The sequence below is a fragment of the Vipera ursinii genome, assembly GCF_947247035.1.
Source record: "Vipera ursinii genome assembly, chromosome: 2".
In the NCBI taxonomy this organism is placed as follows: Eukaryota; Metazoa; Chordata; class Lepidosauria; order Squamata; family Viperidae; genus Vipera; species Vipera ursinii.
In genome coordinates this window covers 270,747,861-270,819,949 of record NC_139513.1, presented here as the reverse complement: position 1 = coordinate 270,819,949, position 72,089 = coordinate 270,747,861, and the positions used below count along the sequence as shown (strand labels likewise).

Genomic DNA, 72,089 nt, shown 5'->3' with positions numbered 1-72,089 from the left:
TTCTTTTTAGAAACTTTAACAAGAAAAGATTACATCCAAGCCAAAGAATACTGTACTAGAAAGCAGAAAATAAAAGCTGCCAATTTTAACCCAAGCATTTCTAAATATATAGTAACAAATCATTTAACAGACTAGGAAAGATGAATATTTAATTTAGGAACAATACATTTCTACATTGCTTCCTTTTCATGTTAAATATAATATGCCATTAATTATTAGTAAACAATATGGCTTTTGTTGATGAAATTTTAAAGTTAATTAACCTTGTCTGTCTTACATGTCATATTTTCAGTAGTCGGAAATCCAATTTAGAATCAAATAAACTCCATCCAGAGTTACCCTAAGATGGGCGGCCAATACATTATAAGTATTTTATAAATATAAATAAATACATAAATAAAATCTAAATAAACATAAAGAGGAAGATTGATGCAATTTCTCCCTTGTTTTATTACTAATGCCCTAGTAATAAAATTACTAGTAATAAAATTGCTATTACTAGATTGTGAAGATTATTTTTTTAAAAAAAAAATCCAATATTCTATATATACATATAATCATTCTGTTTTACTGAAAACACTGTTTTCCATTAAATGATCTTCATTAAAAACATGTCTAAAGCCCACTAAGGTCAAGATTTAGCAAAGAGTCAATAAGATGATAATAATGAAGATCAGAGTTACTAATATAATAAGAAAATAATAGCTTGGTTGTAGACCCTTAGAAAGAGAGCTGACTGGCCTCAGGTCAGTCATGTTCTCTCAGCCCTAGGAAGGAGACAATGGCAAACCACTTGTGAAAAACCTTGCCAAAAAAACTGCTGAGTCAGCTGACTCAGGAATTCTGTGAGTTGAAGTCCATGAATCATAAAAAAGCCGAGGTTGCCTACCCCTGGTTTAGTCTAACTGTTGCTTTCTTGCTTTTTGTAATTGGCTTTTGCACCAGGGAAATCTCATGCAGGCGTGAGAATCATGTACATGGATGGGATGTACTGAAGGAGGGAATAAGGGAGTGTACAGGAATGACTGATGTCTTCCTTATGTTGTAATGGCTCTGTTGTCTGATTTTCATTGGCTAACAAAGTTTATAAAGTAATGCTACTAACTTTCTAAGGTGTGGCACTTCTGGATGTAACTCTGCCAGCGTTCCAGATTGTTGGCTACCCGGCTGCTTAAAGTGCTGCTTGATCAAGAAGTGTACACTTGGATTATCTGATTAGATTGATATGATATCTCAAGTTCACATAAGGGACTGGGACCTTACAAGACAATGGCAAACCACTTCTGCAAAATCTTCCCAAGAAAACTGCAGGCAGTACAGGCAGTTGACAGCAGTCAACATTACTTAAAAGCACAAAAATAAATAAATTCTTTAGATGAATCCACTCACACTAGGCCATGATACGGTAGCTGGGACTATGGATTTTACAGACCTGACTTATTGGAGAACATAAGTTGAAAAAATGCACATATAAGCCATATAAAGTTCCAGGAAAGTGTCTTGGCTTCTTCAATATTTATTAAATTTTACTTATTGTTTTGTAGCCTTTTAATACTCTGATTCACAATTAGCCTGCTAGATATGACTCCATCATAGATGACAATAAACAGCTTGCCAGAATCTGATTCACTTCATAGGATTTTTGCATTGTCACCAGTCCTGTATATTTTCCCACAAATCACATTTAAGAAAGAAAGAAAGAAAGAAAGAAAGAAAGAAAGAAAGAAAGAAAGAAAGAAAGAAAGAAGAAAGAAAGAAAGAAAGAAAGAAAGAAAGAAAGAAAGAAAGAAAGAAAGAAAGAAAGAACTATTATCCAGTCAGACAGGTGCTGTCAGATTTACAAATAAAGATAAACTGCATGTACCATTTGTTTCAGCTGTTGAATTGATGGTTGCATGCACATCCCACAACAGGTGTTTTCCAAGTCCAGTGCCCTCTCAGGCTGGCAACGCTACACTGGAGTCGGATGCCGGTCTAAATCTAGCCCTATTCATCTGTAAAAAGGAACCTTGTTTGTACAAGGGCAAACCTTTCAAGAAAGTTGGTAATTTATTTTGTATTACACTTAGAATGTCACTTTTCCCCCTAAATTCCCCTATTTTTCTTGGTCTTCCAGCTATAATAGTCTTTCTCTATAAGCTGAGGAAAATATGGAAACTGGAGTTAATGTTAATTAAACTTTAAAGAAATTTATTCTTAATCTTGAAAACAAACCCAGCCCATATCCTGTTTTAAATTGAGGCCCTGTAGCCTTGTGTGTAATGAATCCAAAGTAAATCTGACATTTATGCATTACATTTGCTTTGTTTTATTCGGTTGTTTTGTTATCTTGTAAATCCAAAAACTTTCGTGCATTCATTTTGAACAGTCAACCTGCCGAATAAGTCAAAACTATGGATGTTTAATCAGAAATGCAGAATTTATGGCCTGATATCCATCATTATACTTTATTTCTCCCTTTACTATTATAATCTTAATTCTAGTCCTAGCCTCCGTTATTCTCCAGATCAGGAAAGCAGACTAATTCAAGGTGCTGGTAATGACCTATAAAGCTCTAAATGGCTTGGGTCCGGATTATCTAAGGGAACAACTGCTGCCGGCATCAACTTCCCATCGTCCTGTGCGCGCCCACAGGGAGGGCCTCCTTAGGGTTCCGCCAGTTAAGGAGTGCCGGCGGGTGATCCCCAGGGGGAGGGCATTATCTGTGGGCGCACCTGCCCTTTGGGATGATTTACCGGTGGAACTTCGGACCGCCCCCGATCTGCGTTCATTTCGCCGGGACCTGAAAACCTGGTTTTTTGATCTATCAGGCCTGGACTGAAGAGGTTTTAGCTTTTCATATTGTTTTAATTGCAGGGCTTAATTAATTTAATCTATTTTAATTTTATACTATTTTTATATTGTATTTTATGCTGCCCTGTAAACCGCCCTGAGTCCTTTGGGAATAGGGCGGTATAAAAATTTAATTAAATAAAATAAATAAATAATGTGCCACTGCCACCTAAATTTATTATTCTCCAAAAGAAATGATTTGACGCTCAGACTTCTAACAAACTCCACTGATAATGTAGTTCTCTTAATTTTCCCCGACAGTATTCTCAGCAATTCTAGACAACTAAATCAAATGTTGTTCTTAGGTACTAGGAAAAATTGAAAGGATGAGTGGAACCACTGCCTAATATTTCCATTCCAGCACATATACAAGAGAATCCACCAAAGGGTGTATTGTCCAGAGTCTCCTAACCTACGCCAGCTCAGACCAAGGTACATAAGAACTGTAAATAAAAACAATATATCTGACAAAAATACTGACATTAAATACTTTTATTATGGCAAAGTTAAGGTGAGCATTTTCACGTAACAGTCAATTTTTTATGTAAGCAAATTTAATAATTTGTTTTTAAGAGACTCTCTTCTTTAATAAATTAATTTCTATTACATTCTCGTCTAGACTACTGTAATGCTCTCTACATGGGGCTGCCCTTGAAGTCCACTCGGAGACTCCAACTGGTGCAGAATGCAGCCGCGCGAGTTGTGCTGGGGGCTTCCCGATACTCCCATGCTACACCTTTTCTCCGCGAGCTGCATTGGCTGCCGGTTGCTCTCCGGGTGAGGTTCAAGGTGTTAGTGATGACTTACAAAGCCCTACATGGCATGGGTCCGGATTACCTACGGCAACACCTGCGGCCGGCGTCAACTTCCCTCCGTCCAGTGCGCTCCCACAGAGAAGGCCTCCTCAGGGTGCCTCCGATCAAGGAATGTCGATTGGTGGCCCCCAGGAGGAGAGCGTTCTCTGTGGGCACGCCAGACCTATGGAACCGCTTGCCGGTTGGGCTCCGGACGGCCCCCGACCTTCGCTCCTTCCGGCGCGATCTCAAAACCTTTCTTTTCGAACAAGCTGGCCTGGTCTGATGGGTTGGGGTTGGGTTTTGTAATCGGTTTTAACTTCAATATGTATTAATTTATTACGGGCATTGTTATTTAATTACTTTTTAATTTTTGTATCTGGTTTTTTATTATGTATTGCCCTGTTCACCGCCCTGAGTCCTTCGGGAGAAGGGCGGTATACAAATTAAATTATTATTAAATTATTAAACATAGGGAACTTTTGGAATTTAAAATTTCATAGTACAAATCCATGAATAACATATCTACCTATATCAAGATCTACCTAAGTAAAAGTTGTTTTGCATGTAAATAGAAAGATGTCAAGTTAGGAACTAGTTTGATCTCCTCTGTTAGGGAGTTCTCCAAACTGAATATCATATCTAAGAAGACTCCCATGTTTTCACACAATGAACATTTGACAGCAAATCAAAGCATCTTACACATATCTGAAAGGTCAGAAAAAATGGGGTTAGAGCATGCAGTATTCCAGACTCCATGATCCTAAGCGGCATCTGGCATTAGAAATTATAACTAGCATTTTCAATTATGGATAGGAATATGGCTGACTGTTACTCAAATATTTGAATGTATTTTCATCTAGATTGGTGAAGAAATTTTAACTTCATTAAAGTTGAAAATATAAAGAAGCAAAAGTTGTGTACAATAATATTTAATTCATCTGCATATTAATGAATGTAACTTCATGGGTAATTTAAATTACTGTATTAACTAAGTGGCATTTATGCAATACTAAAGTGATGAATTCAATAAAAAGAGCAACATAATTATTTTGTTTTAAGGATTTTTTTATAAATTTTGTAAACTAATGGGAATTGATGGGAAGATTACAATAATCTTTGATGTAGTCAGTCTTATTTAAATCTGATTTTCTGATTTGTTACAGAGGTGGTGATCTGTATTTAATGTTTATTTGACTTCTTTTGAAATGTTAATGGAAAGGGAAAAATAATTTGCAATGTAAAGAATATAGGACAGCTATGATAGGAACATGTTTATAAAAATAATGCATACATGAAAGACACTTTTAAATAAAATTAATATTTCATAACTTCCCCAACGTTCCATTGATAAAATTTGGAATAGTAATACTAAAAACTAACATTAACACTCTTTAACAAGAATGAATAGAACTTGTTTTAACTGGAAGGATCAGTTTAGGCAAATTATTGATGAGCAGACAGAGGAAACCTTGATAAATGGATAATGAAAAATGTGCATTTTTAATTTTGTAAAAGGTGATGTGTTGTGATCTGAATGGTGCTGTAATAGGAATTCTTATGTTGCAAATTAAAATGACAGAAATAAATGTGGTAAACATAAAATAAGGTAAAGAAATACTGTCTAGGAATACATAGATTTTACAAAACATAATTTGCAGGTGTTTTCAAGTATGGTGCCTCTCAAAAACAAGAATTTGGTTGCATGGGATAGAGAATTAATGTCACTTTTGCTTTGCCAATGCTTCCTGTTGGGTTAAGAAGTCTTTTCTTCTCTATGACAGAATCCTGCAGCTGAATGCTTGATAATGTCAAAGGGCTATTAATATGCTAAGCCTTTTAATAGCATGGGATACCACCATCCTGTTCTCTCCAATTTTATAGTTTGGCTCCCTGATTTATAATTTGACTTAAAGAAATGTAAGCTTGTATAATTTAACCTGATATAATTTAAAGACTAATATATATATTAATAAAAATAGAATCAAATTTTGACAAGTTTTATCAGAATACTTTTTTGTAGTCAGGTATAAATTCCACTTCACTGTGAAAAAGAAGAATCACATGATTATTAATTATTCCTGAAGTTTGAATCTCTACTTAGGTACTATAAAATAAAATATTTTTTTAAAAAAATCTTATTTATATATTGTTGTTTTGGTAATGCATTTATAAAATTTATTATATTACCCCACATTTCATTTTATTACATGGCCTGAATGATAATCAAAGTTTGGACAATTGGAATTCCTAATTAAGAAGAACACAAGTTAATCTACTTATTTCTAGGGTTGTAAGCAAATAATGTATTTCACTAGACAATGCCAAAACAGACGATCCAATGGAATTGCTGGGGTTTATTGTGTAGGACAAGACAACAGCCCAGAGCTGCAATCATATACTTGTGTCCAAAACTCAATCCTCCTGAATAGGCCGCTCAGGAAATTGAACATTATCCAAGAACCTTAAGATGTTATTCAGTTATGGCCAGCAAAAATGACTGCCCACCCACCTTGTTTCAAGTTTAAGAGATCACAAGAAAAGATAGCTCCATTGGCAAATAAGCTCCAATGAATTCAATATGTCTCACTTTTCAATAGAAGGTGTACATGGTTAGGGGTGTTAAAGGCTGGAATATGAGATGCGAGATATGACACATTTTCCATTTTAATTTACATCCCTCCCTTTCATGATTAACGTATGTTACCTAATTGCCTGATTTAAAAAAAACATAAAATAAAACTGGAAAACACCATATTTATTCAATACATAGAAAGAAATAGATAGAAAGAAAAACTTTACCAGTACAATATTGTACAATACAATATACAATATTCTCAAGAAATTTAGGAAATATCCTAACATTTAAAATAATAATAATAATTGGAAAATAAACTGTCTTCCTTTTAGGTAACTACAATAAGGCACATAAAGAAATGCAATGTACTGAAACTGCAACAGATCAAAACTGCTACTGCAACATTAACAATAATAATATTTTTGAAGGTCCTAGTAGATCTTGTAGTTTTGGAAATTATGACCAACATTTCTATTACTAAACAAGACAGTGTTAAGTAAGGTTCTACATTTAGGCAGGAAAAATCAAATGCACAGGTATAGTATAGGTGGTACCTTGCTCAATAGTAGTAACTGTGAGAGGGATCTCGGAGTCCTAGTAGACAATCACTTCAATATGAGCCAGCAGTGTGCTGCAGCTGCCAAAAAAGCCAACACAGTGCTAGGCTGCATTAACAGAGGGATAGAATCAAGATCAAGTGAAGTACTAATACCACTTTACAATGCTTTGGTAAGGCCACACCTGGAATACTGCATCCAGTTTTGGTCACCACGATGTAAAAAAGATGTTGAGACTCTAGAAAGAGTACAGAGAAGAGCAACAAAGATGATTGGGGGACTGGAGGCTAAAACATATAGGGAACGGTTGCTGGAATTGGGTATGTGTAGTTTAACGAAGAGAAGGGTGAGGGGTGACATGATAGCAGTGTTCCAATATCTCAGGGGCTGCCACAAAGAAGAGGGAGTCAAGCTATTCTCCAAAGCACCTGAAAGCAAGGCAAGAATAGATGGAAACTAGTCAAGGAGAGAAGCAACCTAGAACTAAGGAGAAACTTCCTGACAGTTAGAACAATTAACCAGTGGAACAACCTGCCTCCAGAAGTGGTGAATGCTCCAACACTGGAAGTTTTTAAGAAGAGACTGGACAGCCATTTGCCTGAAATCGTATAGGGTTTCCTTCCTAAGCAGGGGGTTGGACTAGATGACCTCCAAGGTCCCTTCCAACTTCTTCTTCTTATTATTATTATTATTTGCATCCCATTTTACAACCTTTTTGCCACAATTGTTAAGTGAATCAAAGTGCAGTTGTTAAGTGAATCTGGCTTTCCCCTGACTTTGCTTGTCGGCAGGTTATAAATGGTGATCACATGACCCTGGGATACTGCAACCGTCATAAATACATGCCAGTTGTCAAGCGCCCAAATTTTGATCACATGACCATGGGGATGCTGCAACAGTTGTAAAGTGTAAAAACCAGTCGTGTCACTTTTTTCAGTGCCGTTGTAACTTCAAACGGTCACTAAATGAATAGTTGTAAGGTGAGGAATACCTGTACAAAAAACAAAAAAATATTACAGTATGTGGCCCTTAGTAGGCAGATAATTATGGAATGCATCTGAGGATTTAAAATGTGGTATTTACCACATAATAAAGCGTATAGTAGAAAATATAATTTATTTCTGTTAGTATGAAACCATAAAAATCCAGTCAAGCACCACATAAAACAATGTCAACATTAGCGTCTAACAAATATATGCACCGATTTCAATACAGTACAGAATTTTATTTCATCAGTGTATATGTGTATGTGTGCGTGTAAAACTGAAAATGCATGTAATTGTTCTTATCGTTTGCAAACAAAAGCAGTCCTTTAAATCAGGGGTTCCTAAACTGTTTGCCATCACACCTCTCTTTTGTGTAATCTTAACATATACCACTCCCCGAAAAATCCCAAGACTAAAATGAACACAAATGAAACTTCAAGAAAGATGGATTTATTGTAACAATGTATCTAAAGGGTTCTTCACATCTCCCCTGGATGGTGTCTGCACCTCCCTAAGGGTGGTACACCTCATAGTTTTGGAAAACCTGCTCTAAGTGGCTATTCCATCCAGTAGGGAAAAATACGGCATAACAACACTGCAGTGCTGGCAACACCTGACAGGTATAGACTTCATTTTGCAGAGAGAAAAGCAGCTACAGAAGACAAATTGAAAAAATCAGCCTCTTCCCATGCCAGCTTACAATTTTAAGTTTTTACAATTGTTTTGCGATAATGATGACGATGATGGTGATGATGACAACAGTGGAACTGTCCATTAACCAGAGGGGGGGGGAGAAGAGCAGAAGAAGGGACTTGAAAGAAATATGTAAGAAAAAGATTAGCAATGATGAATGTTTTCTCAAGATTTATCAGGATTTTTTGAGGTTTATTAATATGCAAAACAGATTAAACAAACAATAAAAGGAACTGAATTCATGAAAACATCACAACAATACAGACTATCTTCCCATGATTCATGTAACCTAAATTCAGTTATTTTCTGGGTTTTCATAACAGACAATTTTTACTGGGTAAAACGACAAAATGTTTAACATGATTAATACTAATCAAATGTGGTGTGTTGTCTGAATATAGTCTAGTTCAGACATGTCAAACACAAGGCCCGGGGGCCGGATCCGGCCCGCAAAGTGGTTTCATGTGGCCCGTGAAGCCATCCTGGAAACAGTGAGGGAACGGCCCCCACTGCCTTGGCCCTGGCCCAGAGACCCTCCTCCTGCCAGAGACCCTCAGATCTGTCCCACTCCTGCCCAGGCCCCCATAGGCACCCTTGATGCGAACAATGTAGAGCTGGCCACGCCCACCCAGTAGGCCATATGCACTCTAGCCACGCCCACCCAGTAGGCCACGCCCACCCTGGCCATACCCACCCGGCCCCTTGAGGGCAACCGCAATGCTGATGCGGCCCTCAGTGAAATTGAGTTTGACACCCCTGGTCTAGTTGATCATTGGATTCATTGGGCAATTTAGGACAAGTCACTACTTCCCACTCCAATCTACAAAATAGAGCTGTAGTGAAGGTAAAGTGTACATTACCTTGAGTTTCCAAAAATAAAACATTGCATTAATTAATTATCCTCAAAGCTCACTGCAGAATCCAGTAAGAGCCAGATTACACTAATTGCTATTAAGATCTACTAGGCCTTGAGTGAGGTGAGAGTGTTATTTGAACATCTGACAGCAACATGATGAACTATGGATTGTGTAGGAAGATCACTAATGGTAACTAAGAAACAATTTCATATAATTTAGAAATAAGAAATAATTTTAGGACACTTTACACTACGTGACTTAATCCAAAACCAAAGGATAGGAACTGGATTTTCGTACTCAATCCAGCTGAAGTTTGACTTATAATTAAAAATAACCTCTCTCGATGTGTTTTTCAAGACCCTCAAGGTATTTAGACTTTGTATAATAGCAAATCAACACTGGTTCAGCACTAGCTGCTTTTTCTCACATGCTTTTTGTCTGCTATTGCTTCTTTTTTAAAACCATGTACGGTATTCATTTGAAATTTTTCTGGAGAATTCTTCAATTAAAAGAATTGATGGATGATTCGCAATAGACTATTAAATAGCAACAAACATTTATCTGCTCTGTCTACTTGTCTTATGTCCTTGTCCATTTTTTTTTAAAGCTGGGTTGTTTTGAAAAACAAGGATTAGAAGGGGATTTGGGGACATCATAAGTACTAACCAATCAGCACTATCCACAGCTGGCTTTTATTGCAAATTTGTAAAGCTTTTTTTTCAGAGCTCAACCCAGGAAGTGAAAGGTAATGCAAGTTTCCAGTTAGTGCTCTGCAAATGTTTACATAAGCCTTCACCTTTAGTGAGAATAGGAAACAGTGCCAAACTTCGAGACACCACATTCAAACATGGGCATCTCAGGTAACACAGCAAAGAAAGATCTTTGGCTCAACAGCTGTGCTGATGGCCTGTTGACAACCCTGGAGGGGAGGGGAGGGGGAAGGGACAGACTGTTGAAAATATCAGACATTCTAAAGATGGATCAGCGAAAGAGAGTCTATTTAGCATTGAGCTGAGAGCTCTAGAAGACAAGGCACCCGTCAAATGTACAATATGTTGGGGCTTTGCTAAAACAGTTTCAAAAGTCTCTGTTTCTTCCTACCACCAGACTTCAAAAAGAACAACAAAGAGAGATTTTCTTCTCAGCAAAGAACGATTAGCATTTAACATTATTATCCACCAAGTTGTGTCTGATTTACGCTGCTTGAGGCACAAGAGCCATTATGAGTAGCTTCTCTTTTATTGTTCACAGGGCTCAAGTCTGATTTAGGCACGCCCAAGATATTAAAAAAAAAAAACAAGATCCGAAAAAAAAGAACTCAGAGCATATGGTTCTAAAAATTCAAAGACAAAAATCTCTTCTACCTCATTTTCTTCGGAGAAAACATAATTAAATATACCCCCATGGAAGAAGCTGTAAGAAAGAGGGGGCTTGTTTGTGCAGTGAATGGAAAAAAGAAAGAAACAAAGGAAACGAGAAAAAAAAAAGAGAAGAAAAGAAAATCCCTGCCTTACGTCAAACAATAAGAACAGTCTCTAAATACCGTCAACCACTAAACAAGCCTGAAATAAATTTAACTTTGAAAAAACTAATGGCCTACCATTCACTCGTCCTGCTGGTTTGAAGTGGGGGGGGAAAGTGTCTCTTTGTGCCTGTTAGGCCAGCAATATTAGTTTATAAAAGAATTCACTGTCTTTCTAAACTTTATAAAAAGTGACAGACATAAACATAGAAACATAACTGGAAATGGGGAAGAATCTATAGAATTGTTTTATAAAATAGTAGATGTCAACAAACTTTATTTTTTGAACAGTTCATAAGTGCAAGGAACAAAGAAATGCAATTTTAAAATGTCTTTAAACACTGAAATTTCTTTTCTTTCTCCACCTTTTGTCTTTAAGTGATAAACTGCAGCCATTGAATGTATCAAGAAGAAAAACAGTGACCGGCCGGTCTTTTGCACTTGCCAATTGCTTATATCAAAAAGCTTCACATAAACAATTATAAGCAGAACCAAATACAGATATTTGCTGCTAAAAGCAGTCATGCCATAACAGCAGCTGCTCCAATCCATAATGTGTCATAATTTTGTTTACTGATGTTCCACATTTTCCTATCTAAATTTCAAATTACTGATTGACAAGGAGAGATAAGAACCTAGAACTTAGAACTGGCATCTGTGGTTATCAATTGACCTATAGAGGTAATCCTCAACTACAACCATGTATTTAGTGACCATTCAAAGTTACAATGGCCTTCAAAAAAGTGACATCCAACCAATTGTGCCGGCATCCCCACCATCAATATGATCAAAATTTGGACATTTGCAACTGGTATGCATTTACAATCATTGTAGTGTCTCAGGGTCATGTGATCACCATTTGCAACTTTCCCAGCTGGCTTGCAACAAAGATTGGCTTAATGATTGCATGATTCACTTAACAACTATAGTGATTTCCTCAACAACCGTGGCAAAAAAAAGTTAGACGTGACTAACAACTGCCTGACTTAGAAATGAAAATTCTGGTATCAGTTGTGGTCATAAGTTAAGATCTTCCTGTATAGGCTCTATCAAAAGAAGGACCTAAAAGTTATTTGAAGATATACAGTCAGGTCCAGAAATATTGGGACATCAACACAATTCTAACATCTTTGGCTCTATACACCACCACAATGGATTTGGAATGAAACAAACACAATGTGCTTTAACTGCAGACTGTCAGCTTTGATTTGAGGGTATTTACATCCAACTCAGGTGAACGGTGTAGGAATTACAACAGTTGGCATATGTGCCTCCCACTTGGTAAGGGACCAATAGTAATGGGACAGAATAATAATCATAAATCAAACTTTCCCTTTTTAATACTTGGTTGCAAATCCTTTGCAGACAATCTCAGCCTGAAGTCTGGAACGCATAGACATCACCAGACTCTGGGTTTCATCCCTGGTGATGCTCTGCCAGGCCTCTACTACAACTATCTTCAGTTCCTGCATGTTCTTGGGGCATTTTCCCTTCAGTTTTGTCTTCAGCAAGTGAAATGCATGCTCAATGGGATTCAGGTCAGGTGATTGACTTGGCCATTGCATAACATTCCACTTCTGTCCCTTCATAAACTCTTTGGTTGCTTTTGCAGTATGCTTTGGGTCATTGTCCATCTGCACTGTGAAGCGCCGTCCAATGAGTTCTGTAGCATTTGGCTGAATGTGAGCAGATAATATTGCCTGAAACACGTCAGACTTCATCCTGCTGCTTTTGTCAGCAGTCACATCATCAATAGATACAAGAGAACCACTTCTATTGGCAGCCATACATGCCCACACCATGACACTACCACCACCATGCTTCACTGATGAGGTGGTATGCTTAGGATCATGAGCAGTTCCTTTCCTTCTCCATACTCTTCTCTTCCCATCACTCTAGTACAAGTTGATCTTGGTCTCATCTGTCCATAGGATGTTGTTCCAGAACTGTGAAGGCTTTTTTAGATGTCGTTTGGCAAACTCTAATCTGGCCTTCCTGTTTTTGAGGCTCACCAATGGTTTACATCTTGTGGTGAACCCTCTGTATTCACTCTGGTGAAGTCTTCTCTTGATTGTTGACTTTGACACACATACACCTACCTCCTGAAGAGTGTTCTTGATCTGGCCAACTGTTGTGAAGGGTGTTTTCTTCACCAGGGAAAGAATTCTTCGGTCATCCACCACAGTGGTTTTCCGTGGTCTCCCGGGTCTTTTGGTGTTGCTGAGCTCACCGGTGTGTTCCTTCTTTTTGAGAATGTTCCAAACAGTTGTTTTGGCCATGCCTAATGTTCTTGCTATCTCTCTGATGGGTTTGTTTTGTTCCTTCAGCCTAATGATGGCTTGCTTCACTGATAGTGACAGCTCTTTGGATCTCATCTTGAGAGTTGACAGCAACAGATTCCAAATGCAAATAGCACACTTGAAATGAACTCTGGGCCTTTTATCTGCACATTGTAATTGGGGTAATGATGGAATATCACATACCTGGCCATGGAACACCTGAAAAGCCAATTGTCCCATTATTATTGGTCCCTTACCAAGTGGGAGGTACAGATGCAAACTGTTGTAATTCCTACACCGTTCACCCGAGTTGGATGTAAATACCCTCAAATTAAAGCTGACAGTCTGCAGTTAAAGCACATTGTGTTTGTTTCATTCTAAATCCATTGTGGTGGTGTATAGAGCCAAAGTTGTTAGAATTGTGTCGATGTCCCAATATTTCTGGACCTGACTGTATATATATATGACTGAATGAAAAAAGTCCATGTTTTTGATGCAAACGTTCTCAGTCTCCAGAACCTTCAGGAATTTCTATATTAAATCTTAGAGAACTACTCTTGGTTGGAATAAAAGAAGCTGGGCTAGAAGGACCTCCAACTATCACCAGAAAATAGAGTTTCCTGAAACAGTGCTAAATGCTATTCCACTATTGTTTAATAAAAAGTGGTGAGTTTAGGGTTGTTGGAGCTGTGAACAATCATAATAGTTACTAGGATTCATTGAAGGTGTTCCACCTATTTCTAACTTCACATCAGGGAATAATCGCCCGGCCGCCCTATTTAGAGTGGTCCGCTCCCTTTTAAGTCAAGAGACGGGAGAGGACCCCCTACATGGACGGGCTGAGGAATTTAGTAAATATCTGGTGGACAAAATTGCTCAGATTCGGGCTGGTCTGGACTCTGACTGGGCAGTATCTAACGAGAGGAAAACGATGAAGTTGGCCAAGTACATTTGGGAAGAGTTCGATCCTGTGACTCCGGATGAAGTGGACAAGATCATGGGGAAACTAAGTGCCGCCACATGTTTGTTGGACCCGTGTCCCTCCTGGCTAGTCTATGTTTCTCGGGAGGTTACACGAGGCTGGCTCCTAGCAGTTATCAATGCCTCACTGAGTGAAGGGTACTTCCCTGCTGCCTTGAAAGAGGCGGTGGTAAGGCCCCTCCTCAAGAAACCGGCACTGGACCCAGCTGTTTTAAACAACTTCCGTCCTGTCTCCAACCTTCGCTTCCTTGCGAAGGTCGTTGAGAGCGTGGTGGCACGACAGCTCCCTTTGAACCTGGAGGAAGCTGAATATCTAGATCCATACCAATCGGGTTTCAGACCAGGGCACAGCATGGAGACGGCATTGGTCGCGCTGGTGAATGATCTCTGGCGGGCCCGAGATAGAGGTTATTCTTCTGTCCTGGTCCTATTAGATCTATCAGCGGCTTTTGATACCATCGACCATGGTATCTTACTGCGTCGTCTTGAGGGGCTGGGAGTGGGAGGCACTGTTCTGCGTTGGTTCTCCTCCTACCTCTCGGACCGTTCGCAGACGGTGTTGGCAGGAGGGCAGAGGTCAAGCCCTAGGCCTCTTAATTGTGGAGTGCCTCAGGGTTCGGTCCTCTCGCCCCTCCTGTTCAACATCTATATGAAGCCGCTGGGAGAGATCATCCGTAGCTTCGGGGTGAAATATCATCAATATGCTGATGATACCCAGCTATTCGTCTCCACCCCGAACCAACCCAGTGATGCCCTTGATGTGATGTCCCGTTGTCTGGAAGCGGTACAGATTTGGATGGGAGAAAACAGGCTTCGACTCAACCCGGCCAAGACTGAGTGGCTGTACATACCGTCATCTCGTCTAGTCCAAGAGGTTCCATCTCTGACTATAGGAGGAGAGATGTTACCTCCCATTGATAAAGCATGCAATCTGGGCGTCCTCCTAGATTCACGACTCAGTTTCGAAGATCACATTGGAACCGTGGCTAGGGGGGCATTTGCACAGATTCGTCTTATATACCAATTGCGCCCCTTTTTGGACCGAGATGCCCTACGTACAGTCACCCACGCACTCGTTACCTCCCGTATTGATTACTGTAATGCTCTCTACATGGGGCTGCCCCTGAAGACCACCCGGAGGCTTCAGCTGGTGCAGAATGCAGATGCACGGGTTGTGATGGGAGCTCCCCGATACTCCCATATTACACCCCTCCTGCGTGAGCTGCATTGGCTACCAGTTGCCCTCCGGGTGAGATTTAAGGTGCTGGTACTTACCTTTAAAGCCCTACATGGCTTAGGTCCGGGATACTTGCAGGACCATCTGCTGCCGGGAACAAATTCCCACCGTCCAGTACGCTCACACAGAGAAGGCCTCCTCAGGGTACCGTCAGCTAGGCAATGTCGGCTGGCGACCCCCAGGGGGAGGGCCTTCTCTGTGGGAGCACCAACCCTATGGAATCAGCTCCCCCCTGAGCTTCGGATAGCCCAAAACCTCCAATCCTTTCGCCGCGGCCTCAAAACACACCTGTTCCACCAAGCTGACTTAGACTGACAGGCATTTTAATTAATTTATATTTAGTATTTTTAATTCATTTTTAAATTCTCTAATTTTTTATGGCACTGATGTTCTCAATTTCATTTTATCTTGATTTATGTACTTATTATATGTTTTATTGTTAGCCGCCCTGAGTCCTTCGGGAGATAGGGCGGGATATAAATCCCATCAATAAATAAATAAATAAATAAATCCATATTGTAGTTGCAGAGTAGTTATCTTCAGAAGAATCTCCATTTCCCCATTTCATTTACACCCTTTTCCAGATTACTGCCTGTTAAAGTGGACTTTTACAAAGCATTGGGAACAGGCTGCTACTCAAAACAATCTTCTCTGACTTATTTCGACAGAAAGGGTATGATTGAAAGGCTTATAGGTATGTGGCTTCAAAATGATCCACATTAAAATGAATTGTATTTTATATATTTTCTTTTAATTTATTTGGCAGGGGGAAAAGGAGGAATTTTCTCATAGGACTATGCCATATGCTTGGTTGCATATGAAATGGACAATTTAGCAGAAGTTGCCTGTTTTTAATTTTTCCTTTCCTCCATGGACTGTGATATTTTATGGAAGACTCATACAAAAGGGACCGTATGTGGGGGTGTGGGGTGTGAAATTAGAACCAGATAGTTCTGACTTCATGGTGAATTTCATGTGCAGTCCAGCAAGCTTAACAAATCTCCCACTCCGTCCCATTCTCATCCACTCTTTGACTATTGCTTGGGGAGTGCATAAAATCATAAATAAAATGTCAGATGTCTACCCTCATTTATTTTGAATTATGAAAATTGTTGGAGTATAAAAATAAGATCTGTTGTTACCTAACAGAATTGCAAAGTAAGAGTTATTTTATTCAAATCAGTCAGGAAAAACAGCTTTGCATGTGGAAATAACTAAGTGATAAAACTATGTGATTATATATATATATATATAAAACAACAACAGAATACACAGAGAGAGAGAGAGAAATTTAGCTAGAATCTATCTGTCTTTCTAGCATTTTCCCACAAGTGCGGGGTCTGCTTTTTTGGGGGGATCAACCATATGTTGATCCATTGGTTACAACAGGAACTAACCAACTAGCTTGTTACCTGATCCTGGCATCATTTATTTATTTATTTATTTTATTTTATTTTATTACATTTATATACCGTCCTTTCCCGAAGGACTCAGGGTGGTTTACAGGGTGATTAAAAACAAAAATACAAAAGTTAAAAACAGATTAAAAAATTATATTCGTCCCTGCATAAGTAAAACCCCAGTTAAAATTAAAATTAAAACTAAAATTAAAATTCTCAGCCTGGGCCAGAGAGCTCGAAGAGCCAGGTCTTCAGGTCTCAGCGGAATGAACGGAGGTCGGGGGCAGTCCTAAGCTCCACTGCTAATGGATAGTGACTGAAGTCACCCGATTGGCTTTCATGTCCAAGGCAAAACTAGTAGTCACAGGTTCCTAGTTTCTAGCTCTTGCCTTGTTGGTGTATAAGTATACATATATTGTGGGCGTTTATCTATTTACATCTATCTGTATGTGTATTTCTATCTATCTATCTATCTATCTATCTATCTATCTATCTATCTATCTATCTATCACCTTCCATCCATCCTTCCTAAAGCTGTTTAATGGGGAAGAGCTCCGGTTAATCATATTGAGACTTATTCTAAAAAATAAATGTAGCCAGTATATATGTGCAATAGTAATCATGCTGTATAGAAAATACAGGGGGAAATATTTACAGAATTCAGTTGAGACTAACTTCCGTTAAACATGCAGCAAACTAGTTCAACGCTATTTAAATAAAGTTCTCACCAAATCTTTCAAGACTAAACATTTCATTATTGCATAACTTTCATCAATCAGCCTATGAAATATAGTGAATTACTGTAAACATGCCAGGAACAGTGGCCAACTTTTTCTCTCACATCTTGTGCAACAGTTTGATCTGTAGCAACGTACACTCCAAAAAGCTTCCTAAGAGTATAGCAGTTTGACAGCAGACCCAAATACCCAGAGAGGTAGTTGGGGCCCCTTCACTGGATGTATTCAGCAGTGAACTCCCTTTTGCTGGCTAAGAACATACAAATAACCCTGTTGAATCAGCCCAGGAGTCATTTTAATTCAATAGTTTGTTTGCACAATGTTTAAATTAGAGATCTCTGGGCTACTCAAAGATGTCTTATCCTGTTGCTCTTCACTGCAATTGATGTTTGGAGGCATGTACTGTCCTGACCAAGAGATAACCCTAAGTCTTGAAGACCAAAGGTTCTTGATGGACCTATCTTCCACAAATAGCTGAGTAGCTTCTCAAGGCAACCACGCAAATGGCAATCTCCAGACCTTGTTATGAATTCCACAAGTTAATTTTCCATCAGGATGCAAAATTTAATAAATTTTCCTGAATCTGTGGTCTGTCTTTGGCATTTAGGAAGGATTGGCAGCCCAATTCTGCCACTATGTGCAGAGAAGAGAGTTGTGTTCACACAACACAGTAAACTAGAAGGTCCTAGTCTGAGGGCCTGTCATAACTGGGAGGCAGCCACCAAAAATATGAATTTCAAACATGCAATATGATAGGGAAATTATTAAATGTCTGGAGACTAATTATACAATCCTAATTGGTTTAGTTTCAATCAATTCTAAATGTAAATGAAACAAAACCAATTTTAGATTCTATCCTTGCTGTACACTTTTTGGAGTGTAGTTGTGAACAATAGCCAAAGGCTACATTTTGCTCCCCTTCATGGATTACTGCCTTGTCATGGAGAAGCAGCTTGCATAACTCAATGAAGCTATGAGCTATGCCGTGCAGGGCCACCCAAGACGGACAGGTCATAGCAGAGAGTTCTGACAAAATGTGATCCACTGGAGAAGGAAATGGCAATTCACTCCAGTATCTTTGCCATGAAAACCCCATGGACAGTACCAAAAGGCAAAAAGATATGACTCTGGAAGATGAGCCCCTCAGATCGGAAGGTGTCCAATATGCTACTGGGGAAGAGCAGAGGGCTACTACTAGTAGTGCCAGAAAGAGTGAAGCAACTGGACCAAAGCTGAAAGGACGCTCAGCTGTGGTGGTGAAAGGAAAGTCCAATGCTGTAAAGATCTATTCTCCATTGGAACCTGGAATGTAAGATCCATGAATCAAGGAAAGCTGGACGTAGTCAAACAAGAGATGACAAGACTGAACATTGACATCTTAGGAATCAGTGAACTAAAATGGACAGGAATGGGTGAATTTAACTCAGATGACCATCAGGTATACTACTGCGGGCAAGAATCCCTCAGAAGAAATGGAGTAGCCTTCATAGTCAATAAAAGAGTAAGAAAAGCAATACTGGGATACAGTCCCCAAAATGACAGAATGATCTCAGTTCGATTCCAAGACAAACCGTTCAATATCACAGTAGTCCAAGTCTATGCCCCAACCACCAGTGCTGAAGAGGATGAAATTGACTGGTTCCATGGAGCCCTACAGCACCTTATAGAATTAACACCAAAAAATGATGTCCTTATCATCATGGGGGATTGGAATGCTAAAGTAGGAAACCAAAAGATAACCGGAATAACAGGCAAGTTTAGCCTTGGAGTACAAAATGAAGCAGGGCACAGGCTGATAGAATCTTGTCAAGAGAATACAATGGTCATAGCCAGTGCTTTTTTTGTAAAAGAAAAAGGTGCCGGAACTCACACATGTCATACAACCCACCTTGCCTACCCTACAAGGTTCCATCCAAAAAAGGTGCCAGAACTCCGTTCTGAGCGTTCTATGAGAAAAAAAGCCCTGGTCATAGCAAACACTCTTTTCCAACAACCCAAGAGACGGCTTTACACATGGACATCACCAGACAGAAATCAAATTGACTATGTGCTCTGCAGGCAAAGATGGAGAAGCTCTATACAGTCAGTAAAAACAAGACCAGGAGCTGACTGTGGCTCAGATCATGAGCTTCTCATTGCAAAATTTAGGCCTAAATTGAAGAAAGTAGGGAAAAGCACTAGGCCACTCAGGTATGAACTAAATCATATCCATGATGAATATACAGTAGAGGTGACAAATAGATTTAAGGAATTAGATCTGATAGACAGAGTGCCTGAAGAATTATGGACGGAGGTTCGCAACATTGTACAAGAGGTAGCAACTAAAACTATCCCAAAGAAAAAGAAATGCAAGAAAAAATGGCTGTCTGATGAAGCTTTGCAAATATCTGAGGAAAGAAGGGAAGCGAAAGGTAAGGGAGAAAGAGATACACCCAACTGAATGCAGAATTCCAGAGAATAGTTAGAAGAGATAAGAATGCCTTCTTAAATGAACAGTGCAAAAAATAGAAGAAAATAATAGAATAGGGAGGACCAGAGATCTCTTCAAGAAAATTGGAGATATGAAGGGAACGTTTCATGCAAAGATGGGCATGATAAAGGACCAAAATGGCAGGGACCTAACAGAGGCAGAAGAGATTAAGAAGAGGTGGCAAAATTATACAAAAGAACTATACAAGAACGAGCTTAACGTTCCTGATAACCACGATGAGGTGGTCACTGACCTCGAGCCAAACATCCTAGAATGTGAAGTGAAGCGGGCCTTAGAAAAGCTGAGCAACAACAAAGCTAGTGGAGGTGACAGTATTCCAGCTGAGCTATTCAAAATCTTAAAAGACGATGCAGTAAAAGTGCTACACTCAATTTACCAGCAAATTTGGAAAATTGAACAGTGGCCACAGGATTGGAAAAGATCAGTTTACATTCCAATTCCAAAGAAAGGCAGTGCCAAAGAATGTTCAAACTATCGCACCATTGCATTCATTTCACATGGTAGTAAAGTTATGCTTAAAATCCGACAAGCTAGACTCCAGCAGTATGTGGATCAAGAACTACCAGAAGTACAGGCAGAATTTCGAAGAGGCAGGGGAACTAGAGGTCAAATTGCCAACATACGCTGGATCATGGAGAAAGCTAGGGAGTTCCAGAAAAACATCTACTTCTGCTTCATTGACTATGCTAAAGCCTTTGATTGTGTGGATCAAAACAAATTGTGGCAACTTCTTAAAGAGATGGGTGTACCAGACCATCTTATTTGTCTCTTGAGAAACCTATACGCTGGCCAAGAAGCAACAGTGAGAACTGGACATGGAACCACTGATTGGTTCAAAATTGGGAAAGGAGTCCGGCAAAGCTGTATACTGTCACCCTGCCTATTTAACTTATATGCAGAGCACATCATGAGAAAGATAGGGCTAGTTGAATCAAAAGTTGGAATTAAGATTGCTGGGAGAAATATCAACAACCTAAGATATGCAGATTATACCACTTTAATGGCAAAAAGTGAAGAGGAATTAATGAGCCTCTTGATGCGGGTGAAGAAGGAGAGTATAAAAGTTGGCTTCAAACTCAACATTAAAAAAACCAAGATCATGGCATCCAGCCTTCTCAATTCCTGGCAAATAGATGGGGAAGAAATGGAGGTAGTGACAGATTTTATTTTCCTGGGCTCCAAGATCACTGCAGATGGGGACTGCAGCCAAGAAATTAAAAGACGCTTGGTCCTGGGGAGGAAAGCAATGGCAAATTTAGACAGCATACTAAAAAGCAGAGACATCACCCTGCCATAGTTCAAAGTGCATATAGTCAAGGCCATGGTTTTCCCAGTTGCAACATATGGCTGTGAAAGTTGGACCATAAGAAAGGCTGAGCGCCAAAGAATTGAGGCCTTTGAACTATGGTGCTGGAGAAGACTCCTCTGAGTCCCTTGGATTGCAAGGCGTTCAAACCAATCAGTCCTAGAGATCAACCCTGACTGCTCTTTAGAAGGCCAGATCCTGAAGTTGAAACTCAAATACTTTGGCCACCTAATGAGAAGGAAGGACTCACTGGAGAAGAGCCTAATGCTGGGAAAGATTCAGGGCAAATAGAAGAAGGGGACAACAGAGAATGAGGTGGCTGGATGGAGTCACTGAAGCAGTAGGCGTGAGCTTAAATGGACTCCAGAAGATGGTAGAGGACAGGGAGACCTGGAGGAACATTGTCCATGAGGTCCGATGGGTCGGACACGACTTCGCAACTAACAAAAAAACATTTTGCTACCCCCAAGTCAAATCTCATTCATACTCATTATTTACCTAATCATGGATTATCCAAAAAACATATCTGAAATTTTTATTTATTTGCTGAATCAGGAAGCAGCTATAAAGTACTGAGTGGTACTTAGAGTGCAAAAATGTTAAGTGCTTCTCAGTTGAAGGATCACAACATGACATCTCAATTTCTTCAAGATCCCGGTCTAAAAACAAGTTGAACTCAGATAGTTAGACGGACTAGCCTTAAACCTATCTTTTCTTCTGACCCCACCATTCAGACACCACCCAGCAAAATTATTTAATGAAATATGGATGCAATTAAAATAAGCACATGCGGAAGTGCAGCACAATCAAATCCAAACATAAGGAAACATGGATAAAGTTTCCTGCAAGCAGCAAATCAGGCACAGCAAAGTCAGTTTTCCCTCTTTACATTTACATATACATTTCTGAACATAGTCCTAGTAATATGCTTCACTAGTTCGTGATAGACAGTATGCACGGTTTATGCCAAACGGTATTTTACTGATGCATTTCCTTCAAAAATAATTGAGGTACCTATGTATCCACCCTAGCTGCAATTCTATACGCGCCTTCCGTGGAAGAGGTCCCATAAAATGCAAACGTTTATTCCTCCGTAAACCGACAAAACAGGGAAAATTTTCTTGCACCAAAAACACACAGAACGCCTAAAACAAACTTGTTTCTTTTCAGGAGGCTGAAAGAGTCAATCATTCGTGGGTGTATTTAATTCCCCGACTTCTAGAATCACTTCCTAAAGCTTCGCCTTCCACCCCACGCTCAAAAGGGACTAACCTAGGTATATACCCCCCCCCCCCCGAAGCATTCTCCTCACACATCGCCCTGCCCGCCACCATCCCGCCCTTTATTTTTGCATTGGCCGTATCCGCTCTCCAACCCGCCTTCCTCTGCTGCTCGGCCAGCGCCGGCGACTCAGTGGCCTCGCTTCGCCTTCCTGACGAGGACGGAGGTAGTTTGTCCCTAGCGGCACTCCGTCCCGGAAGCAGCTGTTCACACCGTCATGGCGGCGACGGCGGTGCTGCTGCTGCGGGAAGTCTCAATGACAAGGGCTGCGGCGAGACACTTGCTGCGCGGGGGAGGCGGAGGAAAAAGGAGCGAAGCTGTCCTCGGCATTGGGGCCAGGTATCTATATAGAAGGGACGGGTGGCTCCTTGGGTGGGCGGATCCCCCCATCGCATCTTTTCCTGCCCATCTCTTGTCCCGCGAACATGGAAGGAGGTGAGGGCGTTTAGCCTCCAGGTCACACCGGCAGCCGGAGGCCTTGGGGTGCTTCGCCTCTCTGGCTGTAATAGCTGCGCTCCCTGTTTGGAATCCCCCCGAGGAGACCCCGGCGAGGCGGACTTTATCCCGCCTCTGCCATCTCTGAGCCTGGGGGGGGGGGAAAGAGGGCTGGTAGCGGAAGGCAGTCAGTCAAAACGAAGCGGACCCTGCGGCATCTGAGAAGAAAAACTAAGCGGGGAATGCTCCTGAGTAGAACTACTCAGACGTGCGTGAAACGTTTTGCGTGTTGATCGGTTTTGCGTGTTTGCAGGCTGAAACAAGGAAGCTTGAAAGCCAAGCAAGGAAAGCTGCCGGGCTGGGTCGTTATCAGTCCAAACAGGATGGCTCTTTCACCGCAGCAGTCGTTCTGATAATGCTACCTTTCCTGATTGTCTGTATATATGGAGAAAAGAATGAAAATCATACGTTTTCCCTTCGTGTCTGTGATAGAGGTTATGTTTCTAGAACGTGATCCGGTTAATTGATATGTATCCTTTTTAAAGCTTCCCATATTCTCAGATCCATTTCTTTTTTTAGATTCCAGGGTTTTGAAAAAGTGACCACTCTCTGGAAATAATAATTATCCACTCAGTCACTTTGTAGAGGAGATGGGTGGCGTAAAAAAATTAATAAAATTTATTCTTTCTAGTTAACAGTTTCATCTACTGAAATACTCTCAAAATTTCAAAACATAGAAGTGGTATAAAGAATTTTTAGCATGGTCATGTTTCTGAGACAGCAGGCCTCTCTTTAGATGGATTTAGATTTTTTTTCAGAAAGTATAGATTTTCTTCTCAGTGTTAAATTGCATATTTTTGCTAGAAAGCAAAATTATTCCACATAAATAGCTTGTCTGTTATTTATGGCCAGTGTACTGCAAAGGTTTGGGTATTTAGAAATGAGTTTTTGAGTAGACAGAAGTTTTATGTTTCTGATGCTATTATATGATAGACCATTGCTTTTCTTCTCTAGAACAATATTGTTCATGGTTTTTTTCCTATTCAATCTTTCCAATTCTCTCTGAGGCCTCTAGACAAGTTCCTGCATTTTCCCTGGCAAGGTTTTTCAGAAGTGGTTTGCCACTGAATCCTTCTTAAGGCTGAAAGAAATTGACTGGCCCAAGGTTACCCAGCTAGCTTTGTGTTTAAGGGTGGAACTACTTACAGTCTCCCAATTTTTAGTCTAATATTTTAAACATTACATCAAACTGACTCTCATGATCTTTTTATTTCAATATAAAAAGGCACAATAAGCAATAAAATTTCCTCTACCCAGAATGTAAAACTATTTTTCTTAAACAGTGAAAGTTTTCAGAAATGTAAAACCATTAAAAACAATGTTGAAGAATTTATGACAGTTTATAGCCATCTATTCCTTTGAAAGACTTAAATTTTATGGAGTTGGAGTTGTTTGTAATACCCAATTGAATGCCTTTTAATTGTGTGTTTTCTTAATAATGTATTTAGTACTTGAGGGGTCATGAGTTCAATTACAAAAGACAGGTGAACTTTCTGTACTAATTGACTTTGATATCTGAGACCATGTATGTTCTTCACCTTTGACAGCCAATGTTCACATTAGCTTTATTTTATTGTATTCATTTACATCTCAGAAAAGCAGCATCTGCATATTTTTGAAGTTAATGTCTTAAAAGGCAAATGTAGACAATGTTTGGCATATGTGTGTGAGAGAATGAAAAAAGAGAGGGTTAAGTCCTTGTGTTACCTATTTTAAAGTATGACTATTTTTCAAGTCCATGTTTTTAATCCAATTATCTTCAAAACACTTCACATTTTTTTTTAACTGTAGAAGAGAAAAAAACCTTTCAGCAGGAGGCAACATGTAAATTACTTTATCCAAATTGAGAAACTGTCAGATTAGGTTTGGTTGGTGTTTGGATGGCAGACTCCACCAGATACTATTGTTGTAGGCTAGATTGAGAAATAAAGAAAATATTCTGGAAAAAGAAACTACTTTTGTCTTATTATAACAAACTTTTATGGATACAACTGTGCAATCACAAGGAATTGAGTTGTATAGCAAAGTGTTAATAGCAATATTATTTAAATTTATATACCGTTTCATGGTGCTTTACAGCCCTCTCTAAGTGGCTTACAGAGTCAGCATACTTCGGAGAAGGGCAGGATATAAATGGGATTAAAATAAAAATTAAATAAAATATTGCCCCCAACAATCTGGGTCCTCCTTTTACCGACCTCGAAGGATGGAAGGCTAAGTCAGCCTTGTGCAGGTCAGACTCAAACTGCAGAATTGCTGGTAGTCAGGAGTCAGCAGAAGTAGTCTGCCATACTGCATTCTAACCACTACGTCACCATGGCTCTTAAGACAGATGTATGAATGGGAGGGTGGCCTGAACTAATATTTTGTTTTGGTTTTGCTTTTGCACATAGGAAAGGAACAAGATGCCATCAGTGTAGCTAATGAGTAGAGGAATTCTTCACTTCAAAATACTTATATAGTTTATACTAATCATAGTAATTTGCATAGATATTATCCTCTTAATCTTTCATGTATTTGAAAAGGAAGTTTAGGGAGTCTGATCATTTGTATAAAATGCAATATTGGTAAGTTAACTTTAAAGTGGGATATGTTAATTATTCACTATTACGAATCTGTTTGATTATTCCAGCTTTTGATAAATAATTTGAAAGCATTCTATGAATGATTACTATATATGATAATATGCCCTCTAAAAAGTCTACATCTTTTCCAGAATACTGAAAAATACGTCTTGATGTTATACGGTCGCTAAATATGATTATTACTGTTTAAATCATTAAACTGAATCTTCCTGGTAATTATTTAACCCAAAATTTAAATATTTGATACCACAAAACACTTTTGATCTGATAAATAGAGTTGATAATGCCTTACTGTGAAATTAAAAAATGGTGGAGATAGAAGAGAGATATACCAGAAATTGATTTTCAGAGCAGTTATCCATGTTCTTTGAAAATATCCTATTTTAAAAAAAAACTCCCTATTTAAAAAAAAATCTCTTCTGGTATGGATCGTTTGTGTTCCACTTCAGTAGATTTGTGGTTTTTGCTCTTTTCAGTGTTGTGTAGGTGATGGTGATATAGATGATGGCTTTTATCTGCTATGGCTAGAAAAGAGAATTTTGGTGTCAATTCTGCATGCTTTAGAAACTTCTAGATTAACCTCCTGCAATCTAGATGGGATAGGTTTTAAAACAGTTCTGTAATTTCAGTAAGTGTAATTTGGCACTGAAAATCCACTGTTTGAGATTTGAGCCAGGGTTAATTTTAAGTGCTAGTGTGTGTCTATATGTTTGATAGGACTTTTGGAGAGAGCCATGGAAAATACATTTTTCCATTTAAAATAGAATAATCAAGAAATTCTTTTCTTCTAATTTAAAATGGCTCTGTTTTAGCTCTCATAGACCCGATTTCAGCAGTGCTAATAGAAATCTGAAAATATGATTCACTTTCTGTGATATGTTTATATGTTTTACATTATGGTCTTCTCTGAAATAATGTTTGAGATTTTATTAAACAGTTGCCTTAGTAATGTTAGTAATTTTGCATCAACTTCAGCTGAAACTGTCACCATTTCTCCAGAATTCCAGTGAGTAAGATTCCAAGCAGTAATTACTGAAAAATATAATCTGCTTATTATTCAGAATATTAAAGCAATTTTAAATGTGTTTCTTAATTTATTTAGAAGTTTTATATGACTGTCGAACTTCTGTGACGATTCTGGACAATGTACATCTCATTTCCTAACATATCTTTAGGAAAACTAGGTTAGGGTTAAAACTAACATCAAGAACTAGATGTTGTCAACTTTTTTTTCATGTCACCATGAAATAATGGTCAGGAATAATAGTGAAGCCTTGGATGTTCAGTAAAGATTAAACAGGTCAGAGTGAAAAGGTATGTTGAATACATGCTCCCTAGAGATGTCTTGCACTTTCAGGACAACTGCTGCATTCTGCAAATATTTCTTATCTCAACACCTACCTTAGTACAAATTACAGAATCCAGTCATTATAAAGTTGATTACAACCAATGCCTTAACACCTGCTACCATGTTCTGCTACATTTCCCATTTACTGAAATATCTGTCAGAAATGTTTTTGTTTTCTTCATTACAATGCTTTTTTATATATATGTAGGTACAGGAAGCTATGCAGGGCAATCCTGATTATTACTTAGAGGAGGTATTCTTGGCTAACCTGAAGGCTGTAGGCTAGACTGGGAAGTTTTTTTTTTAAAAAATCCCCATAAAAAGACAAATCACTTCCATATCCTTACCAAGAAAACTGCATCACTATCTCCATGTAGCTCACAAAGAGTCCAGTTTGATGAGGGAGTTTTATTACCACACAGAGCCTCACAGAATGTCACTAACTGCCAAGGGATTTTTATAGTACTAGCTTTGACTGGATTTCCACTGGATAATAAGATCAGGTTATGTTGTTGTTTTTAATTGCTCTGAGTTGGGCAAGATTTCCTTTGCAGTAGAAAGAGCCAATCTCATACAGGTAAGCCATTTAATATACAGATTTCAGTTATTTATTTAATTAATTTTAAAGACTTATATGAGTGAGTGACTGCAGGCAGTTGGCAACAATTTAAATAAATAACAACAACCAATATGCTGCCAAGGTCTGACTCCGAACACCCCTAAAACATGCAAATTATCATTTAAACCAAAACATCTGAGTGATTGTAAAGGACAACTCCATGGAGAGTGCATTACAGTAATCCAATTGGAAAGTCCCTAGGGCATGGGTGTCAAACTCGATCGCGTCATGTGACGTATCGTGATGTATTGCAACATTTTTTGCCTTTGCAGAACCAGGGTGGGTGTGGCCTGCATGTGACACATCTGGCCCCTGGGCCACCAGTTTGACACCCCTGCCCTAGGGTATGAATAATTGTGGGCAGGACCTCCCAGTTCACAAATGGGGCAATTTGCATACAAAATGAATTGCTTCCTTGTTGCCACCTCTTCAAGTAAAAGCCAGGAGGACTTTCAAATCCAACTCTCTCTCAGTGCTATCCCATGAAATGTTGAAATGAAAAATCTCCAGATTCAGGGGACCTGAAGATTACTACCACCTGCTAGGGTTGAGAGTCACAGTCTGCTTGTCCCTTTTTAGGTCCTGAAAGACTCCAGACATGGGATTAAACATCTCAACAGAGTTCCTTGGATTAAAAATGTACAGCTGGGTGTCTGATAATAATTTTGATGATGTCTTTTACTGTGCCAATAAATGACCTTGCCTACTAGTAGATGTTAAATTGAGATGGAGAGAGAATTGTAATGGAACAGGACAATGGCATTGGGAGACAGGTGGTGGAGTTTAGCCTGCAGAAGATATGTGTACATGGCAAACATCTCAGAAGGTACCCTCCCTTCTATAAAGGCAACTGGGTAGTGGTGTCTTGGATGAAAAATGAAACATTTTCAAGGAAAAATGAAGAAAATCCAGTTGCCTTTTGAAAAACACCTTTGGGATAACCATGACCAAATTGATTGAGAATCTCCGTAAACAATCATCTGCAAATGTGGCCAGTGCTGTTACGGTACTATGACCCGGCCTAAACCCTGGCTGAACTAGATAACCTGTTCCTCCAAGGCCTGTTGAACTGAGCATCTACCACTAATCAGTTTTATTTAAAAAAGGAAGTTGCTAAGAGATTGAGTGACAGTTATCAAACACATTTCGTTTCTTAAGGAGGGGTGGACCACTGTCTACTTCAAGACAAGTGGAGCCACCTCTCATAATGAGGTATTAACTGCCATTTGGAACCAACTGCATGCCATTGTTCAGGAGTCCTTGACCAGGAGGGACATGGATCCAGAACTCAGGTGGCGGAGATCATAATATCAAGGACTCTGTCCATTTCTTCAGGAGTAACAAACTGGAACATGTCCCAGATAATGGAACAAAATCATACATCAGTCACTTCTATAGAACCAGCCAGAATTCAACTCAGAGTGAATCTGAATAATTTTATCTAACAGATTAGCCCACACAGTGATCCAGTAAGAAGTCCCTAGGCTTCCTTGTACCCAAAAGGGATCTGATCATCTGAAATAAGGAGATAGACAGCTACCTTCATGTTTATAAGAGCAGAGAAGTAAGTCCATTTCACTACTTTTATTACCCAAAATTATTCCTAATGTAGACATTTATCTGTGCCCAGTAGGATTCGTTCTTCATCTTGCTTCAATACTGCTTCAGTCACCAATCCTCAACTGGGAATCATATGGCCTCTTTGGAGCGCTAGGACATTTGAAAAAGGCCACAGGTGAAAAACATGTAACAAGAGGTCAGGACATGTATTAAGAGTGCTACAGGGAAGCAAATGCTGCCTTACAGACATCAGAAAACACACCAGTTACCACCTTATGTCCATATCTAGTGATGGGTCCTGGACGGGGGGGGGGAGGACAGGAAAAAAGGATGGAAGGGGTTCACAGGTGGAAAAAAGGTTGAGAAACACTGTTCTTTGACATCTCTTGTGTCCAGAGTACATTATAGAATTCATGGTCACCTAGGTTGCGATCCAATTTAAGGCTGTCATCATTTGCTCATTCCAAGCTACAACTAAGACTTCAGCTGAACTGTGCACCAGTGCTTTGGAAATCATTATTATATTTGTATGTCTATATTTTTTCATTGGACAAATCATTTTTCACTTTAAATCTTGCACTGCAGGCCTTTGAAGACTTCCACATGGCCGCTGGCACAGGATCAAACCCAAGATACACAACTTATCCCAGTTGATCAAAAATTGGTAAGGCTTTTCTGATGTATATGCTCCCTTGAAGATGTTTCTGTGTATCAGGTACTACGAATTGTATACTGTACTTTAGAAATAATGTAAGTTCAATTGCCAGATATCAAAGTTCTTCAAGTAAAATACATACTATGGTAACTTATCAAAAGGCGTTCAAAGTAAAAAAAAAGTCATGGGGATGCATAGAAGCTTAATAAATGAACTCCATATATTTAATCATGTATTATGAAATTATGTATTATGACTACTGTGGTACCTGAGTATTCATTATTCTGGGAATGATGGGAAGCACAATAAGTACCAAAAAAGATGAGTAACAAACAATTTTTCCCCATAAGAAATAATATATTAATCATATGGCAACTGACACTGACAAATTCTACTTTGCTTGTTGAGTAACAAATGAGTATCAGGACAAAATTTTCATGTCAAAATGTGTCGAATACTAAATTTGATGAATTTCAAAGCAGTCAAGTACTGACGTATCACTATACCTACATTATGTTTAGGAAGCAGTGTTTTAATATACAATGTACCATTTTGAAATACTTTTCTGAATGAAGTAACAAAGTCATACATGATTCAATAATATTAAAATTGTTAATTGACCCTTTTTCTAAAAAATGTAATAAAAATGCACCTTATAAATTGTAAAATCTGCTCATATATTCTGTCCAAAGTGTGCATGAAAGATCACAATTAGAAACAACTGTATAGCATTCTTTTGCTAATCATTACCAGTTCATAATTTTGGCAGTTTTTAAGTTCCAATATATTACAATGTGTGGCCTATTACCAAAACAGTGATGCTGTAATATTTATACTTATATTATTCATTAATCAGATTTTTTTTGTAAAGTATTCAAGGGACTTAATATATCATGGCTTACATAATAATCTCCATTGACATTATTGTGTTTTATTTTTGGAGGTGAAAAGCAGTAACAAATCTCTTATTAAATCAAATACAAAACACACTTAGAATTGATCTGTATAAAGTCACACTTAAAAAATGAGTTTTAAAAGCTTATAATAATGTATTGCTGGAGCTCTAAGCAGGGATGATTTTGTCACAATAGACTACTATTTTGAAACAATGCAAGCTCAGTTCATAATCATCACCATCATTTTTATTGATGGTGGTGATGATTTGCAACTGCTATTCCATAAATTTAAAGTTTAAAGCAGAAGAAAGTGTTCTTATTTTTTCATCTTATTGGCTGGATTGGGATGCAAAAAAGTAAGGAAAACATGTAACATCAAGGGAAGTTTGTTTTATTGTTTGAATTTATCGCTGTTATAACTGATGTATTCTAGAGAAATTTTCACTATTCATTTTTGGTCCTTAAATAAAAAAAGAGGTGACAGTTTAATTGAGTATATGACATTTCTCTTTAGTAATATATACTTCAGTTGCATTTTGTTTGGTTTTTTTCAAATATTTTGTCAGTTGCGGTCTCAAATTTTCAAGTTGAAGCCAATGTATTATACAACTTTAATTGAATTATTTACTAGCTGTAACTACTATTTTTCCTATTTTCCTCTGTATAGTAGTAATTCTTAGAATTAGTAAGTGAGGCAACATTTTTGTAATAACTGCTAGATTGGGAATCAAAATGTGGAACTGACTCCATTTTATATGATACTTTCTGTTGGATGTTTTCATTCAACTTAAATGAACAGAATTCTATATCTAGTAGAAAATTATTTTGCTATTAAATTTTGTATATCTTTTAAGTTAGACCAAAGGTCCAGAAACTGAAAAAGCTTCTTGGATGAGAAGCAAAACATTTTCAAGGGAAAAAAAACCAAGAAAGTCCAGCTGCCTTTTGTAAAAGCACTTTTGGGACATCCATGACCTGGATGATTGAGAATCTCTATAGACATTTTAAGTTGGAGTACTTTAAAAAGCATTCTAATAACTTGCTAATCCACAGATTGCATCTCTGTCTCTGTGTCTGTGTCTGTCTGTCTCTCTCTCTCTCTCTCTCTCTCTGTGTGTGTGTGTGTGTGTCTGTGTGTGTCTGTGTGTGTCTCTCTGTGTGTATGTGTGTATGTCTAGGAAGGTAAAGTGGAAGAGTTCTAAAATATAGTTCCATCCTACCTAAGTAGTAGCATTTCCTACTACTTTACAGCAAGCTACATCTAAAGCATCAGTTGGAGTTCTAGAGATCTGGAGTGTGGCCTAAAGAGCTGAAAGCTATTTGATCTTAACTGATTTTAGAGTTAGAGGTGTTTCTCTAACAGGGTTTCTCTGTTGCTGAAGTGAGATTTCAGTGGTGATCTCCCTCAGTGAAGCTTAAAATGATTTACTGTCTCACATATGAAACAAAAGTAGTTCCAACGCTGTTATATAAATTATGTTTCTCCTTGTGTGTTACATATGGTTTTTCTTCAACCATTTCTGCCTTCAACTGTCTTTGGCCTGAGTCACCATGTCATTATGTCTGTTAATCCAGCTCAAATTTTGAATTTATTGGTAGCATTTCATTATTTTTTCATTTAAAACCAGAAACATAGAATTAGGTGTCTTTATTCAGCTTGGTGCTAAAATAACATGTTAATAGTAGATTATTATTAATATTAGTGTCTAATTATTAATGGAAAGTTTTCATCATAAATGATTGTAAATTATTGTATCAGATAAATCCTCCTAGAATACTGAAAGTGGAATTCCTAATATGCTAGTTGCCCTAATACTCTACTTTTCCATAAGGAAAAAAGAGGGGAAATATCTTCTAAAATTATGGACTTCAGTCAGAAAATATTCTGATGTAGATTTGACCAGTTAATCACAACAATGTGTGACTTTATGTATAAAAGGAAGGGCATTATAATACTACATAATAGATAACTAGAACTTTTATACCATCTGTGTAATCTAGTCTCAGTCCAGTCTAGGCTACCTTTGCTAAACTAACTCAGCTCAAGTTAACTTAGAGGGTGACTTTAAATTCAGTTCAGGTTTTATTCATAGAATGAAGAAGGCAGATTTTATTCTCTTCTAATCAATGGTTTGTCCATCCATTAGTGATAGTGAGGACCAGCAATGCAAGACTATTTTTCATGGTCTCTCTTTCTGTGGGGGTCCTGAAAGCATTTCTCTGATCCTTGTTTGCTTCTTTGATCTGCTTGACCTCAGAGCCTGCAGATGAATGAATACTGTCAGTTGAAATATTTGTCTTTATCTTGGGTTGGTTATGCTTAGAGGCCCCAAAAGAAGGTTCATCATGACTTTTGTTTGGAGAATTTTTGTAGACTTCAGTAAATGTTCTGGAACTTAGTGACATATGATAATGTAATAAAATATGTTCATTATTTTAAGTTTAATGGTTGTGGATTTCCTGGTAAAAAATTAAACTGATAATCTTGTCAAAGGCAAGGATAACATAAACTAAATTAACATAAGTTAAGCTTATAAAGTGAAAAGAACAAGTAAATTGGAATGGGCTTTTATGACTTAGGATTTTGGGCTTTATTTTCTTCTGGGATTCAAAATCAACATATTCAGAAACATTCTTCTTCTTGAATTCTACATTATGGCTTTTGCATATGGCTTTTATTAGAGAATTTTAGAAATCTTGTAAAATAAATGAACGCTCCACCTCTTCATCACCAGTATGGGACAAATCAAAAATGTTAATGAAATTCTTGGAGTCATTTTATTCCTTAAATAGCCATGGAAACATTACAATATGCAAATTCATTTGTGCTGTGCCATCAGATATGTTGAGGGGAAGTAGCAGAATTTCAGAAATGTAGACATATGGATAGGAAACAAATAGATTCCATTTGTTGATACCTAACAGTCTACATATGAAACAGGCCGCAGACTTTTGAACTACTACTTTACTTCCAGTGGTACAAGCCTAGTCACTCATATTACTTACTGAGGATTTATCTCAAATGGACAGTCCAGTTCAATCCAACTACATATGCTGTAATGCTATTTGGTTGTAATGCTATTTGCTCGCTGCTCATCCCTATGCTGAATAACACTACTCAAGAATACCTTGTGTAGCCAAGAATAATGTTGTTGTTTAATTTGTGTTCTGAAGAGTTCTGTTTGTTTTCCCTTTTTAGCTACTGATGATTTGCTTTACTGTTGTATGTCCATCCAGTTATATTTTTGTAGCTAGTACCAGTTCAAAGCATAGTTGAGGACAGCTGTACCTTGGACACAGGCAGTGGAAGGATTATAATAACCTTATGACCAAAGCTTTGTATTTAAATTGAAGGTTGTGTCATTGACAAAAGTGTCTTTTCTTCTTTGCCTCTGACAAAGATTTACCGAAATAAAATGAAGAAAAAAATATAGTCTTTGTTAAGTCAATTGGTGAATGACACAGTGCAACTTTGGTTATATGTACACTTTATTTTCAAATGACTTTTAAATTATTGTTTTTTCTATTGTTTTATTTCAACATAATTCTTGTATTTTCATAAAAAGTTCAAGTTTTGCATTTTTGCCACATTTATTAATATTTTTCTATTCTGGTCAGTTTTATGGAATGTGTGTTCTTTCTTTCCATTTTTTCTAATGTATTTCAATCTAATATAAATACATAAATGTGCATATGCGCATCCGTGCACACACACATAATAGGAAATTTCTGAATGTCTTCTGAATGGGTTGAATCTGAGCAGTATAATTAAGAATTGTGGCTGTCTCCCAATAAAAGTTAATTGTCACAGTAAACCTGATACTAAAGGTAAAGGTTCCCCCGCACATGCGTGCTAGTCGTTTCCAACTCTAGGGGCCGGTGCTCATCTCCGTTTCAAAGCCGAAGAGGCAGCGCTTGTCCGAGGACATCTCCGTGGTCATGTGGCCGGCATGACTAGATGCCAAAGGCACACGGAACGCTGTTACCTTCCCACCGTAGTGGTCCCTATTTTTCTACTTGCATTTTTACGTGCTTTCGAACTGCTAGGTTGGCAGAAGCTGGGACGAGTAACAGGCGCTCACTCTGTTACGCGGCACTCGTGATTCGACCCGCCAAACTGCTGACCTTCTGATCGACAAGCTCAGCGTCCTAACCCACTGAGCCACCGCGTCCCTAAACCTGATACTAGATCTGTCTTTTACCAAAAAAAGGTGGCGGGATAGAAACTGTAATTCTTATCTAAAAGAGAATAACTCTTTATTGCAAAAAGAAAAAGACACAACGCCCCCCCAATTAATTATTATAAATAAAACTTGATAATGAACAGCTGCTGCAATTCTTTCATAATAGTTTCTTAGCTTTTTTGTATTAACAAAATGAGCATCAGAAGTTCCTGGATTCTTATCTACTTACATAATTTTTTACAACGTTTCTCTGTGCCTAATTTAAATTTTTTTTATTAAAAAGTTTTAAAATACATTTTTGAACATAAACCCCATCCCCCCCTACCCCCTACCCTAACCCACCCAATACCCCTACCTCCCCCAGCCCCCCCGACTTCCCAAAGCAGAATACAGGGTATTATTTTCACAATCTTAATCTAAAACATACTAACTATAATTACACTTTAAATCTAGATGTGCTTTAACTCTCCTTAAACATCATAATATATCTCCATTACAAATATTCTTCACATATTCTAAATTCTACCATTTCTATCTGATTCAAAACTTTCAAAATCCATTCTTCTATAATAAACAAATCAGGCTTCTTCCAATATCTTAAAGATCTTACATATTCCACTAAATTACTTTAATTTTTAAAATTGTAATCTTTTACAGTTCAACCATACATAATAATACATTGCATCATCACAACCACATCTTCAACATTTAGACTAACAATTTAAATACATACATACTAATTTTTAAGATCTACTGTAAATACCATCCCCAAATATCCACCATTATTAGATCTTGATTATCCTACAATCTTTAACAAGTTCCATTTCTAAATCTTATTTCTATCAAAGTCCTCCATTAATCTCTACTATTATTATTATTATTATTATTATTATTATTATTATTATTATTATTATTATTATTCCTTAAATCTAAATGCAGCCCGTGTCATTCTTTGAATCTTAAGATCTTTAAATAAAACCAAGGATTGCACAGTTTCCGAAACTATTTCTTGTAACTGTTGCTCTCCTTCTTCCTTTCCTTTTTTGACTTCTGAGGATGACGGTAAGCCTGCTTTCAATACATTAGAATAAAAATCACGTTCCTTCCCTACTGTATTAAGACAATATCTTTCTCCAGAATAATTCACCACAATCCCCGATGGTATCTCCCACCTGAACCGAAGCTGTTGTTTCTTTAATTCATCTGTCAGAAAGAAAAAATCTTTCCTTTTTTTCAAAATTCTTGAAGGAATCTTTCAGAATCAAAACCTCCTGATTGGCCACTTTAAGTCTTTTATTATAAGAGATTTGAATGATCTCATTTCTAATCCTTCTCTTTGTAAAATACACAACCACATCCCTTGGCAGTTTCCTTTGTTTAGCAATCCAAGAATTAACACGAAATACTTTATCTATCTTCCCAAATAAATACTCAGGTTGAAACCCCAAAATAGGTTCCAGGGCATCCACCAACGTCTCTTCCAGATGCTCCTGCGGATTGTCTTTTAAGCCTCTGATCCTCAAGGTGAATTCCATATCTCTATATTGCATCATCATCAGTTCATCTTCAAGTTTTTCCATTTTATTCTCCACTTCACCCATTTTAGCCTCCAGCATCATATTATTTTGTTTCACTTCTTCCACACATTCATCCAGATTCTCAACACTGCCTGAAATCACTTGAAGTGCCATCAAAGTATCCTCCCTTATTTTCTTGCTCTCCTTTCCAATAAATTCTGCCACCTTCTCAAATATTTTTTCAGACTGAATTTTTAAGGCATCGTTTAGAGCATATTGTAAATCTTTTAAAGTCAATACAGATGCAGCAGCTTCGGGAGGTAACTTCAAAGACTGCGTTCCAGATTGCTGAACAAACAATGCCTCCGCACTTTTAAAAACGGGTCTATGCGGTTTAGGAGCCATTTTTGCAACTAATAACTTTCAATACACACTTTCACTTTCCAGTCCATTTATTACTTTGTAGTTAAACTGTGAAATATCCAAATCTTGAAAATAACTTTTTAGCACCTCCAAATTATAACTAGCTCTTTTAAGGTTTAAAAGTCCATTTTACATATTCCTACTCAGTTCAAACAGTCACTTTACTTTAAAAAAAACACTTTCGCTTCTTGTTAAAAAAAAATCAGTCAGGCGCCATCTTCCCCTTCTTTCAAAACGATCGTTGGAGCAGGAAGAGAGTTTGAGTTTGAGAGTTAAAGCTTTGTACTTGATATTTATACTGCTCCTGCATCAGCTCTGCTGCTACCGTCACTCAAGATGTTCATCAGATCCGGCAGGAGTGGATTCAGCATCTTGTTCTGCTAAAGCAGAAGAGTCCTTCGTCCGGAGCATTTCCAGGCTTCGGGGGGGGCTCTCACCCTTCATGCCCCAGAACAAATGTTCTGGGGCTCTAAGGGAGCTCTACCCATACCTGGAAGCTCCCCCTCCCCTCTTTGCCCGAGGAGAAGGGTTTTCGAGCGGTGGAACAGCTGATCGTCGGCTATTCCACCACTTCAACGGGATCGAAGGGCCGGTGGTCGAATCTGACCGTCCTCGCCGCTGAAGCGCCACCCAGAAGTCCCCCGTAATTTAATCTTGAATAATCCAGAATACCTCCTTGTTTCATGACAGCCAGAAAAAGAATCTGTAAATCCGGTTACAAAACAAAGAAATATCAGTATTAAATTATTTGAAGAAGAACAATATGGAATGGAAGTGGTTTGAGAAACATTAGTTATAAATATATTTCAAAGATGTAATCAAATAGCTGGAATTAACAATAATAAATCCTTATTCTTGACAATTTCTCTATCTCAATTCTTGGAATATTTGTAAATGTTTGTCATATTTGTGAGCTTGCCTAGCTTTTAATCTTCAAAAACTATTGACTACCTTTGTTTCCTGCTACTTGATTTCAAGTTTCCTCCAACAACATTCATTTTTTTTGCAAGATTATTAAAATTACTGGTTTATTTGTCCCAAAGATGCTTTTTCAAAAGGCAACTGGACTTCGTTTTTCCTAGAAGACATTTTGCTTCTCATCCAAGAAGCTTCTTCAGTTCTCTTCAGAACTACAGAAGCTTCTTGGATGAGAAGTGAAACATCTTTAAGGAAAAAGAAAATCCAGTTGCCTTTTGAAAAAGCACCTTTGGGACAACCATGATCTAGATGACTGAGAATCTCCATAGACACACTGATTTATTTGATAGCATTTGGACGCTTTAGTCTTCTAAAGCGTCCATATTGCTGTTCTTGCTTAGTCTTAGTCAGTGTTTTACATAGAAAAAAACTGTGTAACAGATTGTGAGGGTGACTGTCCTATGGTACTGATTAGTTGAGTTTGTTTAAAAAAGAATCTTTGAAAAAAAGAAGAAACCAATTAGGTCAAAAGTAGTTGTAAGATGTTCAGTCATTTTGGACAAAAGACATTATATGCTAAGAATAATTCCCTGCTAATAATGAGACAAAATTCAGGCTTTGAATATAGATCTCACCTATTCCAATCTTTAATCACCCAATAGGTCCATCGCTAAAATCTAAGCCATCTTTCAGTTTAGAGGTAGATATCATCTCATGATCTCTCAATATACTTACTTGAAACAGGTGCAATAAAAGATCTGGTGCCTGGAGGCTTTAAGGCTTGGGATGGGGGGGGGGGGAAGACATGTTGAATCCCATCAAGACTGAATCATTGTGTGACCAGAAACTGGCTTTGTCTCTGCTCTAGCAATAATTGCAGAAGGGAAACAGAAAAGTGGAAACAATATATTTACAAATAAGCTCTGGGAATATAGGTAATCCTAACTTAACAGTAGCAACAATGGTCCCAACAGTCTCAGTTGCCATTGTTAAGTGAGAATTGTGGGTCATTAAGCGAGAACCTTCTCACAACTTCCTGCAGCTTCCAACAAATAACATTAGAGGGGAAGCTGGCGAGAGGTTTTAAGTCCCAGGTGGTTTGCAATCAGGTTGGCAGGCAGGTAACTGACTGCTGCCAGGTGGCTGTAATGGCACGGTTAAGTGTTTTCAGTCCCAGGGGTGGCTGCTTGCCAGGAGGGGAAGTCTTATCCAAACAACTTGCAACCTTCCCTGTTGGCTTCCCCATTGACTTTGGTTATGGGAAGCCAGCAGGAAAGGTCACAAAGGGCAATCATATAATTGTTGGATGCTGCAAGCTTCATAAGTGCAAGTCTATTGCCAAGCACTCAAATCACAATCACAAATGACAGGCTGGTGCAACATCTGGAACTTTGAGGACCAGTTGTAAGTACAATTGTTCAGCGCCATCACAACTTCAGACAATTTCTGAACAATAAGCGAGGACTAGTTGTAGCTGTTTGTAGCTGTTTTACTTTCTATCTTTTCTATGATATCGCCTATCATATAGTTATTTAGGCATGGTTATTTAGGCATGTTTACCAAACATTTTATTAGTAGAAATAGTACGCTATTTCTCATGTCTTTTGTCTGCCACAAATTTTCAAAAGTTTTCTTAAAATAGATATTAAAGCTATTACTGTTATCAGAATACTACCTTTTGATACCATGTACATTTTTTTTACAGTAAGTACAGCTTGCTTGTAACTTGCAAATGTTTGTCTACTGCAGAAAACACTGCAAAGTAACATTAAGAAAAGAAAAACAAACATAATTATGCAGGTATTAAAACCATCCTCTAAACCAATGCATGCATATTTATATCTAGATAAATATACCGGTATTCACTTTTTTAAAAAAAAGATCGCTAATTCATTGCAATTCATTACTTGTCAATTAATTCCCTCTTTAATTAGAATAACATATCTCAATTCAGCCTCCGGTGCTTGCTGCCACTTGCTTTTGTAAGTAATTACTGTGATTAAGCATGTGGCAGTGTTAGCTAGCTCAGCTAACTGGCTAGTGATACAGAGCTTTCTGTAAAATGACTGCAGGCAATGAGTATTCTGCTAGACGACAGACTATATCTGTAACTGTCACACTTCAAATATATATATATAGATATATATATACATACACACACACACACACACATAGTTTTATTGTTTAAAAGGATACATTTTATTTGAAAAGGTGATATAAGAAATGCACATATTCTTTTCCATTGCAAAAATTAATCTGACAGATTTTTCAGAGGATAAGACTATTAATTTGAATTACTAACCTGACATTTTTTGTGCATACTATATTTGCATTTGGTTTGCAAAGTGAATAGAAGATCAGAGTTTTATTTTGCTTTTTCAATTTCACATTGGCACTGCTATCTCTTCTGGGGTATAGGAACAAATTAGATTGAGCCTTTTTAAAAAAATCTCAAGTGTCTGTTTTGTCTGAATTTTTCTCGTAGAAGGTTCTTGTGCAGATATTTCAAGGCTTTAGTCTGGAGCAGTGGGTCAAAGAATATTTCTCTTTGAAGGGCAGACAGGAGTCTTTTTTAATTCATGAGTTTGTTTGCTTTACATCAAAGAATAACTCAGACGGTAGTGTGATGGCAGTTCGCAGCGGTCTTTTAAATGTTTAATGTTGAATATATATGTGTAGGCTTTAATGTTCAGTTTGAAATATGTATTTTGCAAGGCATCTGTTTTACTTTTCTTGTTTGACTTTGCCATTTATATTAATAATATTCTGTGATACTCCATAACATGGGGAAAATTAAATATTAATAAAATTAAAAATTAACAGTAAAGATTCGATTATAATATAAAGCATAACATCACTAAAGGTGTTTAAGCAGTAAAATTAAACACAATTAAGAAGCCATGACCTCAAAATCCATACTGAAGAGGAGTAGTTTTTATCTGGTATTAAAGAAAATTCAAAGTTGATACAGATAGATCCTATCTAGGAAAAACATTCCCCCACAAGACTGCTATCCCCAAAAGGGGCCTCTTTCTGTTATCGACAATCGCAGCCTCTCACAGTAGGGTTACATTTGAAGAACAATGCCTGATAATGACATCCTCTATTTAGGAGTTAGAGGAAGATGGATTCTGATTATTTTTTTTTTAAGAAAAACACAAAATGCTGGTTTTTTTAAAAAAAATACAAAACTAAAAGAAAAGATAAGCCAGTATGTGCATAAGAGTAACCAAAGGTAGAAAGAACAAATAAAATTTAAATTGAGAATGTAGAAACAAATATAGGTGTGTGGGTGTAGTATGTGTGTGTATACTGTGTGAACACAAATGTGATTTCTAAATATTTAAACAATGCAATTTTGTCTAGCATGAGATTTACAGATCAATTAAGAAAAAATAGGATATACATATCTTTTATAGTGAGTTTAATCTCATGGCTGTGGTGAGAGGACAGTTATGGGCTCTTTGTCTGGACCGGCTCAGGTGAGAGCAGAGCCGGATTGGTGGATGAAGACATGTTCCGGATTTAACATTTTAACATCTTAATAACATCTGACCCTCCATTCGTGGACAATGGCTTATACGGACATTATTATTCCATGGCTTGATTGCCCTCAGGGGGGTCTCTCCCTCCTGGATACGACCAGCCTCCCTTTCTATCATCTCCCTTGATGACGGGCCCAATTGTTGGGACCCCGAGAGGTGGCTGGGCTTAACTAGGGGACTCTGGTGGAGACGCATTAAGAGGCCCCTGATACATTTTTAGCTGGGTATTTTAAAGGGTAAGGGAGGGGGAGGGATAGTAGGGTGGGGAGGGAATTTTTAACCGGTACTCAGTCTGGGCCTGTTAGGGGTCCCGGCAGGATGGGGTTGGGGGTGGAGGCTGCTGGTTCTGTGTGTGCTAGGGTGGGGTTTCAAATCCCCACGACGATAGGGAATGGCGGCAGGTGGTTGCACGGAGGGCCACATCAACATCTGGGATCGCATCCCCACTGTCTTCGCGCGGTGGCGTGCTCCGACCCTCCGGTTAGCACCCTTTTGCCCGGGGATGAGGGTGATCAGGTCCCTGAGATTAGGCTGGTTTATCTTAATGCCAGATCCGTTGGTAATAAGGCTCCCCTCGTTCGTGACTTGATCGAGGAGGAATAGGCGGATCTGGCATGCATTACGGAAACTTGGTTGGGCTCGGAGGAAGGGGTCTCTCTGAGTTATGCCCCCCAGGTTTCCATGTGCTACACTGGCCACGGGCTCAGGGTAGGGGTGGAGGGGTGGCAGTGGTTATTCAGGAGACTTTATGTCTGCGGGAGACCACCATTGTCCAGATTGACCGGAGTGAGTCCCTCCTCCTGAGATGCGGCCCCCGGGCTTAGATGGGCTTGTTGCTCACATACCTGGTACCCAGCTATGTGGCAACAGCCCTGCCCGGGCTGCTCGACACCCTCTCAGGGTTGGCAGTGGAGATCCCCAGGCTTATAGTTCTGGGTAACTTCAACCTGCCTTCCCTGGGAGGGTCGTTGGAGTTAGCCCGGGAGTTCATGGCTTCCATGATGGCCATGGACCTGACCCAGGTAATTCAAGGCCCGACTCATGTGGAGGGGTCACACTCTCGACCTGGTGTTACTGTCTGGACAGTGGTTGGATGATCTGGGAGGGGGTTCGCCAGTCATTGTTCCCCTGTCATGGTCCGATCATCATCTCCTGTGGCTGGTCTTCCATTATGCCACCCCCCTGCCGCTGGGCTGTGGAACCGACCAGGTGGTTCCGCCCCAGGCACCTAATGGACCCAGAACGGTTCCAGATGGCGCTTGGGTCTATACCCATCGCCCTCACTCACAGCCCAGTTCATGCCTTGGTGGGTGCCTGGGAAAGGGCGGCCACTGAGGGACTTAACCGTGTTGTACCCTTGCGACCCCTGACCCGGCGCAGATCCTGTTGGGCTCCATGGTTTTCTGTGGAGCTCTGGGAGATGAAGCATTGGAGATGGAGTCTAGAGAGCAGTTGGAGGTCCAGCCGTTCCGAATCTGACCGATTGCAGTTAAGAACCTTTATAAGGTCTTATCTTGCGGCGATGAGGACGGCGAAGGCTAATTACTTCGCTTCCCTCATTGCGTCCACAGATAATCACCCGGCTGCCCTGTTTAAGGTGACTCGCTCCCTCCTTAATCAGGAGGTGAGGGAGGAGCCCTTGCAGGGTCGGGCCGAGGAGTTTAGTCATCATCTGACGGACAAAATCACTCAGATCCGGGCCGGTTTGGACTCTAACTGGGCAGAGTCTGATGTGAAGGAATCGGACGGTCTTGAGCATGTTATCTGGACTCAGTTCGATCTTGTTTCCCCTGATGATGTGGACAGGATTATGGGGAGGCTGAGTTCCACCACCTGTTTATTGGACCCGTGTCCCTCTTGGCTGATTTATGCGGCTCGGGAGGAGACACGGAGCTGGTTCCAGGCAGTAATATCTGCCTCTTTGAGTGAGGGTGTCTTCCCCACCGCTTTGAAGGAGGCGGTGTTGAGGCCTCTTCTCAAGAAGCCTGCCCTGGACCCAGCGATTTTAAACAACTATCGTCCGGTCTCCAACCTTCGCTTTTTGTCGAAGGTTGTTGAGAGTGTGGTGGCGCATCAGCTTCCTCTGTTCCTGGAGGAAACTGATTATCTGGACCCGTACCAATCGGGTTTCAGGCCCGGGTACAGCACAGAGACGGCATTGGTCGCGCTGGTGAATGATCTCTGGTGGGCTCGGGACAGGGGTTGTTCCTCTGTCCTAGTTCTATTAGATCTCTCAGCGGCTTTTGATACCATCAACCATGGTATACTACTGCGGCGTCTCAGGGGGTTGGGAGTGGGAGGCAATGTTTTGCACTGGTTCTCCTATCTCCTGGGCTGCTCGCAGTCGGTGTTGACGGGAGGGCAGAGGTCCGCCCCGAGGCCTCTCGTTTGTGGAGTTCCTCAGGGGTCGGTTCTCTCTCCCCTCCTGTTCAACATCTATATGAAGCCGCTGGGCTAGATCATTCGTGGTTTTGGGGTGGGATATCATCAGTACGCTGATGATACCCAACTTTTTTTCTGCACCCCAAACCAACCCAGCGATGCTCTCGCAGTGATGTCCCGTTGCATGGATGCAGTCCGGGTCTGGATGGGGAGAAACAGGCTTCGTCTCAATCCTGCCAAGACTGAGTGGCTGTGCGTACCGGCATCTCGGGTTAACCAGTCTATTCCACCTTTAATGATGGGGGCTGAGGTGTTACCCCCCCCATCGATAGGGCTCGCAACTTGGGCATCCTCCTGGATTCGCGGCTCAGTTTTGAAGACCATATAGGAGCCGTGACCAGGGGGGCCTTTGCCCAGGTTCGCCTGGTGCGCCAGTTGCGGCCGTATCTGGACCGAGATGCCCTGCGCACAGTCACTCATGCACTCGTGACTTCCTGATTGGACTACTGCAACGCTCTCTACATGGGGCTGCCCTTGAGGACCACTCGGAGGCTTCAGCTGGTGCAGAATGCAGCCGCGCGGGTTGTGATGGGGGTTTCCCGATACTCCCATGTAACACCTCTGCTCCGCGAGCTGCATTGGCTTCCGGTTGCCCTCCGGGTGAGATTCAAGGTGCTGGTGGTGACCTATAAAGCCCTAAATGGCTTGGGTCCAGGATATCTGAGGGAACACCTGCTGCCGGCATCAAGCTCCCTTCGTCCTGTGTGCTCCCACAGGGAGGGTCTTCTCAGGGTACCGCCAGTAAAAGATTGCCGGCAGATAATACCCAGGGGGAGGGCCTTCTCTGTGGGTGCGCCTTCCCTTTGGAACCAGCTGCCCGTAGATCTTAGGACTCCCCCTGACCTTCGCTCATTCCGCCGGGACCTTAAGACTTGGCTCTTTGAGCTTTCTGGCCTGGACTGAGAGTATTAATTGGGGTTTTAATTGGATTTTAATTGGGGTTTTATATTTATTCAAGGTCTAAATGTAATCATTTTAACTGTTCTTAATTTTTGTAATTGTTGTATTGTTATTTTAAAAACCTTGTGAACCACCCTGAGTCCTACGGGAGAAGGGCGGTATATAAGTCTAATAAAGATAAAGATAAAGAATTGTTTCAGAGTTCTTTTATTGTGTCACTTTTCCATCTGGTATCATTTCTCCCACTTAAATATCATTCATTGAAATAATGTTTATTTTAAAATATTTTAGAACAATGGTAGTAACTAACAATAAGAATCAGATTCTCCTATTGCATTGATGTATATGCTAAGAAAAATTTTCATATTTAACCAAAGGGAAGAATCATAAAAGATATTACAATTTCTCACAAACTTTAAACCATGTAAACTAGCTTACTGTTGAATCTGTAAATGTCTGCAGGCCTATCAACACAATCTGAAAAGATTGTGATGTTCTTGTGAGTTATTTTCAGAATCAATTTCTGGTTGTTTGCTTGATTAGATGATAATGAGAATTTTTTTAAAAAAATTAAAATTAAATTAAAATATTTCAACAGAATCTGTCATGTTTACTGCAGTATAAAGCTTGTATATATTATTGAGATTGTCTTCCTATTAAATAGGAATAGAGATGTAATATTATTCATATGTTTTAATTATGATAATTATTTAGACCTGTGTATTTTATGAAGGAATAATTGGACTTGATTCATTTGAAACTAAATTTGTACTTGTGACAGTTCATTTTACTAAATATATTCAATAGTAACTGGACTTCCTTTTGTAGTTATTAATTTTTTGAAATTCTCATATCTGCATTCTTATACAAGTAGTCCTTGACTTACAACAATTCATTTAGTGACCAAAGTTACAATGGCACTGAAAAAAGTGACATGACCATTTTTCATACTTAGGACCATTGCAGCATCCCCCTGGTCACGTGATCGAAATTCAGATGCTTGGCAACTGACTCATATTTATGATGGTTGCCACAAATTTTCAAAAGTTTTCTTGTAACATCTTGCAAATGTTTGTCTACTGCAGGAAACACTGCAAAGGATCATTATAATCCCCTTTTGCAACTTCTGACAAGCGAAGTGGGGAAGCCAGATTCATTTAACAATCGTGTTACTAACTTAAGAACTGCAGTGATTCACTTAACTGACAAGAAGTCATAAAATGGGATAAAATTCATTTAACAAATGTTTCACTTAGCAACAGAAATGTTGGGCTCAATTATGGTCAATTACTTGCAACTTTTGAAGGCAATGATCAAGCAATTGGAAAAGAACTAAAGAACTGGTTTATGCAGCTAGGGAGAGGACACGAAGCTGGCTCCTGGCGGTTATATCTGCTTCTTTGAGTGAGGGTTATTTCCCCACCGTCTTGAAGGAGGCGGTGGTGAGACCTCTCCTCAAGAAGCCTGCCTTGGACCCAGCTGTATTGAACAACTTTCGTCCGGTCTCCAACCTTCGCTTTCTTGCGAAGGTTGTTGAGAGTGTGGTGGCGCATCAGCTCCCTCTGGTCCTGGATGAAGCGGATTATCTGGACCCCTACCAATCGGGTTTCAGGCCCGGGTACAGCACGGAGACGGCATTGGTCGCTCTGGTGAATGATCTCTGGAGGGCTCGGGACAGGGGATATTCCTCTGTCCTAGTCCTATTAGACCTCTCGGCGGCTTTCGATACCATCGACCATGGTATCTTGCTGCGGCGTCTCAGGGGATTGGGAGTGGGAGGCACGGTTCTTCGGTGGTTCTCCTCCTATCTCCTGGGACGTTCGCAGTCGGTGTTGGCAGGGGGGCAGAGATCGACCCCGAGGTCTCTCGTTTGTGGAGTTCCTCAGGGGTCGGTTCTCTCGCCTCTCCTGTTCAACATCTACATGAAACCGCTGGGTGAGATCATTCGTGGTTTTGGAGTTGGGTATCATCAATATGCCGATGATACCCAACTTTTCTTTTCGACCCCAAACCACCCCAGTGATGCCCTCGCTGTGATGTCCCGTTGCCTGGAGGCGGTTCGGGTCTGGATGGGGAGGAACAGACTTCAGCTCAACCCTGACAAGACTGAGTGGCTGTGCATTCCGGCATCCCGGGACATTCAAAATGTTCCATCTCTTTCTATGGGGGGTGAGCTCTTACCCCCCGTGGATAGGGCTCGCAACTTGGGAGTCCTCCTAGATTCACGGCTTACCCTAGAAGATCATGTAGTGGCCGTGACTAGGGGGGCTTTTGCCCAGGTTCGCCTGGTGCGCCAGTTGCGGCCCTATCTGGACCGGGATGCCCTGTGCACGGTCACTCATGCGCTCGTGACCTCTCGCCTTGACTACTGTAATGCTCTCTACATGGGGCTTCCCTTGAAGACCACTCGGAGGCTCCAACTGGTACAGAATGCGGCCGCGAGAGTTGTCTTGGGAGTTTCCCGGTACTCCCATGTTACACCTTTGCTCCGCGAGCTGCATTGGTTACCAGTTGTCTTCCGGGTGAGGTTCAAGGTCTTAGTTATGATCTTTAAGTCCCTACATGGCATGGGTCCGGGGTACCTCGGGGACCACCTGCTGCCGGCTTCAACTCCCCTCCGCCCTGTGCGTTCCCACAGAGAGGGCCTCCTCAGGGTGCCTCCGGTCAGGGAATGCCGACTGGCGGCCCCCAGGGGGAGAGCCTTCTCTGTGGGTGCCCCGGCTTTGTGGAACCAACTGCCGGTGGAGCTCCGGACGGCATCGGACCTCCGAACTTTCCGTCGTGGTCTGAAGACCCATTTGTTTGAATTGGCCGGTCTGGCCTGATGGGGGAGTTGGGTTTTAAATTGTCATTTTAGATTGTATTATTGTTTTTTAATTGGGCACTGATTTAATCTTTGTTTTAACTTTTGTATAGTATTGTATTTTTATTTATATGCCCTGTGAACCGCCCTGAGTCCCCAGGGAGAAGGGCGGTATATAAATTAAATAAAACATAAACATAAACATAAACAAAACCCAAAAGATAAACCAAACAGATCTGAGTGAATTTTCTTTATAGATGCTGAGAATATTGATTGAGAGCTGTCCAGAATTGGTTATAAGGTTGGTGGCTATATAAACACTTTTAAAAAACAAATATTCTTTACAGCAACCCTGCAGATTTTTCTCCTACTTCCTTCTCAGGAAATATCAGATCTACAGTATCCTTAACAAGGATACTGGTTGGCTATCTATAGAGTGAGTGGAAAAATAAATTTTACTATCCTTATTGTCACGAAGAAAACCTTAATAGAAGATTTTGCTTTTGCTTGATCAGATTTGATATTCATCTTCCTTCAGCAGTGCTGTAGGCATCTCATATGCCACTTCATCTCCCAGAAATCCTTATAAAACCAAAGGGCTTTTGGGGTTCCACTTGTAGAAGGAGTGCTCATATCTGAGACAACCAGCACATCAGAGCCTCAGGAATAATCCCAAATTCCCTCAGAAACCAACAGGATCTATCTGCTTTCAGGGTGGAGCAATTTAATGGGCCACAACTTCCTTTGGTAAAAAGCAGCTACAAAGAACTCTAAGGCTAACAGAGAATGATTGGATCATGACAAAAGACTAAAAAATAACATTCCCTAAAGCTTCCTGACCTGTATAAAAGTTTCTCAATGAGGATAGTGGATTCCCATTTTTTGGGGATTCCCATTTTTTCTGAACATATTCCACAGCTTGACATGTTTGACACAACCAAAGGCCTTTCTGTTATCAACAAAGCATACAGTGACTTATTTTTGCTTTGTTTACCTTTCTTAATTATCCAACATGCATCAGCAGTAATGTCTTGTGCTCTTGAAAAGCCAGTGCAGTCCTAGGCTGCATCAACAGAGGGCTAGTATCACCATTTGTGGTCACCACCATACAAAAAAGATGTTGAAACCCTGGAAAGTGTGCAGAAAAGAGCAACAAAGATGATAAAAGGTCTGGAGGCTAAATTGTGTGACAAATGGTTGAGAGAGGTGGATATGTCTAGCCTATTGAAGAGAAGGAACAGGGGGAACATGATAACTGTCTTCCAGTACTTGAGAGGATGCCCCAAGGAAGAAAGGATTGATTTATTCTCTAGGGCACCATAGTGCAGGACAAGAAGTAATGGGTGGAAACTTGTCATAGAGAGAGACAAGGTAGAAGTAAAAAGAAATATAAAAGTTAACAATAAGAACAATTAATCAATGGAATAGCTTGCCTCCTGGGATTGTGGGTGCTCCATCACTGCACATTTTCAAAAATAGACTGGACAACTGTTTGATTGGGATGGTATAAGACTCCTGCCCTGAGCAAGGTGTTGGATTAGAAGACCTCCAAGGTCTCTTCCGGCTCTAAGATTCTATGGAATTTATTTATTCTATGGAATTTAATGCACTTGTGGATAAATGCACAAAGGGTGAATTAATGTGAAGAAGAAATTGGTCCATATCCAGATGCTCCAGAGGATACATGTGCTCAGAGAATTTTTATGGTTTAGTTATAGTGCCAGTGGAGGGAGTTCAGGGCAGTGATGCTAGGCAGATATTAAAATTTCTACGTAATGTAAGGCAAGTAAATGGGGAAAAAACAGAGTTTCCTAAATTTACTTTTTTATACTCTCCTTTCTAAGCAAATCAGTAGTGTGCTACTTTGAGGTCTGAATCAAAGGTAAATTATGAGAGGCCGTTAAGTTTGATTATTGTAGGATGGTGATTCTTTAAAATTTATTTTAAAATCAACTAAAAAATCAGCATGTATCTCACAAGTGTTCTATCAGGTAACATTCTTGCTATTTTAAAATAGGTCCTTGTAGTTTTGGCTAAATTTTATACACATTTCCACGTATTTTAAAATCCTCCAAAAGCCTGAAGATACAAAGAGGCAGAAAAACACTGTATGGTATACTTTATACAATGCTTGTACAAAACATTTGAAGAAGTGATTTACAATGCCTGCTGTCTTGACACACAGCTGCATGCTCCAGAGCTCTTGGTACAACTATTTTGAAAGTTTCCCCAAGTTGTCTCAATAATAAATATACAGCCCCTTTTCTGACAGTCCTCATGGCAGTGTAGTCCATCCATGTGTATATATAAACATTATAGGAAAGCTTCTGAAGTAGTTGTGTTGAGACTTTCAGAGGATGTACCTGTTTTTGGAATTGGTTTTCAGTTGTCCTAGTAACCAGGAGTCTTTCTATTTGAACCCCTGAATTATTCACACATCCCTTAGTTCACAGTGCATACTGCACTACACAGGAAAGGAACAGACCTGTTTGCACCTGTTTGTGAGAATTAACTCACAACTGAACAGTGTTATATATGGAAATGAACTTACTTAGGTTGCTTCTCATAGGAGACCTGTTTATGTAACTTTTCTTCACTTCTTTCTGTAGGAGAAATTACACGTCTGCCTGAATATCTTTCAGAATTATTTACTAAATTTATACAGCCATCAATCTCAGTGACTCTGTGGTGCAAAACAATCACATAAAAAAACAACAGAATAAAAATCCATGTTCATAAATATCATAAAAACAAAATCCAAACCCTAGGAGAGGGAAAATAAAAATGGACACCTGAACAATGGAGCCATCTGAATTCCAGCCCTGGCTACATAGTGAGGTCTTGAAGTCTTTTCAAAAGGGCCTGCAGTTTCCTCAGTTTTTAGCCAGCAGGTCTATAGTTAAACTTAAGCGCAGCTGGACCATCCTGTCTGGAAATGATGGAGATCCATCAAGGGTAGGAGAAGGCTGCAGTGCAATGGGAAAAGCAACGAAACTAATGCAACCCAAATTTTCACATTAGTATTTTTGAAGTTCAGCAGATAAAATTTGTTATACGCCTTCTTTTAACATTCACGCTGTTCAGCCAACTTGCATCACTTTTGAGATCACAGTTAAAATTATTTTTGCATATTTGTGCTATCTTTTGTCCAAAAAAATGGGAGGTTGTTGGTCTTTAATCCTTCTCTTTTTTTTTAATCCAAGGATCTATTATGGAGTTGAAGTAGGCTAGGGAACCGGAAGTAATTATGAAGGCCACTGGCATTTTTTCAGTTTAATAAAAGCAGGGACTAATTATTCAGTTTTTATTTAACTGAAATGCAGCCAAAAAGGAGGCTCCTGCAGAGCAGCTGCACTTCTTTAGTGTTATCCCAATTTACCACAGACACAACTGTCACAAACAGTACTTTTAAACTTGATACATAGCCATGGAAGTAAGGAGCCTTTTGTCATGAGTGCATGCAGAACTTCTTTATACAAATCAACTGGCAGATGATGGACAATGATGAAAATTTGATTCTTTGAAGTCATAATGGTCATTGAAATGTGTGAAATTCTGGCATTGAAAAGAGGGCAGCTAGCAAGTTTCGGAATCTTGGGTGGCTGCTGGGAGCTTGCTGGGAGGTTTTCTGCATTTTGACATCAACTTCCCGTCGCTTGTTCCAGCTTCCTTTATTTAGAGAGGAGGAAAATGTTAAACAGCTACTTGCTCACATGGATGCTATACGGTATCTTTGGGATTGTGCAGATGGGAAATTTTGGATGTATTTCTGTCTCTTGAAACACAAACTGCTGACACTTAAATGTCCATAAATAACTTGGGGCAGAAACAAGCTTTTATTCTGCCTTTTTCTTTAAAACCTTTACTTCACCTTGTAAACTTGTGTGTCATAATAAGTTGGCCAAAGTGATTGAGAACTAAAGCAAGAACATAGTAATGGACATTATTTCACTGTTTGTTTGGTTTTTGAGTTAGTAATTCCATTCCCCTTCCTTTGGGGAAGTATATGGTATAAATACTAGTTTATATACTAGTATTTATTATATTGGAGTTTCTTAAATCTCCAAGAGTCCTATTATAAAATACTTAACTCTTTAAAAAAAGAAAATGAAAAGGAATATTTAAGGTTTCTTCTTTAGATCACTACACCTGAGAGTAGGCTTGAAAATAAAATTATGTGCCATACTAATTCATTTTATATATAAAGTTTTATCAGTATACACACACACATGTACACATAAATGCATGCATACATACATACTGCATTCAGAAAGTATTCAGGCCCCCTTCACTTTTGTCAATTTTATTATGTTGCAGCCTGATTCTATAATTGTTGAAATTATTATTTTTCATTAATCTACACTCAGTACCCCATAATGACAAAGTGAACACAGAATTTTAGAAATCTCTCTAACTTTATTAAGAAGAAAAAAATGAAATAACACATTGTTGAGGTACCTTTGGCAGCAATTACAGCCTCGAGTCTTTTTGGGTATGACACGACCAGCTTTACATACTGAATCGGGGGATTTTCTGCCATTCTTCCTTGCAAATCCTCTCAAACTCAGTCAGGTTGGATGGCAACTGTTGGTGGACAGCCATTTTCAGCTCCCTCCAGAGATGTGACATAGTAGAGAATTGAATTTAGTTTTTTTCCCTCCCAATTCCTAAAATATTTTAAATAGTATCTAGAAGCAGATTTAACCCTTTTAAATGTGAGAAGCAGGAGATTTAACCCTTTTAAATGTGACTAAAAAGATGGTTTCTTTGGTCAGCAGCTAAAGCTATGTGGATGAAATAACTATAGTAGATTGTTATACATTTCAAAATGCAACTTGGAGTAGGATGTTATTCTTGAATATTTCAATTTTAGTCAGATCTATTAAATCAAAGGAGGTTTATGTTCAGAACATACGTTTCTAGTATCAGTCATAGCTCCTACATTTTTTTTTGTCCATACAACATGCTTCTCGGTATTCAAGATCAATAGAACTTTCTGATGGAAGAAAAGATGATTATTAGTAATTTGTCAAAAAATAAAAAGCATGATTGGTATTTATTTAAAAGTTAAATTTATTGATTATGTTAAAAAATGAAAATTATCCCAGCAAGCTAATGTTCGTTCAGATGTCTGGCTTTTGCTCGTGAAATGCTCCTGAGTGACACACATTATGGTAGTTAAGTAGATTAATCCCTCCAGCCTTGCAAAACAGTCTTTATATTCTCTTTTTCCCATGGAAGAAATTGTAGCTCACATTTGTTTTTTTCCTGCTAAATTGCAGCTTCTAATGTATACCTCTTTATGGTGGCTGTTTGGTAAAGCATAATCTAAGTATCTTAACATTGTGATCCACTGTATTAAAGTTTGCATCCATTGTGCAAATTGATTTAGTGGAGTGAAAACTGAGATTGAAAAGTAATTTGCTAATGCTAGCAGCTTTGTAAGGCATGTATCTTACTATACTTCTGTGTTTGATGTTTTCTTTGTAAGTGCCCTGGGTGAAGACTGTGGAAAGAGCAGTAATGCCCTGGTGATGTCTGAGAAAACTAGAAAAGGTTTCATTTTAAAAGAATGAATATAGGCAATGATTGCCTTCCCTCATTGTGTCTACTTTTAGTCAGAATGGTCTTATTTCCTCATAGCATCCATTGGAGACAAACACAAGGAAATTGTGCATTGAACCCATTCTTACCAAGTACCACAGGGGTAGACCATGGAGGTGAAACAGCCTAATACATTCCTTGCTTATTTCAATAGTGATCTAATTTCCTTTAATGAGATATTCTCATTGAATTATACTTTTCATATATCCTACATGAGATAGGTTTACTTATAAAATATTCTCTTTCTGGTTCAGGAAGAAAATTCAGAAATATGTAAAATGAAGTTGCAGCATTTTCTCCTTGATGTCTTAACTTCAGATGCATACTTATCCAAATATATCTCTGGGGTCAATAAAGATCTGGAGATTTTTGCAGGAGTAGCTTTTGAAGACCGGTAAACACATTTGGAATCTTGAATCATACCATGGGAACTCTTAACAAACTGACATGAGGAGGCTTATACATGTGCAAAATAATTGTCACTGTGGCCATTCACAAAAATCTCATTAAACAGATGGCAAATGGGAGAAGCTGCTCCTAGCCCCATCTTGCAGCTGCCTTTTCCACAACTTTCTTTTTCTTCTTTTTGTTGTTTTAAGATGCATATGGCAGCTAAAAAAAAATGCATCGGGCTGCAGTCACACATTATTTCCAGGAACACCTCTATGGCTATTGCATCTCAAGCATATTTTATGTATCTTATGGTTGGTAGGATATGGACAATAATACATTGGTTTGCAAAGTAGTTTCTGAAGATTCTAGTTTGTATAGAATGACATGATATTATGTGCATTAAAACTGGGCTTTGACTGTAGCATTGACTAGGCTTGTGGCCAAAATATGTTGAAACTGATGGCACTGTCCATATCATTAGCAGGAAAAATTGGTTGCTGAATGCAGTACCAATATTACACTATATGATAGAAATAAATCATTTATGAGAGTAAGTTAGTAAGAGTAACACTTAGCAAATTAGTCCACATTGGTATATGTTGTTTACTCTGTTTATTGATAAATATATCAAGAAACTTTGTGATAATGTTACATACATTGGTTGGGGAAACAGATGTGACTGTATGTGGAGAACCTGAATTGTTGGTTAAGAATCTGAAGTATTTACAGGAAATGTTAGATTGTATGATGCAATGTATAATAAGAAAATTAAGGTATGAGTGGTGAAGATAGTTGCTTTTGACAGGACAATGAAGACTAGCAACAGTAATTTAACTGACTTCCCCAGAAAGTACACGAATTTGCAGGGAGGGAGGGAGGAAGGAAGGAAGGCAAAATGCAAAAGTGAGTGGCTAATTCAAAGACATAAATTGTTGGGTCATATAGAGAGAATGAAAGAGGATTGAATTATAAAACTAATACCTGGAAGCAGAGTGAATGGGTCAAGAGAATGGGAAAAACCAGAAAAGCTGTAGTTGGATGGAGCTAATGAATCTTACAAATAAAAAATTTAAAAGAACAAAAGGCAACGTATGAAGTGATATATAGACATGCTCTTCCCAGTTGAAAGTGGTGATTGGATGGAGTTGATGAGGTCCTGCAAAAGAAGGGCATGAGAAGCTTTAAAAGCATTCTGGAAGAATGAAAAATATTGTGGGAAAATATTGGGAATGGTGTTGGTATAAACTAAATTTAGCTACTTTACTTACCTCATGTTTAGGGTTATTTTTTCTTTACCATTTCTTAATATTTTTCTACACTTTCCATAACATAGTTTATTCCAAAAGTAAATAGTATGAAGGCTGGGTACATAAAGTTATTTTTCCTTAATGTATATGTCTGCAAATTTTGTGGCATCCCTTTTAGAATCGGTAGAAACTGCTTTTTTGTCAGTTACATATTTATGCAGAGGCACACAAATCCTAATTTTAAGAATGTATCTGTGTAAATGTAAATAAATTGCCAGTTGATTTTTATAAACAGACAAGCTGCAACAGTTAAGCCTCGCCTTATTTTTACCATTGGTGAAACAAATTGTGTGAAGTACTACAATTGATTGCCCAACCTTCGCAATAATGCCTGTCTGTCAGAAGAGAGTGTAGTTTTGTATGTTGCAACTTTTTGACTAATAATTGGTGTGTCTTCATATTTTGACTAGTCTGGAATTTTATATAAACACTATTTGGACTCAAAGGAAACATTTATGATTAAATAGTTAAAATATTTTGACAGTTTGCTTCAGGTAGTCTGAGCTCAGCTTTTATGTGTTGTTGTAATTTCCTGTGGGTTTTCCCTCCCTTAGTTCTAAATGCAAGACAAACATTTCACACTTGGCAGTTGTGACTGATCTCTCTGAGTTTATTTTGTAAAGTGAAACAAAAAGGGGAGGGGGGAGTGGAAGACATGCCTCCCCTTTTCCAGGAATGGTCTGCTGAGAACAGCTTTTAAATTCTTTGACAGCAGATGCACTGAGGTTGGTAGCTGGAGGCTTATTTTTTAAAATCACAGTGTGCTATTTAAATTTGTTTGCCTCCTTAAATTTAAGTCGTGTCATCACTGGTTTGGATTACTTCTGTCTGCTAAGAGTTGGACTTGTATCAGATCAGCCTTTGTTTTGGAGACAGGCAGAAGAAAGAGGTTCAAGCCATCCCCTTTGGCATTGTGCAGGCAAAAATCTAAAGTAGGTGGTAGTTTTGAATTACTCTACTAGGTTAATGTGGTCGTTTTGGGAGAAAGTCAATACTTTTAATACAATCAGCAAAAGCGCACAAAAATGTGCAAACTTTTTTGCTTTCCAAAATTCTTCATTCAACTGGGCAGTACCAAAAGCTGTAGATTTGAAACATAAGTCAAGTGTGGTGTAGAATGTGGAGGTGAAATATAGAATTTAGAGTCATCACGATAATCACAGCAAGGTAGTCACTGAACAAGGACTGCCTGCAAAACTGCTTAGTCATGGCACTGAGATAAATCTATGGTGTTAAGCTGCATTAAGACTTCTGGGGTGCCCCGTAGTGCTACATGTTTTAGCCTAAACACTACAGAAGAAATGTTTGCAGCAGGGCATTGCAAAGGTACCATAGCATCCCTGAGGTTTAAATGTTAATGATCTTCTGTTCAGTGAAAATTGTAATTCCAGAAAGACTATGTAAGCTGTATAAAAGACTCTTGAATATTTGTTATCCTATACGTGAATAATGAATAGATTTGGAACCTCTGCATTTCATTCCTCTCAATGAAAATTAACTTACCCCAAAGTATAAGTCATTGGCATTTTTAAAAAATGCACTTGTTTATCTCTTCTTTCTTGTTTTCATAGGACATTAGCCCTCTAACTGGTGTTCCGGAGGAGCATATTAAAACAAGAAAAGCTTATATTTTTGTTCCAGCCCGTAATGCCATGCAAGCTGGTGTTAATAACACAAAAAAATGGAAAATGGAATTTGACACAAGGGAGCGTTGGGAAAACCCACTGATGGGTTGGGCATCTTCGTAAGTATAAAATAGTTAGCATTTTCAAAGTTTATTCTTTGGTCAACTAAAACAGACATTTATCAAGCATGATTAGATTTTAAAAGTTCTAATAACGTTATGTTTTTGCCAAGGGTGTTATTTTTTATTTGGGATTTTTTTTTTGTTAACTTCTAAATGTGAAATTGAAGCGATTCTCACACTCGAGAAAGGGGGTCATCGGGTGGTAAAATGTACAAATGACCAGGTGAAGTTGCATTAAATAGTCCATGAAAATTCCAAGAGTCAGACAACATCAAATTGTTGTTATTAGCTACATTACATAATCAGTTTTGTGTAGTGATTAAAGCATCAGGCTAGAAGCCAGAAGACTGTGAGTTCTAGTCCCTCTTTAGGCATGAAAGCCAGTTGGGTAACTTTGGGCAATGTCACTCACTCTCAGCCCATGACATCAGGCTCAAGGGACAAACTGGTTGGTCAAATCCTGTCCAATCAATTGATCAACATTCAGTTGATTTGAAAAAAGCAGACCTTGCACCTGTGAGAAAATGCTTCAGAAAGGGAAAAAAAGCTAGGTTAAATTTTACTGATAAAGAAATGAGAGGCCAAAACAGACATTCATCTTTATTTACTATAGCCTAATGGATTTTACCCCTTCACGGATTACTGCCTTGTGGCAAAGGGGCTTGCGTAATTCAATGAAGCTATGAGCTATGCGGTGCAGGGCCACCCAAGACAGACAGGTCATAGCAGAGAGTCCTGACAAAACGTGATCCACTGGAGAAGGAAATGGCAACCCACTCCAGTATTTTTGCCATGAAAACCCTTTGGACAGTACCAAAAGGCAAAAAGATATGACGCTGGAAAATGAGCCCCTCAGGTCGGAAGGCGTCCAGTATGCTACTGGGGAAGAGCAGAGGGCTAGTACTAGTAGCGCCAGAAAGAATGAAGGGACTGGGCCAAAACCGAAAGGATGCTCAGCTGTGGATGTATCTGGTGGTGAAAGGAAAGTCCGATGCTGTAAAGATTTTTTCTCCAAAGGAACCTGGAATGTAAGATCCATGAATCAAGGCAAGCTGGACATGGTGAAACAAGAGATGACAAAACTGAACATCAACAATCAGCGAACTAAAATGGACAGGAATGGGTGAATTTAATTCAGATGACCATCAGGTATACTTCTGCGGGCAAGAATCCCTCAGAAGAAATGGAGTAGCCTTCATAGTCAAAAAAAGAGTAGGAAAAGCAATACTGGGATACAATCCCCAAAATGACAGAATGATCTCAGTTCGAATCCAAGGCAAACCATTCAATATCACAGTAGTCCAAGTCTATGCCCCAACCACCTGTGCTGAAGAGGATGAAATTGACCAGTTCTATGAAGCCATACAGCACCTTATAGAACTAACACCAAAAAATGATGTCCTTATCATCATGGGGGATTGGAATGCCAAAGTAGGAAGCCAAAAGATAACCGGAATAACAGGCAAGTTTGGCCTTGGAGTACAAAATGAAGCAGGGCACAGGCTGATAGAATTTTGTCAAGAGAATACGATGGTCATAGCAAACACTCTTTTCCAACAACCCAAGAGACAGCTCTACACATGGTCATTACCGGACGGTCAACACAGAAATCAGATTGACTATATGTTCTGCAGCCAAGGATGGAGAAGCTCTATACAGTCAGTAAAAACAAGACCAGGAGCTGACTGTGGCTCGGACCATGAGCTTCTCGTTGCAAAGTTTAGGCTTAAACTGAAGAAAGTAGGGAAAAGCACTAGGCCACTCAGCTATGAATTAAATCATATCCCTGTTGAATATACAGTAGAGGTGACAAATAGATTTAAGGAATTAGATCTGATAGACTGAAGAACTATGGACAGAGGTTCGCAACATTGTACAAGAGGTAGCAACTAAAACCATCCCAAAGAAAAAGAAATGCAAGAAAGCAAAATGGCTTTCTGAGGAAGCTTTACAAATAGCTGAGGACAGGAGGGAAGCGAAAGGCAAGGGAGAAAAAGAAAGATACGCCCAATTGAATGCAGAATTCCAGAGAATAGCTAGAAGAGTTGAGAATGCTTTCTTAAATGAACAGTGCAAAGAAATAGAAGAAAACAATAGAATAGGGAGGACCAGAGATCTCCAAGAAAATTGGAGAGATGAAGGGAACGTTTCATGCAAAAATGGGCATGATAAAGGACCAAAATGGCAGGGACCTAAAAGAGGCAGAAGAGATTAAGAAGAGGTGGCAAAATTACACAGAAGAACTATACAAGAATGAGCTTAACATCCCTGATAACCACAATGAGGTGGTCATTGACCTCAAACCAGACATCCTAGAATGTGAAGTGAAATGGGCCTTAGAAAAGCTGAGCAACAACAAAGCTAGTGCAGGTGACAGTATTCTAGCTGAGCTATTCAAAATCTTAAAAGACCATGCAGTAAAAGTGCCCACACTCAATTTGCCAGCAAATTTGGAAAACTCAACAGTGGCCACAGGATTGGAAAAGATCAGTTTACATTCCAATTCCAAAGAAAGGCAGTGCCAAAGAATGTTCAAACTATCACACCATTGCACTCATTTCACATGCTAGTAAAGTTATGCTTAAAATCCTACAAGCTAGACTCCAGCAGTATGTGGATCGAGAACTACCAGACATACAGGCAGAATTTCGAAGAGGCAGAGGAACTAGAGATCAAATTGCCAACATACGCTGGATCATGGAGAAAGCTAGGGAGTTCCAGAAAAACATCTACTTCTGCTTCATTGACTATGCTAAAGCCTTTGACTGTGTGGATCACAACCAACTGTGGCAAGTTCTTAAAGAGATGGCCGTACCAGACCATGTTATTTGTCTCTTGAGAAACCTATATGCGGGTCAAGAAGCAACAATGAGAACTGGACACAGAACCACTGATTGGTTCAAAATTGGGAAAGGAGTCCAGCAAGGCTGTATACTGTCACCCTGCCTATTTAACTTATATGCAGAGCACATCATGAGAAAGATAGGGCTAGATGAATCAAAAGTTGGAATTAAGATTGCCGGGAGAAATATCAACAACTTTAGATATGCTGATGATACCACTCAGAAAGTGAAGAAGAACTAAAGAGCCTCTTGTTGCGGGTGAAGAAGGAGAGTGCAAAAGTTGGCTTGAAACTTAACATTAAGAAAACCAAGATCATGGCATCCGGCCCTCTCAATTCCTGGCAAATAGATGGGGAACAAATGGAGGTAGTGACAGATTTTATTTTCCTGGGCTCCAATATCACTGCAGATGGGGACTGTAGCCAGGAAATTAAAAGACGCTTGGTCCTGGGGAGGAAAGCAATGGCAAATCTAGACAGCACACTTAAAAGTAGAGACATCACCCTGTCAACAAAAGTGCGTATAGTCAAGGCTGTGGTCTTCCCAGTTGCAATGTATGGCAGTGAAAGTTGGACCATAAGAAAGGCTGAGCGCCAAAGAATTGAGGCCTTTGAACTATGGTGCTGATGAAGACTCCTGCAAGTCCCTTGGACTGCAAGGCGATCAAACCAGTCAGTCCTAGAGGAGATCAACCCTGACTGCTCTTTAGAAGGCCAGATCCTGAAGTTGAAACTCCAATACTTTGGCCACCTAATGAGAAGGAAGGACTCACTGGAGAAGAGCCTAATGCTGGGAAAGATTGAGGGCAATAGAAGAAGGGGACAACAGAGAATGAGGTGGCTGGATGGAGTCACTGAAGCAGTAGGCATGAGCTTAAATGGACTCCAGAAGATGGTAGAGGACAGGAAGGCCTGGAGGAACATTGTCCATGGGGTTGCGATGGGTCAGACATGACTTCGCAGCTAACAACAACAATGGATCTTAGCCCAGAATTCACAACAATTAAAGAAATTACAATAAAAGATATAATTTACTAATTATAGATAAAACACATTTTGTGGTAATTTGCAGGATCTGATTTGTTCCCTTTGCATGTGACTAAGCAATGTCTGTGAAATAATCACTATATTCCAACAAATTTTTGGTTTATCTGTAGACTATATAAACATGATAAATCCCCACATCTTATCAATTCAGTCAGATAGAGAATACATTCCAGTGAAAGCGTTGCTAAAAGTTGCAAACAGATGTGACAAGCAGATATGTATCAGTAGAGATGCTTCCAGCTTAGGTAATATTTGATCTAGGTTCTTAAAGTAATTACCTGGGTTCCTTAAAAGACTCTTACTTTTAGGATTAGGCTGCCTCTTTGTGGACTATGCCACTTTAGATACTGGCTGAAGCAAATTCTTTGGGAACATTCTTAGTTTACCTTATTGTACTGTATTAGATAGATTTGTGTCTTAAGAAAACAAATCAATCTTGATTTATCTTAGTAAAGCAGTATGGGATCTTGGACTTCAGTAAAAAAATAAGATTTTCCAACTTGTATTATAACTGCTCAGATTCTTAGCTCAAAACTTGCTGCCCTCAATATGAGAGTGGACGCATGTTTGTTGTATAATAAACGTGGTAGTATCTCCATAATGCTTTAACAATTTGTTAATTTTTTTTATCAATGAAATAAATGAAAGAAGCCATTTGGTTTACAGTCTTTCTTCATCTGTCACCTATTTCCTTGCTTTCTAAAGTCAGAAAGTTAGTTCTGCATCACTGAAGAAAGTACTGCAGATTTTATGAAGATTTAGTTGCAGATCAAAAGGACTTTTTGCAATGAAGCAATTGCACACAGACTTTTATAACCTTGAGACACATTTTACATAATTTCAGAGTTGCTGTAACAGATTTATTCTCATAAATTCTGAGAATTCATCATGCTTCCCTTGGTAGTACTAGAAGTTCTATTTTAGTGACTGTGGTGGTGTTATTCATGAAAGAGATATTCTGAAAAATTAAGTAAGCACATGTTTAACATTTCAGTCCGGACTGTGGGTTTGGATGTTTGGCTTACTCAGAAAATGGAAGGCTAAGAATTCTTGGCCCTTTTGTGGTTCAGCCTCCTCCTCCTCCTCCAAAATAAAAAATCAGAATGCACAGAGAAAAACTAGATTATTTTTGTTTCCTTTTTTCTGGTGTCATAAAATGCATTTCTAACCCACATAAGCTGTTGTGAAACTTAGAATTAGAAGCAGGCAGCTAGCAATTTGTCTCAATTTTTGGATAGAGAATATGATTTAAATTTAAATAAAGAATGCATGCAAGGTTGTGTGGTTGTTCTAGCCAGATCTGTATTTTAAAAATCCATGGGATTTCCAGCCAGGCCTGAGGCACACTTGTATTGTGCCCACAAGCTTCCATTCTATGCTATACCATCTGTTGTTTTTCTAACAACCTCTCTGAAACTACTAGATGTGGTCACCTAGGGATTTGGAGTTAAATGTGATCAGCATATGATGGCACTTTTCCCTTGCCTTATGAGTCAGGTGAGGCCATGGAGCTGCTGAACCAGTGTCTGGTTTTGACAATGGTCTAGGTGATAGTAAATAAACAGGAGCTGAACTCCAAGAAGAGGAAAGTGCTGTCATTGTATTTGTGGAGTTGTTAATCCTTCAGTTCTGGATAGGATTGTCCTCAAATTCCCAGTATGACAGCATTAGTACTGTTATTATAGACCCAAATACTTTTGCCCATTTTTGCTATCTCTTAATGTCTAGATGCTGCGATGTTTAATAAATATTAATCAGCATTACTGCAATGTATTGTGAAGCTTCAAATAATACAGAATATGGTTGTTTGTTTATTTATTTATTTATTTATTTATTTATTTATTACATTTATATACCGCCCTTTCCCTGAGGACTCAGGGCGGTTTACAGGGAATTAAAAACCAACAATACAAAAGTTAAAACCAGTTTTAAAAAGATTAAACTTAACCCTGTGCAAATAAAACCCCAGTTAAAATAAATTAATCCTCAGCCTGGGCCAGAGAGCTCAAAGAGCCAGGTCTTCAGGCCCCGGCGGAATGAACGGAGGTCGGGGGCAGTCCTCAGCTCCACTGGCAGCTGGTTCCAGAGGGCAGGCGCCCCCACTGAGAAGGCCCTATCCCTGGGCGTTACCCACCGGCAATCTCTTACCGGTGGGACCCTGAGCAGACCCTCCCTGTGGGAGCGCACTGGACGAAGAGCACTTGATGCTGGCAGCAGGTGTTCCCTCAAATACCCCGGACCCAAGCCATGTAGGGCTTTATAGGTAATGACCAGCACCTTGAATTTCACCCGGAGGGCAACTGGCAGCCAATGCAGCTCGCGGAGTAGAGGTGTTACATGGGAGTATCGGGAGACCCCCATTACAACTCGCGCGGCCGCATTCTGCACCAGTTGAAGCCTCCGAGTGGTCCTCAAGGGCAGCCCCATGTAGAGAGCGTTGCAGTAGTCCAAACGGGAGGTCACGAGTGCATGAGTAACTGTGCGTAGGGCATCTCGGTCCAGATAGGGACGCAACTGGCGCACCAGGCAAACCTGGGCAAAAGCCCCCCTAGTCACGGCTCCTATGTGGTCTTCAAAATTGAGTCGTGAATCCAGGAGGACGCCCAAGTTGCGAGCCCTATCAACGGGGGGTAACACCTCACCCCCCATCGTTAGAGATGGAATAGTCTGGTTGAACCGAGATGCCGATATGCACAGCCACTCAGTCTTGTCAGGATTGAGACGAAGCCTGTTTCTCCCCATCCAGACCTGGACCGCCTCCAGGCACCGGGACATCACGGTTAGAATTAGAATTAGAATTAGAATGTACTGGTGAATTTTATTACTTAGTTTCAGAAGCAGAGGCTTTGCCCATTGGTTTCTCAACTCAGTTCAGAACACTCATTAAAACCATACGTAGTATCTTTTCATTCTATATGTCCATTAGGAATCTCTTTTGAAGCTGTCTATGGAGATTCTCAGTCATCCAGGTCATGGTTGTCCCAAAAGTGCTTCAGAAGGCAATTAAACTTTCTTTGTTTTTTCCCTTGAAAACATTTCACTGCTCATCCGAGTAGCTTCTTCAGATCTTGAACCTTTGGTCCAGTTGCCTTTTGAAAAAGCACCTTTGTAACTATTGAAACTTCATGTGCCTTTTCTCTCAGAGATACAAAGATAATTTACAGGAGCCAATGATTGTGCCATTTTGGCAATAGAAAATATTTATCTTAATAGTTTTTCTGAAATCATAGTGCAACTTTTAAATGTTTACCTGCTATTTCCATGTTTTATTATTTACAGAGCGGATCCTCTGTCCAATATCCAGCTAACTTTCTCTACAAAAGAAGATGCTATTGCATTTGCTGAAAAAAATGGTATGTACAGCAGCAACCAGAGTGCTTGCTATTGAATGAGAGGGGGAGTTTGAGCTACTAGCAGAAAGAAATAGCAGTGACATTGGGCTGAAATTTAATCTTGGCAGATGTGTTCTGTTGAGTGGGTAGCAGTACCTAGTGTACTAAGTACTGCACAACAGGAACTGCTATATGATTCTGAAGTAGAACATTCAAATATTAACATTCTCTTACATTGTTTGAAATTGAAGTTTGGATTAACACTTGATATTGTTGATAATAAAACATATTGAACCTCATCAGTAGTAAAAATTGTTCAGTTGCCCTTCATAGATCCTTGTCACTTTCATTTTCTAAGTCATCCTCACTACCTTGGCACAGAGTGATTGGTGTCTTAGCTTGCAAACATCCCAGGCAGATTTTTCCCTTGTGTATCATTTCGCTTGGAATATTGATACCAAAAGGGAGTGCGATGGTTCAGTGGTTAAACATGCTGAGCTGGATAGCTGACAGCCTGGGTTCAAACCTGAGTGCCACGTGACAGGGTGACCTCCTGTTACTTGCCCCAGCTCCTGCCAACCTAGCAGTTTGAAAGCATGCAAATGCAAGTAGATAAATAGGTACCACTTCAGTGGGAAGGTAACAGCGTTCCGTGCACCTTGATGTATAGTCATGCTGGCCACATGACTATGGAAATGTCTTCAGGCAACGCTGACTTCCTCAGGTAAGAAATGAAGATGAGTACTCCCCCTAGAGTCGGCAACAACTGGAAAAGGGAAACTTACCTTTATTGATACCAAGCTCTGGTGCTGGATTGCATGGGGGTTTTTGTATCCAACATTGTCTTCCCCAATAGTGTCACATTATGACACAATTTTATCATAATACAGAATGGATGTGCCATAGTGCCAGTACTGAGAAAAGCATCTTTGGAGGGATGATCCTGATCATCCCTAATGAAGACATGGTCACAGGGGGGAGGGGTAGGATCCATCTGTAGTAAATGGTCCTGCAGATAGCCATTATGGCTTTAGAAATTAAAACCAACACCAAGGAACAGATTCTTAATAAGTAATTTGATATATGCATCATCATCAGAAGAAGAAGAAGAAGAAGAAGAAGTTGTTGTTGGAAGGGACCTTGAAGGTCATCTAGTCCAACCCTCTGCTCAGGAAGGAAACCCTATGCTATTTCAGAAAAATGGCTGTCCAGCCTCTTCTTAAAAACTTCCAGTGTTGAAACATTCACCACTTCTGGAGGCAGGTTGTTCCACTGATTAATTGTTCTAACTGTCAGGAAGTTTCTCCTTAGTTCTAGGTTGCTTCTCTCCTTGACTAGTTTCCAACTGTTGCTTCTTGTCCTCCCTTCAGGTGCTTTGGAGAATAGCTTGACTCCCTCTTTGTGGCAGCCCCTGAGATATTGGAACACTGCTATCATGTCATCCCTCGCCCTTCTCTTCATTAAACTACACATACCCAATTCCAGCAACCGTTCCTTATATGTTTTAACCTCCCATCCCCTAATCATCGTTGTTGCTCTTCTCTGTACTCTTTCTAGAGTCTCAACATCTTTTTTACATCGTGGTGACCAAAACTGGATGCAGTATTCCAAGTTTGGCCTTACCAAGGCATTGTAAAGTGGTATTAATACTTCACATGATCTTGATTCCATCCCTCTGTTAATGCAGCCTAGCACTGTGTTGGCTTTTTTGGCAGCTGCAGCACACTGCTAGCTCATATTGAAGTGATTGTCCACTAGGACTCCAAGATCCCTCTCACAGTTACTACTATTGAGCAAGGTGCCACCTATACTATACCTGTGCATTTGGTTTTTCCTGCCTAAATGTAGAACCTTACTTTTTTCACCATTGAATTTCATTTTGTTAGATAGCGCCCAGTGTTCAGGTCTGTCCAAATCCTCCTGTATCTTAAACCTATCTTCTGGACTATTGGCTATTCCTGCCAGCTTTGTGTCATCTGCAAATTTGATGAGTTTCCCATCTATCCCCTCGTCCAAATCGTTGATGAAGATGTTGAAGAGCACTGGGTGCCCAGAACAGAGCCCTGGGGCACCCCATTACACACTTCCTTCCTTGTAGATGCAGTTCCATTGAGGACCACATGCTGAGTACAGCTGGTCAGCCAGCTACGAATCTATCTGGTGGTGATGCTGTCTAACCCACTTTTTCTATCTTATCAAGTAGTAGATTGTGATCTACTTTATCAAATGCCTTACTGAAGTCCAAGTAAATTATATCCACAGCATTCCTCTTGTCCACTAATTTTGTCACTTGGTCAAAGAATGCAATAAGATTTGTCTGGCATGATCTGTTTTTCACAAACACATGTTGGCTTTTAGTAATGACTTTGTTTGCATCTAGGTGTTCGCTGATTCATTGTTTGATTATCTTTTCCAGAATCTTGCCAGGTATTGAGGTCAGGCTGATAGGTCTGTAGTTTCCTGGATCTATTTTTTCCCCTTTTTTGAATATGGGAACTACATCAGCTCTTTTCCAGTCCTCTGGTAGTTCCCCAGTGCTCCAGGATCTTTGAAAAATATAGCTCAGTGGTTCTGAAATCACATCTGCCAGTTCCTTCAAAATGTTGGGGTGTAATCCATCTGGTCCTGGTGATATGAACTCGTCTAGGCTGGACAGGTGCTCATTTATCATTTTCTTACCTATCTTGTGTTTCTATTCTGTTTTTTATGGCACTGTTTTTGATAGGTTGGACTGTTTTTTTCCCTCTGTGTAAAGACAGATGCAAAAAACGAGTTAAATAGTTCTGCTTTCTTCCTGTTGCTTGTCACTTTCTTGCCACTTTCCCCCATTAATAGACCAATCATTTCCTTAACTTTTTTCTTGTTTTTTTTCATGTTGAAAGAAGCTTTTTTGTTATTTTTGACTTTGGTCATAAGCCTTAATTCATTTTGAGCCTTAGCTTTCCTCACTTCATCTTTGCAGGCACAAGCTATTTCCCCCTTTTATATTGACCCAAATGCATTTGTAGTTAATATTGTTGCTTTTAGTGGAAGATCAGCTCTTGGATCAAACTCTAACTGGGGGTCATCTGCCTCCATTTTGCAGGACCGAAAATGTTGAGTTAGCAATTTTCTTAACTAAAACATATTGAATATGTTACTCCTGGCATCTTAAATACACTGAGAATTTTTAGGGAGTAGTTCTTATAAGCCTTCATATCCCATAAATGTGGGTGTTAAACTAAATCTGTACATTTTACTTTATCTCATTTCCTACAAATATTTGACAAGAAAATCGGTTTGCTAAAGTGAGAACTAAGAACATTGGCTTAATTCCAGTGAATGTGAGTGAGAGATGTTTTACCATCTGCCCGTGCCTGGGCATCTTTATCTTGGTTTACAAGTCTCGCTTATTGCATGATTAGGCCTCATGAGTGCAGAGATTTTCAAGCAGATCAAATGATGCCAAATCCTGTGATTTTTTATATACTTGTTTCTACACTCTGCAAACATGCAGTTATTAAACTCAATTTCATTCCTGAACTAGAGTCAAAAGTTGCCTTCCTTCCTGTTTTATATATATTAACTTCAGAATAAAGTTTCTTTAAATTATCCCTAACAACACATAATGTTGACAGAATTTTAAGGAATATAGGGCAAAAGATTTATAGAGATCCATGTTGGATAATCTAGTGAACAGTTTTGCATGGAAATGTATAGATCTAAAACTGAATTTTCTCTAGATTACATCTTGCATATAAAAGTGAATAAAATAAAAAAGATTCATTTCCTATTATCCTTTCCTACTGTCAGGTAACTTTCTCAGAAGCAAGTGCAGAGTATCATTACTGCACTTTTACTGGGGTGTGAATAGTCTATTAATCACATTTACCCTTCCTTGATCCTGTGTGTCTGTCCCGGACTGCCCATTCCTTTCTGCCTCTGTAGGGAAAGGAATTATCATCATGCAAATCCATTTTCTGAATCTGAAAGAGCAATGTAATCAGAATAATGTTTACAGCTGGAAAACACAATTTAAAAGACTAGTATCAGGCAATGCCATTTGTTTTAAATGTGAAGCTATGGAAAAATTAGCAAGGTTCCTGTTATGTGAAGCAGCTGATTCTGAATTCAGGGATCACATTCTAAATTCTCCAAAGCTCACCTCTTTGTCCTTCTTGCTTCCTTGTGGCATTGGGATCTTCTGCTACCAGGCATATTTTCAAAACTTGGCTTGACATCTGATAGAGAGGTGTGAATGCATAAGATTACAGCCTTGATGTGTCAACTGTCGGTCCTGGTCCATCAGCAGGAGCGGTGAAAGTTGGAACACACAGTGCCTGAGATCTGACAAACCTGGGAACAGGTGTAGGACACATTTAAGGCATATCTGTCTTAAAGGATTATTGTTCACTGCCTTTTGCAAAAGAATAAACTAGTAATTGCATATTGTATATCAAATACGTTGGTATTTCTTTTCTGTTAGCTCTTAAAAGTTTGAAGTTACTTTTGTTTGTGTTGCACTTGCTCACTATTACCAACTATATGTGTGTTGTTTAGAATTCTCAACATGTTTTTTCCTAGGCTGGAGCTATGATGTTCAAGAGCAGAGGATTCCAAAACCTAAATCCAAGTCTTATGGCGCAAACTTTTCTTGGAACAAAAGAACAAGGGTGTCCACAAAATAGGTTGGCATTGGTTGTCTCTGCATCTGACTGTGAATAAAGTCAGCTGTGCTGTATTTATAGTCCATGTATAATACATCTCTTAATCTCCTAATAAATTTGACCTTTAAACTACTCATGCGTCTTGTGGTGTCTATTTAAAATGTTTTTGATGTCTCCAATTGAACCTGTTACAAACTTCCCTATATTTAGAGAGGAGATTTGGGGTGTTCATACCTCTAGGAAATTGCTGTACGTGGAATTCATTAAAAGGAATGTTTGAAATGAGCTGCAGCATTAAAGACCAAGCCTTGGCTTTTGAATAATTTTATAATTCAATATATATTCATATATATATATATATGTTCATATATATATATGTTCATGTGTGTGTGTGTGTGTGTGTGTGTGTGTATGTTAGCTGTTAATACATAATCAGTCATTTGTGGGGCTTTTTTTACTTCGTTATATACAACAGGGCTTTTCAACCTTTTCACCCATTGTGCCACTTTTAGGATATGGCAACATCTGAGTACCACCAGTCGCCTAGCAAGGTGTCAAAAACTTGATGACCCAAAAAAAAAAGGAAAAAGTGATGAAGTACAGGTAGTCCTCGACTTACAACAGTTCGCTTGGTGACTGTTCGAAGTTACAATGGCACTGAAAAAAGTGCCCCCCAAGCCACAGCCAAGCAAGACACCTGCCTGCCCGCCTGGCGGCGCTCTTCCTCCTGTCTGAGGTTTTCATTGGTGTGAGCATTTCTGTTGAGGATTGTCAGCGAGGATGGGGTGGGAGGTGTTTGGTTTTTATTCCTCCCCCCCGTCTGCTGGGTGGTTGCAGCAGGTTTTGGTCACTTCACATGACCCTGGGACACTGTGACCGTCATAAATATGAATCAGTTGCCAAGCGTCTGAATGTAAATGACAAGACCCTGGAGATGCTGCAACATTCCAGCTGATCGGCGCTTCTTCTGGGCTCAGAAGCGCCAGGATCAGCATCGAGCTCCAGCTGGAGCCTGGCACTGATCCTGGCACTTCCACTCAGCCCTGCAGCTCAAGCCATCTCTCTCTCAGGCTTTTGGGGTGCTGCCATCGGTTCAGCTCATTCCCCTCCTCCGCTTCCACTTTTCTAGGATGGTCGCATACCACCTGCCAGGTGCCAATGTACCACAGGTGGTACCTGTACCACTGGTTGAAAAGCCCTAATATACAGTACAAGAATGTACTATTTTATTAAAACAAGATTTCTCGACTCAATAACAGCTCCCTCTGGAACGTTAAATTTACATTCTTCTGACTCAGTGCCATTCTACCTTAAAAATTTTATATTTTGAGAACTTGAGGGCATATTTAGAACATGCTTAAACCCTATCAGATAAATCCTGTCATTGCTTGTTCATATATAACTGAAAACCTATCAGGATCCAAGTAAAACTCTGTGCTCCATTAGTGCAAGAGGAAAGGACACATCCTACCATCCTGTTGTGGATATTGGGACATCTTTTCCACTCAAGAATTGCTAGGGTGTTTTGGAAAGTTCTCTGCAACAAAGATAAAAATATCACAGCTTTATTCCAGCTCTTCTCAGCGAGGCAGTGACCAATTCCAGTGTTGCTTCTCAGTGTAGCATCAAGACAGGCCCCAAAATACAAGACCATGATGTTTACAGAATTGCAACAAATGACTTTCCTGGGATGGCTACAGTAAAAGTAAGCAGCTTCTTTCTCAAGGAATAAGTGTCACTGCAGCCTTCTGCACTTCAAATCTGGAAGAAGGAATTTGGGGAAAGTTAGTTATGACTGTTCTTCCTGCTACTCAGAACTGGAGCCAAAGCATTTGTCACCATAGTGAACACCAGGAAGAAGGCAGTGCCTCTTGTAATCCCTAAAATCAAATCATATCTGTAATAAAGACTTTTGTAATACAAAGGCAGCCAACCTACTTGCAAGACTAATAGAATTATAAATTCAGCTGCATATTTACAAATATTAAACACCTAAATAGTTCATTTAATAATAATAATAATAATAATAATAATAATAATAATAATAATAATAATAATAATAATAATAAAAAATAATTAATAATAATAAAAAACCTTTATTGTCAAAGTACAACATGTGTACATTGAGATTAGCTGAGCCTCCCCCCGTGCTCTCTCCCCCCAACACACAGTGACAACAAACCCTCCATACCACCACACTGTGAACCAACCACACCACACACCGGCCTCCCAAGTCAATTCTGCATAAGATTATGTCCCATTTAAAAGCCTAACAGCCCACGGATAAAAGCTATTTTTCAGCTTGTTGGTACGGCTGGCTATATTCCTATATCTCCTACCGGACCTACATCAATCTCAAAGTGGAAAGAATCACACAGCAGGTATACTTGTTATGTTAAAGATTAAAACATACTATTGATTTGCAAGAAGAAAAAAAATTCCCATAACACTCCTTGTGTGCTATAGACCAGAACTTTTCAACCAGTAGTACGGGTACCACCTGTGGTACATTGGCACCTGGCAGGTGGTACGCAACCATCCTAGAAAAATGGTAGCGGGGGAGGGGAATGAGCTGAACTGGTGGCAGTACCACACAAGCCTGAGCGAGAGATGGCTGGAGCTGCAGGGCTGTCAGGGCTCAGCGGAAGTGCCAGGATCAGCGCTTCGGGGCTGTCAGGGCTACGTGGAAGCGCCAGGATCAGCGCCAGGCATCAGCTGGAGCTCGGCGCTGATTCTGGCATATCTGCTGAGCCCAGAAGAAGGGCCGATCAGTTGGAATGTTGCAGCATCTCCAGGGTCTTGTGATTTACATTCAGATGCTTGGCAACTGATTCATATTCATGATGGTCACAGTGTCCCACGGCCATGTGAAGTGACCAAAACCTACTGCAACCACCCAGCAGACGGGGAGAATAAAAACCAAACACCTCCCACCCACCACCCACCACTGCCAATCCTCAACAGAAATGCTCACAACAATGCAAACCTCGGAACAGGAGGAAGAGCACTGCCGGGCAGGCAGGCAGGTGTCTTGCTTGGCTGTGGCTTGGGGGGCACTTTTTTCAGTGCCATTGTAACTTCAAACAGTCACCAAGCGAACTGTTGTAAGTCAAGGACTACCTGTACTTCATCACTTTTTTCCTTTTTTTTTTTAGTCATCAAGTTTTTGACACCTTGCTAGGCAACTGGTGGTACTCAGATGTTGCCATACCCTAAAAGTGGTACAGTGGGTGAAGAGGTTGAAAAGTCCTGCTATAGACAAACCTAGTGAAAAAGATTTCCTTTTTTTAAGGTTCTGAGTTTTGAAAGCTATTTAAATCATATCATCTGAGTGTTTGCAGCTATATGGCATTATGACTACAATGTCTAATGTTAATGGGCAATTTTAGACAACTCTATCCTCTAAGTGAAATTGCAAATGGAAGCCCTTCAAAGTATTCGTATGGAGAGGGGGGGGGAATCCAAATTTAGAGCAACATCAAGTCCTAATAAAAGAGAATATTTATAGCTCAGGGTTGAAATGGGGGGGGGTCCTTGGTGCTCTCTGAGCTTGATTGTTTTCTTGCAAATGTTTCATTACCCAAACTACGGTAGGTAACATCCTAAGTGATACAGTAGGTAACAACATCACTAGCACATGCTAGATCCCTCATATCAATTTTTTTCCTTTAATTTCTTTTATGAGTTGATTATTTGTGGAACTATGTTGCATTATTAGAAATGAGGTATGGGTTGCATGTCAACCTACCA

At 39.4% G+C, this 72,089-nt stretch overlaps 1 protein-coding gene across 2 annotated transcripts; it reads left to right on the top strand.

Moving 5' to 3' along the window:
- Positions 1-22,713: 22,713 nt before the first annotated feature.
- On the top strand, positions 22,714-68,471 carry NDUFS4 (NADH:ubiquinone oxidoreductase subunit S4). 2 transcript variants are annotated; one of them, XM_083355552.1, is made up of 5 exons: positions 22,714-22,870; positions 29,724-29,802; positions 56,297-56,469; positions 63,641-63,714; positions 68,257-68,471. In XM_083355552.1, the coding sequence occupies exons 1-5, from the start codon at positions 22,749-22,751 to the stop codon at positions 68,358-68,360; spliced, it is 552 nt and encodes a 183-aa protein (XP_083211678.1). In that variant the 5' UTR covers positions 22,714-22,748; the 3' UTR covers positions 68,361-68,471. The 2 variants fall into 2 exon arrangements, with proteins under 2 accessions (XP_083211678.1, XP_083211679.1); XM_083355553.1 differs by lacking the exon at positions 22,714-22,870 and adding an exon at positions 28,243-29,142.
- The last annotated feature ends 3,618 nt before the right edge of the window (positions 68,472-72,089 follow it).

Coding starts and splice junctions, on each gene's coding strand:
- NDUFS4 (XM_083355552.1), top strand. CDS start 22,749: ATGGCGGCGACGGCGGTGCTGCTGCTGCGGGAAGTCTCAATGACAAGG. Junction 22,871..29,723: donor GTCCTCGGCATTGGGGCCAG/GTATCTATATAG, acceptor CTTGCACTGCAG/GCCTTTGAAGACTTCCACAT. Junction 63,715..68,256: donor TGCATTTGCTGAAAAAAATG/GTATGTACAGCA, acceptor GTTTTTTCCTAG/GCTGGAGCTATGATGTTCAA.